The sequence below is a fragment of the Gorilla gorilla genome, chromosome X, assembly GCF_029281585.2.
Source record: "Gorilla gorilla gorilla isolate KB3781 chromosome X, NHGRI_mGorGor1-v2.1_pri, whole genome shotgun sequence".
In the NCBI taxonomy this organism is placed as follows: Eukaryota; Metazoa; Chordata; class Mammalia; order Primates; family Hominidae; genus Gorilla; species Gorilla gorilla.
The window spans coordinates 19,244,286-19,316,374 of NC_073247.2; the positions used below are offsets into that span (position 1 = coordinate 19,244,286).

The following is a 72,089-nucleotide window of genomic DNA, read 5'->3' on the forward strand; positions in this document are numbered from 1 at the left end:
GAACAAAGCTGGAGGCATCATGCTACCTGACTTCAAACTATACTACAAGGCTACAGTAACCAAAACAGTGTAGAACTGGTACCAAAACAGATATATAGATATAAAGAAAATGTGGCACATAGACACCATGGAATACTATGCAGCCATAAAAAGGAATGAGTTTATGTCCTTTGCAGGAACGTGGATGAAGCTGGAAACGATCATCCTCAGCAAACTAACACAGGAACAGACAACCAAACACCGCATGTTGTCACTCATAAGTGGGAGTTGAACAATGAGAACACATGGACACAGGGAGGGGAACATCACACACCAGGGCCTGTCAGGGGTTGGGGGGAAAGGGAGCGAGAGCATTAGGACAAATATCTAATACATGCGGGGCTTAAAACCTAGATGATGGGTTGATAGGCGCAGCAAAACACCATGGCACATGTATACCTATGTAACAAACTTTCACGTTCAGCACACGTATCCCAGATCTTAAAGTAAAATAAATAAGTAAATAAAATAAAATAACCAAAAGAGTAAAAAAAAAAAAAAAAAGAATTAATGAAATGCTTAGCTAGGCATGGCCAATGGAATTAGAATTAGCCCAGTCTTGCTATAACTTTCTGCTTCCTTATTGTCCTGAGTTTCAGTGGGCAACAGATTCATCTTTGGAGATTACTACAGAAATCTCTGCTACACTGTCTTTTTGCATTCATAACTTAAGGCTTTCATAATTATTGCAGAAGTTTCTCAGTCTCTCCATGTGAAATTTCTCTTAGCTATTGGATTTTAGATATTTCACAGTTCCTTTTGTGCTTTTAAACACACAGGTCCAATTCTGCTACTTAAAGTGGTTTCATGTTCCATTCGCCTGCTCAAAATATGCCTGTTTAATTCCTCTTCTATGGTGATTGATCTGTTTACACTATACTATACTAGACTGGGGAAGTTTTCAAGTTGATTTGAGCTTTTTAGGATGTAGACAGCAGCTAAATTCATGACAAAAATGAGATGCTACCTTAAAAAGTCTATCCAAATGTACCAAAGGTATTTGCTGTATAGGTCATGTTCTTTGCATCATAACTTCCTTTGAAAATGAAAGCTATGTACTTTTTGAATTAATAATAATGGTTTACCTAGATAAACACATACTCCTGTTCGTGCACACAGGCGAGTGCAGGTGCACACACATACACACACACGCCCTCCCCACACACACATTATCTTACAGTGTGCCCTGGCATCCTTCACACAGACATACATCATTGTTGAAGAGACCCAGCTCTGTGTGGTCAGTCTGTGTGCCCAGCATCACCTTTGTCCCTCCACAGCTATGTACCCACTTTGTGTGGTCTTTATATTTTTCTGAAGAAGAGTCAGGTTACTCATTCACTTTATTTGTGTACACACTTCAAAAAATATATATTATAACATTTCTATAATATCCAATAAAAGGATAAAATTAGAGGATGTAACTTCTGACCCAATAAAGGACAAAATAAAATGGTAATAATCAAGCTAAAATAAAACAAACACAAACAAGATAGAATAAAAGTCATATGAACAGCAAGTATACTAACAGAAAGTACAATATAAGCTGATAGAAATGAGTCCATAAACACAATGGATACAAACAGATTACACTCTGTAATGAAAAGATGAAGACACAAAAGGTTTGAAAAGAAAAAGATGGAAAACAAAATACCAAATATGTATCAATCCAAGGAAAAAGGCTTAACTGTATCAACATCAGATAAATTAAATATTAACGCAAAAGTCATTCTTATTGGTAAAACAGTTATCCCTATGGGAAAATCTGTTAAGTTCTCAGATAGCTATAACAATTTAAATCTATATGCATCTAATTAAATGGCATTTATATATAATATACATAAAAGAAAAATTAACAGAATGAAAATAGAAATGAACAAATCCACTATTATACTGGGATAATTCAGCATATTCTCACCAGCTGTGAGAATGGTCTATGACTGGCATAGAGATCAAACTAATATAAATATAAAAGATTTAATAGTTTAATAAGCTCCTTGTAATGGACATATATAGAAAACTACAAGAAATAATTGGAGAACACGTTCTTTTCAAGCGTTCCAGAAAATTTTCTAAAACTTGGTTACCCACTTGACATAAAGTACGTCTTCTCAAATTTCAAAGAATCTGAAATTTTCTAACTACAATACAAAAATTAAAAAGTTAATGCCTAAAGAAAACCTTCAATGGCCCTGTATATTTAAAAATGTAAAAAGACACACAAAGATCACTATGAGTTAAAAGAAAAATCATAATAAAAATAAAATTGTGTCTAGGAGAGTTTGATAATAATAACAAACTCCCTTTACTCCATTCATAATTTAAGGCTTTTATAATTATTGCAGAAGTTTGACAAAGTACATATTTAAAAGAAAAATTTTACCTTTAATTTTTATGCATGGATCTTATTTGGGCCATAAGCCAAGCACATGAATGTGTGTGTGTGTGTGTGTGTGTGTGTGTGTGTGTGTGTGTGTGTGTGTGCATCTGCATATATACAAGATATTCTACTCTGGGGCAGGCAGAAATGTCTAGGAGTTGGGATGAAATGGAATTGGCCATGAGTTGATGACTGCGGAAGCTTGGAGAAGGTCTGTAACTGTTTCTTGGACCATTCTCTCCCTCTCATCTTTCACCCCAACGAGTCCTGTATCTAGTCCCATATAACAACACCACACACTGAGACAAATATTTTTGTCAGCTTCTTACATACACGTTGAGATGACTTTATACATTTATAAGAAACAAGTAAAGGCATATATGTATTTTCCCTTGTTCACATAATATATAGTATATCGTACACGTCCATTTACAACCCACTTTTTTCACCTAACATCATATCTCAGAAAGTCTTCCTTATCATTTGATTGTAGTGGCATTCCCACCATTTGGACACACAGTATTTTATTGAATCCTTCCTCTCCTGAGGAACATCTAGGGTGTTTGTAACTCTGTGCGAAGGCTAGGGCTGCCGTGAACAAAACTGTGCATCTGCCACGTCATCCATGGGCAAGTGTCTCTGCAGGAAACATTCTCAAAAATGGAACAGCTGGGAGAGCTGGGTCCCATATCTGATCATTAATACATTTTATTACTGGTGGATATTACCAAATATTTCTCCTCGGGGATTGTACCAATTTGTACTTGTACCAGAAGTGTGCAGGAGTTATTTGCAATACTTTAATAACCCAGTGCATTTGCGTCCTACCTCATCAGATGCCATCCTCTGGGAGATGATTTAAGAGGGATGCCTTCCATGACAATACCTCCCGGTCTGCACTAGGAGACAGACACGTGCCCCTAGGGGTCCCGCAAATGCATGCCTCATAACACTTCTCACACTGCATTGTGATTGCCAGGGTTCTTCATTTTCTCAAGCTCCCGAATACCAGTTCTGTCTTATTTGTCTTCTTTCACCTGTACTTCCTACCATGCCAAACTCACAGGAAGCTATTGGAGTGTTTGTAACATGAATCTTTAAAAATGGGCTGAGGTCTCTGTGGATTATATATACTTCCTAAATCAATTTCAAAATACAAAAAAATACAAGCAAGAAATAGAAAGCACATATTTTATTTTTATTTGTTTATTTATTTATTTATTTTTTGTGAGCAACAAGGCTGTTTATTTCACCTGGGTGCAGGCGGGCTGAGTCCGAAAAGACAGTCAGTGAAGGGAGATAGGGGTGGGGCCGTTTTATAGGATTTGGGTAGGTAAAGGAAAATTACAGTCAAAGGGGGTTGTTATCTGGCAGGCAGGTGCGGGGGTCACAAGGTGCTCAGTGGGGGAGCTTTTGAGCCAGGATGAGCCAGGAGAAGGAATTTCATAAAGTAATGTCATCAGTTAAGGCAGGAACAGGCCATTTTCACTTCTTTTGTGGTGGAATGTCATCAGTTAAGGCAGGAACCGGCCATCTGGATGTGTACCTGCAGGTCACAGGGGATATGATGGCTTAACTTGGGCTCAGCGAAAAAGCACATATTTTAAAAAAGCATTACAGTGTGGAGATTCCTTGAAGAACTAAAAGTAGAACTAGCATTTTTTTTTGGTTACTTTTGCATTTTGTTTTGTTTTGTTTTTAAACATGATACGCCGTTGTCCAGGGAAGGCAGAGAACAGTGAAGTTATTCCAGCCACAGAGAAAGGGAATGCCAGGGTGCAAGCCTCTCTTGCCGAAAGCCTTGGAGAATCTAGAAGAAATTTTTGGTCGTGGAGAGGCAGGAACGTGGATCTTGGGGCTGGACAGCCTTGGCCCAGGTTCAGGTCCTTGCTCTGCCATGTACTTTCCCGGACCTCTCAGTGGGGTCACTGGGCCAGCAGCATCGCATGCCCTGGGAGTTTGTTAGAGCAGAGCCCACTGAGTCAGATGTGCATTTTCAACTAGACCGCCAGGCGATTCTTAGCATGTTAAGGTTTGAAGAACATTGACCTGGGATTCTGGGCAAGCCAAATCACTCCAGTGTGCCTCAGGGTCCTTATCTGTCGCGTGGTGATAATGCCTACTTGAAAAGGTCGTTGTGATAATTCAATGAGGTAAGGTAGTCCAGCGCTGAGCATAGTGCCTGGTCCATAGGAGGTGTTCCATATTTATCTCCAGCCCGTGGACCTTCTTTCGGGAAGTTTAAATTTCTTTTCCACTCTCAAAATGGCCTCTTGGTTTTGAACTTGAAGCTGTTGTAGTGCTGCAGTCGGACAGTAGAGGGCAATCTCGGTATTGCCATCGCGGAGAGCGCGACACCAGGCTGTGTGGGTCCGGACTGAGACTGCGCGGGTCCCGACTGAGACTGCGCCGGTGCTGCCGGCCAGCACCTGGGTACCCGGCCAGCACCTGGGTCCCCACCCAGCTCGCTTACTTAGCAGCACCCCTTCCGGGGTCGAGAGTCCTGGGCCTGAGCCTGCAGCCTCGGCCATCTGGTCCCTCACTTGATCTCCCACTGCTAGTTATAAACAAATCTTATGCAAACCTCCCGGGCTCATCCCCAGTCCCCCGGAGCGGCTAGACGTTGATGAAGGATCCCTGGTCGCCTTTGGCCGTCTCGGGCTCCAGGCAGCGCCCCTTCCTCTGTGTGACGTGAGGTTCTGGTGGAATTTGGCATAGCAGCGCAACCCTCCAGGAAGTCTTGGTGATGGTCGCACGGTTCCCCTTCTGCTGATGATGTTTCGTTACTGTCACTGGAGAGTTTACCCTGGTTTTTCTTTCTTCTTTGCAGAGGGCCCGCCATCAGGTTTTAAGTCTTCATAATCGGTCCAGTCGAACAAGGCCACGTCCAGTGTGGGTATCACCTCCCCGTCAGGCCTGCGCTGTGCCTGGGGCCGCAGGGGGGCGATGAGCAGGATCAGGGACTCTTCTGTGGCAGGTGCTGCCTCAAAGGTGGTGAGGAAGAGCATGGTGGGGGCCAGACTGGCGGAAGAATCCTCCATGGTCGCATCCAGCGCCTTGGCTTCGGAGAGCTCCGCCTTCATCAGGGAGCTGGGACCTCCGACCAAGGCTCGGCCTCGGTGCAGCCTCAGCCTGTCCCTGCGTCTCTTGTACTCCCTGCTGCGTTTCTTGGCCCTCTACCACCCTGGACACCGATTCTCCTTCTTGGGGTAGGGCAACTCGAGCCCCAGGAGCAGGTCCTTGACCCGCAGCAGGCCTGCAGGACTCTGCTCAGGCAGCGGCCCCTCAGGCCCTGGCAGCCTGTAAGCCTCCCTGGTGGCGGTGAGCACAGCCCTATCCTGGGCCTCCCTGGGCAGGCCTGAGCCCCACTCCTTCTTGCCCGGGCCGCGCTGGCGGTGGTGGCTGGCCTGAGACGACCACAGCGCTGGGCCTGGGAGGTCGATGTGATTCTCGGGTAGATTCTAAGCAGGGGTGCCAAGTGCAAGGGCGTTTGCCAGGCTCAGCTCCAGGGGCAGCAGGAGGACTAGGACTAGGGTCGGCAGGGAGGAGGCGGAGGGGCGCCAGGCCGAGCACCCGCGGGAGCCTAGCGCAGCAGAGGGTGAGCCGCAGAGCGGGGACTGCGGGGTGGAGAGGTGCGCGGGCGGCAGGAGAATGTCAGAACTACCATTTGATCCAGCAATCCCACTACTGGGTATCTACCCAGAGGAAAAGAAAGGAAAAGAAGTCATTATACGAAAAAGATACTTGCACAAGCATGTTTGCAGCAGCACAATTCGCAATTGCAAAAACAGGGAACCAACCCAAATGCCCATCAATCAACGAGTGGATAAACTGATATATATATATACATATATATATACACATATATATATGTTTCATATATATATACACATATATGTTTCTTATATATATAGGTTTCTTTTATATATGTTTCTTATATATATATCAGTTTCTTATATATATATATGATAAAAAAAACTATGCAGTCATAAAAAGGAATGAATTAATGGCATTCCTAGTGACCTGGATGAGACTGGAGACTATTATTCTAAGTGAAGTAACTCAGGAATTGAAAACCAAATATCGTTATGTTCTCACTCCTAAGTGGGAGCTAAGCTATGAGGATGCAAAGGCATAAGAATGATGCAATGGACTTTGGGGACTCAGGGGGGAAGGGTGAGAAGGGGGTGAGTGATAAAAGACTCAAATTGGTTCAGTGTATACTGCTCAGGTGATGGGTGCACCAGAATCTCACAAATCACCACTAAAGAACTTACTCATGTGACCAAACACCACCTGCTCCTCAATAACCCATGGAAATAAAATTAAAATAAATAAAAAGAAATTTAAAAAAATAAAAAAGCATTACGAAGTCAAATTCAGAAAAAGAGATACAAACGTGGTTTAAAATGACCCAAAAATAACAACTTTCAAATTCTGAACACAGATAGGGATGGGGCTATTTGTTTGTTTTAGTGCCTATAGAAATTGTATTATAACCAGGCTTTTATAGTCATTTGTTGAAAAAAAAGTACAACATAAAGTGAATACACTAATCAAGGAAGCTGTATATATGCTATAAATATATACATTTTTCATATATGTCCATAGGGGAATGTCCATCATTCTGGAGAAGTTGCATGGAGCTGTTTAGTACATTTTAACTAATTTTCCTAAAAAAAAAAAAAAGAGAATTTCTCCTAAATTCAGACACTGCTTCATTGGTTAATTCATTTTTTAATCCATCCATTCACTCAATATCTCAGCAAATATTTATGGTGGCTTTTATTTTTTTTTCCTTTTAGTAAAGGACTATGCTAGGCCAGGCACAGTGGCTCATTGCTTGTAATCGTAGCACTTTGGGAGGCCGAGGTGGGAGAATCACTTGAGCCAGGAGTTGGAAACCAGCCTAGGCTCTGTCTCTACTAAGAATAATAGCTAAATTTAAAAAATATATTTTAAAAAAGGACTATGCTAGTTCTTTAAGGTATCCAAAGCTTATCTGACAAAAATCCCAGGCTCTGTAAATTTATAGAAGAGTGGGAAATAATTTTATCAGTAAATTATATCATTGTACTTAAAATGTTTCAATTTGGCTTTGATTTTAAGAAATGCAAGGAAATATAAAATGGTTTACATTAATTATATATTGCATATATTCATATGCAAATATTTAAATATGTATTAAAATGCATATGTGGTATATTATTCAACCTTGTTTGTGAATTTAGGAAAAAAGAGATTTGTACATTTTAAAACTTCTTTGTTTGAAAAAAAATTCTGGAAACTGTAAGTGCGAGCTATCTACATTAGTGTTTCTGTGTTTGCCAAAACAGTACTACAGCCCAAAGGGGAATGGTTGAGGACAGATAACTTGACCAAATGGCCCTGGCTAAAAAAAGCGAGGAGATTGCATCAAACTCACTCCAAAAGCGAATCAAAGAATACCTTGAAACTGCTGTCACTCACTTAGATTTTGCTTCCTGGTCCTTAGTGGTAGCTGATAAGGTTTAGAAATAAGCACATGTATCTGTCTATACTGAAGGGAAGAAGATAAATCTACTATGGCACCAGTTCCAAACACTGCATGAGCAGTCGAGAGAAACAATTTACCAGATCATGCTTAATGGCAAATCAGAAATGACAGGTATGAAATGACATGTATGAAAACATCGGGCTGCAACTTGAAAATACTGGAAAATGAGTCATCTATGTTTACAGAACCAATCAGATCTTGGACTGATAACACTTTGTAAGTTGCAATTGCTGGATATCATGTATCTATGTGATCAGGACCATCTGTAATGATGAATGGCTCATGTTCACACAGCTTCAAATGCCTGATTTCTGAAATGATCAACTATTTATTAGGTGTAAGGTAAGGGCAATGATGCATATGATCTTCTCTTGTGCTTAGAGATGTTAAAATTCACTTACAGAACTACGAAGATTATGACATGCAATAAAACTTCTAAACTATGCAGTAACATCCAAGGCAGGATTTTGTGGATTATGTGTTAGTAATGATATTTAAAGAGAATATTAACATTTTGTTAAGCAAATATATTAATATATTAATTATGTGATAATTTTCATTTTAATTACAATTAATTTTATCGTAAGCATCTTCTTTTCTATTTACACATAAAACTCCTACAAATTCAAATAATAAAAAATGATGTTTTTAATCTGTACTCAAGAATAGAGAGTCATATGTTTTGTATAAAGAGAGTCTATTTCAACATGGCAAAACCCCTTCTCTACTAAAAATACAAAAATTACCTGGGCATGGTGATGCGTGCCTGTGGTCCTAGCTCCTTGGGAGTCTGAGATGGGAGGATGACTTGAGGCCAGGAGACAGAGGTTGCAGTGAACTATGATTACACTACTGCCCTCCAGCCTGGATGATAGAGCAAGACCCTGTCTCAAATAACATAATAAAATAAAATAAAATATAAAATAAATAAAATAAAATAAAATAAATAAAATAAAAAATAAATAAAATAAAATAAAAATAAAATAAATAAAATATAAAATAAAATAAAAAATAAAATAAAATAAAATAAATAAAATAAAATAAATAAAATAAAAAATAAATAAAATAAAATAAAATAAAATAAAAAATAAAATAAATAAAATAAATAAAATAAAATAAAATAAAATACAAAGTGTATAGGTCAGCTGGATACAGTGGCTCATGCCTGCAATCCCAGCACTTTGGGAGGCTGAGGCAGGAGGATCACTTGAGGCTAGGAGCTCAAGACCAGCCTGGGCAACACACTGAGACCACGTCTCTACAAAACACACACACAAAAATTAGCCAGCATGGTGGCACACGCCTGTATTCCCAGGTACTCGGGAGGCCTGAAGTGAGAGGATCCCTTGAGCCATCGCATACAACTTGCAGCCAGGTGGAAGATAGTACAGACCTCAAAGCCTCCATTAACTCAACGAACCCCTTCCCCAGCACACGGACACATACACAAAGACTTACACTCATGGCACTTGCTTATGGGAGCCAGCGTTTCTCCTTGGGGGTAGCAAGGATGAGCTTTTTATTGTCACTGTGCCTTCTCAGTTTATGCAAGTCAATACCTTTGAACAAGGGCTGAGAAGAGGATGGAATCCATCCTACCTCCCTCTTTATAATGGTGCCATTTAAAAAATTATTTTGTAGAGATGAGATCTTGCTATGCTGGCCAGGGTGGTCTCAAACTCCTGGCCTCAAGTGATTCTCCCATCCCTGCCTCCCAAAGCGCTGGGATTATAGGCATGAGCTACTGTGCCCACCTAAAACAATGCCATTTTTAAGATGAGGTGCATTAAAGAAAGGGTGTATTTGGTAGGCAAAATAAGTACCCTCCAAAGATGTCCAGGAACTCATCCCTGGAACCTGTGAACATGTGAGACGACAAGGCAAGGGAGGAAATGAGTTGGAAGGTGCTAATGACAGGTACCAATCAGCTGACCTGAAACATGGATATTATCTTGGGTTAACTCTGGGGGAGTCCAGTGGAATCCCAAGGGTCTTTCTAAGTGTAAAAGAGGCAGGAGAAAGGAACCAGAAAGACAGCCACATGAGAAGGATCCAACCCCAAAAATGCTGGCTTTTAAGATGGAGAAAGAGGCCATGAGACAAGGAATGGAGGGAGCTTTCAGAGTCTGAAAAACACAAGAAAACAGCTCCTCCCCTACAACCCCCAGAAGCCACACTGCCCCACTGCCATCTTGATTTTTAACACAAAGACACTCATTCCAGACTTTACATTGAAACTACAGAACTGCAGGGCAATAAGTGTATGTTTTTATTTTTAATTCCAAACATTTCACTAACTTATTTTAATTGACGAACTTAAATGGTATATACTGTCTACACCAGGTTGCTTTGAGATATGTATACATCGTGAAATAGCTACACCGAGCTAGTTGAAATTTGCATTACTTCATCTAAGTATAATTTTCTTTGTGGTGAGAACTCTTAAAATCTACCCTCTTAGCAATCCTTAAAAATATAATACTATCATTATCTGTTGTCACCATGTTTTACAATAGAGCTCTTGAACTTCTCCTAACTGAAATCTTGTACCCTTTGGCCAACATCTTCCCAGCCTTCCACCTCCCCCAGCTCCTGGTAACCATCATTCTATTCTCTGTTTCTGTGAGTTCAACTGTTTTAAATTCCATATAGAAGTGAGATAATGCAGCCAGGCTCAGTGGCTCATGCCTGTAATCCCAACAATTTGGGAGGCTGAGGTGGAAGTATCACTTGAAGCCAGGAATTTCAGATCGGCCTGGGCAACACAGGGAGACTTCATCTCTAAAAAGAATATATATTTTAGCTGGGCATGGTGTGCACACCTGTGTTATCAGACACTCTGAAGGCTGAGGTGGGAGGATCGCTTGAGCCCAAAAGGTCAAGGTTGCAGTGAGCAATGATCACACCACTGCACTCTGGCTGGGCCAGAGCGAGACAATATCTCTAAAGAAAAAAAATGTGACTTCAAGTACACAGTTACTCACTTTATAGTAAGGGGTGACATAAATATCAACTGTTCCACCACTAAGTACATTTTGGCCTCTTTCTCAACCTTCCACTATAGAAGAAATAGTCAGGTAGCCCAGTATGTACAACAGAACTTGCACATGGACCTCCGCAGTGCTTCTTTTGCCTCTGTAACTACTGAAAGAGATCTCAAATAAGGATCTTCTTAGAAACTTGAAGTAGTACTTAGGAGTACTTATTAGTACCAACACACGCTTTGGGTAAAAGGAAAATCCTTTAAGAAAATGCAAACTTTAGGAATGAAATGCTCCCCACAAGGACTCACTTATTCCTGTATAAGTGATTATAGGCAGAAAAACACTATCTGAATGAACTTGCTTTTTTTCTTAAACTTGGAAAACCTAGAAAAAATAAGAGTGGTATATAGGGGCCAATTAAAATAAAAAGCACAAGGAAAAATGAGAGGAAGTCGCTCCTCTCCTTCCAATGGGAGTATTGTGTTTTGAACAATTCATGAATGGAATTTCAGAAACTCAGCAAAAGAATACATTTAACTGACTTACTCCAAATATATTCTGAATTTCATATTTACTAAATAAAGTGTTTCCAAATGAACATTTTTTTACATGCTGTTACATGTAAAATTCCTCTTACATGTAAAAACATGTACATCTTTTTAACATGTTTTTACATGCAAAAATATATTTTTAAACATGTTGTTGCATGTTGTTATATGTTGTTACATGTGAAAACATTAACATTAAAAAAAGGAAAGGTAGGTGAATTCATCATTCAAGTTTTTAGATGCAGGTATACTTAAACTTCCACATAATCCGTGAATATTAAACTGGAAAAACAAAGCACTCTACATAATTTACCTTGCCACAGATGTGAAATAATTGTAAGCATACATAAATGTTAACAAAATATTTTCAATCAATGCTAACGGGAGGTATCATTGAATGATGGACCAAAACAAACTAAATGTCATTTTGATGTCTGTGGAAATGACATACCCACAAACCAGTGGCTCAGCACTGATATTAATGTATCTTGCTCAGTTGCCTTAATTATAGTAGTTTACTTTTTTCAAGAACACAGATGTTAAGGTATTTTTAATAATTTTGATATGGCCATAGAGTATATCTATTTTTTGAAGTCCTACTTTCATTGGAATTGCCTCTTTATCCTAATGAGTAAATACAAAAGAATGCATAGATAGGATAGCTTTTGTCATCGTCTTCTTGTTTTCTGAGACAGAGTCTTGCTCTTGTCGCCCAGGCTGGAGTGCAGTGGCACAATCTTGGCTCACTGCAACCTCTGACTCCTGGGTTCAAGTGATCCTCCTGCCTCAGCCCCCTGAGTAGCTGGGACTACAGGTGCATGCCACCATGCCTGGCTAATTTTTGTATTTTTAGTAGAGATGGGGTTTCACCATGTTGGCCAGGCTGGTCTCAAACTCCTGACCTCAAGTGATCCACTCCCCTCAGCCTCCCAAAGTGCTGGGATTACAGGCGTGAGCCACCACACCCAGCAGATTTTGTCTTCTTTTATTAGAGAAAAATGTACTTTTCTATGCCTGTGCTTTCTACATTTTTGGAACTGATACAAATCCACAGAGGCCAAATCGAAATCTAAATTATCTTTAATGTTAAAATTTAATTGACCGTGTACATAACTATGCAATCCCTGCTTTCTCACAGAAGTGTCTAGGATTCATTCAACAGATCATAGAAACGAGGTCTGGCATTTAACAAATGACAGAGGAGCTATATGAATTTATACAACAATTATCAAAACACTGTCATGTAGTTTACTGTAGCTCAAGTTGTGCTTGTATCATATAACATAGGTTCAAGTTCTTTCTTCAGTCATCAGAATAACAGAGGTTGAAGAGACAACTGGGTAAGTGCCAACTTTTCCAAAACCTGTTTCAAAAAAAAATTTCAGTAACTGTGATACACATTTCTACAAATAAAATATTCCAGTGCTTACATCAATCCTGAGTTTTTAATCTTAAATATGCACTACTTACAGTTCTGACACGATTTTATTTAAAAACACGGCTAGTTATCAAGTTCACTTTCTTCACTGGAAGAAATGATGCAATAATTGTCTTTAGTGTCCTTGGCAGCCTAAAAGAAAAAGTCTAGTTCACTGACAAACCACCACTTTACATCTCACGTTTTAAACAGGGTTAATCAGATGTTAAAAGGAAACAGCTTTTAATATTCAAAGGATGCTGGTTATTTATTTCAATTTGAAAAAAAAACTGTAACCAATACATGGAGCTCCAAATACCCACTTAAATTTTTTAATGCCAGATTTCAGTGAAATATTATTTTAGCAGGTCCAATGTCATGTACTTTGCTTGAATAAAATGGGTTGATGAGCATCTTAAGGTCAAGATGGAGCAAAGACAGAAAAAGTCAGGCAGGCTTACCATGAAATATATTTTTTCAGCAGGTAGTGACCCATGTATTATCAGCAATAGTCTACGGAAAGTGGTTTCCATTGAAGGGATAAAATGGTTGGTGATATGACCTCATCAAGTTAGAGAAAAATGTAACTATGTTTGAAATATATACTATTCCCTCAACAAATAGTTCAACAGTTCCTACTCCTGAAAATGGTGTATGTTAATGCTGAGGAAGATGTAAAAAATGTAAGCACAATCTCTTCCATAATCCTGTGACATGAGCAAATGCACAAATAAAAAAATTAATACAAAAATTGTATAACTGCTATGGAAGGGCAACTCACTCAGACATGTAGCCAAAAATGGAGACGGATGTTGACTTAGTTGGCAAAAGGTTTAAATTGGTCTTAGTCAAAAAAAATTTTTTTTTAAAGCATTGTGAGGGAAGAGCATGAGAAAAGCATAAGAGTAACAGTGAATTCCTTCAGGGAAAGCTGTCAACCTGGATAGGCAGGAGCAAAGACAGAGGGCTGCAAGCCTAAGAGGGGGTCATGTAAAGGGGAGAGTCTCTGAATATCTAAGAACTGAGACGGGGCATCACTGACAGGCTGGGAAGAGGGAAGGGCTAGGAAGCATTTTAGGAAGGGGAGGGTTTTAGGAAGATAATATTGCCGATCAATGAAGGATGGCTCAGAAGAGAAGAGAGAACTCAGAAAAGAGTTTAATAGTAAAAGCAAGGAAGAATGAGGTCTTGAACTAGGGCAGCTGCGGTGGGAATTTTAAAAAAAATTTAAGGGCCATTACAGAGGTAAAACTTGCCTCATGATAACTGCATGGGAAGGATAAGGGACTTAGAAGAGTCCAAGATGATAGCAAAGTTCCTACCCTAAGTGGTAACATGTAGCATTAACATTGACAGGAAAACTTCTAGTCTCATGTTCATACCAATTAATAAATGGTTTTTGGGGAACGTTATAGCAACATTTTCTCTACTTGTGACTTCTATTTAAATAACTGTTTTGTGTATAGATCATTCTCAAGTTGCTTGAAAATTTTATTTTCAAACTCTTTTCTCAGTTTATTTAACACATCTCAGTTAGTGTAGAGGAGTGACATATGAACATGTCTTTTCACAAGGTTATTAAAAAGAATACCCTACCTCCCAGAAGGGAATTCCATTGTTACCTAAATAATGTACATCTACATGAAGAAGAGGTCATTGATGACAATTTGCTAATGTGCTATACGACAGCAGATAATTCACAATTCACAACGTGTTAATAATCTGCTGGCTTTCCCATTCTGTTATACATCTGAACCATCTCTTATGACTACAAATTGTCATGTAAAACCATTACTAGTCGCTGATAATTTTGAAAGTGAATATGCCATAAAACACTCCTGTATTACAGCAGGAAATAAAAGAGACACTCAGTAGTTACACTTGCCTACTTCCTATTTAACTAAAACTCTTGAAACAACACAAGTAAAAAAGACATCCAGAAAGGATTTGTGGTTTTCTTGCCTTCCACCATAGATTTGTCATTGATGTCCTGAAAACTGAAAATAAAATCTTCATTAAAACCCATTTATGCCTAGTGTTCCATTATTGGAATGCTAAGCTTGTGGGAATCATGTATCTCCTACCGCTCAAGAACATCGCCAAGGTCTGTTTCTTCACACACAAAAAACGTGCAGCCTCCGGCATAAATGTGTCAATGCGTTAACAATATACACAAGATGTATATTTCCAGGTAAAATTTCCAATTTACCTTTTCCTGTTCTAAATAACTCCCACAAAACTATTCACGAATCCTAAAAATACATTTACCAGTTATGTTAAATTTGGAACAATACATTCAAAGTGAAAATGGTAAGTAATTTAAAATGCATAACCAAAATGTCTTTCCATACATTCAGAAACAAACTTTCTTCTGTTATGCACGTGTTGTATTTTATAATGTATTATGTTACCAAATAGAACAGACCTTTAGTAATTGCTCAAGTAGCGGCTTCATCTCTCTCAGCCTCCAGCTCCTAACACCTGTAGGTTGTTGCCACCTCTTCTGTTTTTCTTGAAATGCTTTCTAGAAGCACAAAAAAATAGTGATGAAAATTGGGTAATTTTTAATACTTACAAAACATAATTCTGCATTAGCTTTATAGGAATACTCTTTAAATCTATACTTCTTAACACTTTCTTTTAAACAATGTTTATGACCAATTTTAAACAACTGTGTTCACCACCCATATGCTAAAATGATATAATAACCTTTTTCATCAGTGATTGAGTAAGGAATTTTCTTTCTTCTACATACATAATCAACACATATGTCTTAATTCTTGATTTTGAATGTAGAGTATTTGATGACCCTTCCTATAATTTGTTGACCACAGATGGGTAAGATATATACAGAAATTAACTAAGAAACATTCTTTCTTACTAAGATTTTAAACAGGTAATAAATCTTGGTCATTTCAGTATGCACACGGATGAACCTTCCAATAATGATTGCCTTTCTGCACCTTGACCTAATCTCCAACAACAGTGTTGTCCTCTCCTCTACGTGGCACTCACTTATACAGTCATCCCCTAGATTTTATCATTCCCAATGACTGCAACATCTACATAATATTAATAATAGCAATGATAAAGAGCAATCATGGGTCAGATCACATCCTGAAAAATTTAAATAAACCCATTACACAGGAACCTTTCAATCCTCCAAATAACTCTGACATAGGTTCTCTTACCATGTCTCCTTTTACAGATAAGGAAATTTCGGCACAGAGATAAATAATTTGCCCATGGTTCCCGAGCTAGCAATCGTCAAGCTGGAGTTGAATTACAAGCAGTGGGGCTGCAGTGTCCCAGCCCTTGACCACTGCACTTAGCTGTTTCTCCATCTTCCCAACATACAGCCACTACCTTCCTGCCACTGTAGGTCACTCACTTCAGTACTACAGCTCAGGAGTCTGTTGAGACCCAACACCCACTGAATGGAACACTTTTCACTGCCCATTGCCCACCCCCATGTGCTCAGGTAACTCAGTCCCAGCTGAAATTCCACAGCCAGTCATCATATCCCCATCCCTGCATCTATGCCCTGCCCAACTCTCCTTCTATCAACGTGCGCAGCTACACCCCAACCCAGGAAATTCCAACCCTACAGCTGCTTTTGCACAAATATGCCAACCGGGCTCACTTTAACTTCTTAATCGCTATGATGCTGACCTCAGTTGGACCCCTAATGCTGCGTGGCAATTATATTCCCCTAGTACATGAGTCCACTTATGGGCCCCCCTCTCTGGGCTCATGGTCTCTTCCTTCTTTGCTGGATTTCTGCATGAACTATTACTACCTGAGACATTGATACAATAGGTTAATCATAAAGCTAAGCCTGATACCAACAATTTGTTCTTCTTCCTCTTCCTCTTCTTCCTCTTCCTCTTCGTCTTCTTCTTCTTCTGTTTCTTCTCCTTCTCCTCCTCCTTCTTCTTCTCCTTCTTCTTCCTCTTCTTTCTCCTCCTCCTCCTCCTTCTCTTCCTCCTCTTCGTCTTCTACTACTATTACTTCTGCTGCTGCTGCTGCTGCGGCTTCTGCTGCTGCTGCTGCTGCTGCTGCTGCTGCGGCTTCTGCTTCTTCTGCTTCATCATCTTTCTGCTTCTCTGCGATGTATTCTTTAAGGACATTCAGCAACTTCCGAGCATGTCTATAATCACGTTTCTGCCTGTAACACATAATAAGTAATACGGTCATATGTCATAGAGAGATGAAAAATTAATCCTATTCAAACTAAAACTGACTTGACATAATTTATACTATAAAGTAGCAAGGGAGTAATAGCAGCTGAAATCTTCTTTTTGGGAAAAGGTGAAATGAGTTACTGTCATTCTGAAAGGATCCCTTCCTAACTGACTACTAGAGCAGCTATCTTAAATTCTTTACGTGCTGAAGACAAAGGAGGGTTTACTGCACTATAACTTTCCCAGAAACAATCATTTTCTCTAAGAGCAGTTTACTTTTCATTTCCTCAAACTAAATAACATATGGGTTCTCATAAGTAGGTTCAAGAATATCATAGCCATTCATCCCGTAAGATTTCCCAAAAGAAATACTTCACTTAACTCTTTCTCCACTTTGGCACAACAATGATTTTCTAAAAGGAATAGTGAAAACAATTTAACTAAAATAGATAACCTATTTACAACATAAGGTTGTCCCTTTCCACATAACTTAATATTGTTAAGGATCTACAGACTAAACGTTGAAGATATTTATCTTATATGCAGCTGCCATATTTCTAGAAATGGATAAAAATTAATTTTACAGGAAGACTATTTTTATCTGGAAGGCAAAAAGAGGTCATCTTCATTGGCTTTCTAGATGATATACCTCAATTCTGTTAAACTTAGGTTATAAAACAAAGAAACTTACCTGCTTAGGGAACAATCAAGTAAAATATGTTGCTCCCTAGAGACGCCAATATGTACAGGACAGTTTTTGAAATTATTTGCACCAACAAATACAAAGAAATGATATAAATATCATTATGCAAAAAAGCCAACAATCATACCTTTTTAGTTGTTTTTTTTTTCAAAGCACGTTCAATTGTGTTATTGGTTTTCCTGTAAGCTGCTTTATCTATTTTTATCGTTTCTCTTTTTGCAGCAAGGTCCTTTTTAATGTCAGCTAGATAGTAAATGAAAATGCATTAAAAGTTAATGTTGAAAAGTAGTTTCTTCGCATATACTGAAATCAATGTGAGACATGATGGTTCAGCAATATCGGAAGGACATTTACATTGTAAAATACAAAGATCATTTTAAAAAGCAAGATTTACTCACTTGTTTTCTGTAAAACCTTTTACGTATTAATATTAGTACTCTAATTCCAATTGGTATAACTGCAAATCACTTAATTTATGGATGGTGAAAAAAAGCAAGTAATTTTTGATTTTTTAAATGTGCAGAAAGCGTTACAAACACAGACTCTAATTTCTACATTTATAAAATGTCCTGTAATTCAAAGGACATGTTTCCATGAAATACTGTCACAATTCATTATGTAAAACATACAAAAAAGTATTTTATTTAATAAGACCATCAAAAGGGTAGAAATAACTTAGTATACAATAAGAAGAGCATTTTTTAAGCAATCTAGTGATTGATACTATTAACTGTATTTTAATAAAAGAAGCATCGTCCATGGGTATAAAAATTTAGGCTTAAGAAAGAAATACATTCAAAAACACTTTTGAAATATTTTCTTGGAGCTTTTTATATGACATTTTTATCCACAGTGCTGTGTTTCAGAAAACTGTCCTACTGAAAGGAATGCTTTCCTAAACATGGTTTCACATCAGAGATCTACCATCAATTGCTAAAAATAGTTTTCAGCAATCATAAAAGATCTGCACCATAATACAAATATTTTTTACATTCTCCATCTATAATGCTCAGTTAGGTAGCTCGCAAAACCAGCACTTACTCACCAAGCAGAGCAAAGCTTTCCAAATATACTGCTTGTATGAATTATCGCTAGAGAAGAGCTGAAAACTGAATTGAGCGTTTTAAAAATAAGAGTATTGTCTCCGCCGTCTCTACAGAAATTTTCTCAATTTTTTTTTGAAAATATGGTCCTATAACAGTCAGTGCAACTAACAGTTCACATGGCAATACAAAATTTATGAGTTTTTGGATCCAATTACATGTTTCTCACTGGGTAGAAAACTTGTCTTTCCTTTTCTAGTACACAGTTTATTACTGGAATAATAATAGAATATCATCATTTTAGATAATTCAATTTTCTCTTGTACTTTAAAGAAAACAAAATCAGAAAGCTGTGACAATAGAATAGCTAAATTAGGAACATAAAAACTCATATTAAAAACTCTTGAGTACATACGGACAGGAAGAGGGGAACAAAAGACACCTGGGCCTACTTGAGGGCGGAGGGTAGGAGGAGGGTGAGGATGAAAACCACCCATCAGGTGCTATGCTTATAACCTGGGTGACAAATAATCTGTATACCAAACCCCTGTGACACGCAATTATCTATATAACAAACCTGCACATGTACCCTCAAACCTAAAATGAAAGATAAAAAAACCTGATATATATACTTAATCTGTGTACACTAAAAGGAACGAATAGAGCTGTTTCTCCTCCAGTGTCCTCTAATATTCCCCAAATAATTAAATTTCCATGTGTATGAAAGAAAAGCCATCCCTCTCACTTCACCATTGTTAGAAGCATTCTCACATTCCACATCAACAATCAAAAAGGTAAGTATGAAAATGTATTAAACGCATTACATTAAATACATATGTTAAATGCTATATATGAGAAGAAGGCATGTTAAGACAGTCTTGTCGTCCACTAATTCATATAACCCACTATAACAGTTGTATGGTTGAAAATAATTTTCAAAGACTACGAATAGCTCCTAAAACATACCTGCAATATATTCTAGCTTCATGGTATGAATCCTGTAAAAAAAGTTACATCAAAATTTTATCATAATGCTACACAAAATGCCATGTTTGTTGGGAAGATATGTCTTATGTGAAATGTTCCGCATAGAACAGAACAGTGATGACATGAACCAAAGCTGACTTTTCCTAAAAGACCCCATCCGACAGGCAAAAGTGACTTAAACACTTTACCCCGTGTGTTGATCTGTTTCAGCAAAAGGTTCTCTTTCCCCATGCTCTTCAGTTACATCTTCCTTCCTTGTTTCTGTAAAAGGGTTTCTTTCCTCACATTCATCACTGACTGGATCCTTTCCTGCATTAAAATGTAAAAGACAAACCATTTTTAGAGGAAGACGCTGTTGTGGACATCTTTTGTACAGAAACGTATTATTTGTGGACTTTTTTGGCTCTCTACCAATTAAAGCTTTAAAGCAGAGCTATGCATGGAATCACCGGGCTCCGGAACGTTTTACCGAGGCATTTTTGGAAGCCCTTCCGGTTCAAGTCCTAGTAAACAACGCTCACAGGTCAGACCCCTTGGATGTTAGCACCACACCCATGGAGAAGAGCTGCTCTGCGAGCATCTGTAATCCTGCTATGAGGGGGAGCCTCCCACGGGAAGCCTAAGGCCCTCGATCCTGCTTTGAAAACCTGGGGCCTCTTGGCACATGCACAATGGACTCCAAAGCCACGAAGGGGCCAGGGGTCTCGGGCTGCCCATGTGCCTCCCGCGCAGAGAGCAGACAGACCGTCTCCTTGGGCGTGCACCTTCTTTCGTGGCCCCTTGGGCTGTGTTTACCTGTGTGCTTCTTCGCCGGGGCGGCCCTAACTTGAGCCTCCAACTGAGCTTTGGCAGCCTTCCTGCTGCGCTTCCTGCCCACGGGCTCCATGGTTGGCTGTCCTGGGAAGTTAGAGGCGACCCCTGAACCTGGTTGAGTGCAAAGTCAGACTAAGTAAGCTAAGGAAACAGGATATGTGAAAGAGCCAACGGGATCTCGGATTCAAGAAAGGGTGGGGCTGGCCCACCCCGTGTATCCTGTGGGAGCAGGAGGGGATGGAGAAGATGCCAGTGTCCCCTCCTATCCTTCCTGGCCTGTCCAGCCCGTCCTTGGGGCTGGCTGCAGAACTCACAGCTGCCTCGCACACCTGAATGGCCCCTGCAGGATCCTTGCGGTGTCCCTGGGACAGAGCTCAGCCCTGCCCCTGTGTGCCCCAGAGACCTGCGTGGCCCGGAGGACCACGGGTGCCACAGGACCTCCCCAGCCATCTCTGGGGGAATGTCAGGGGCTGCACTGCCACTTGCCTGCCTGGATGCCCAGGTGACCCCTCGTGACCCCAAGTGTCCTGTCCTGACGGGCGGCCAGGCTGGAGGGACCCACTCGAACTGTCCCCCACAACACCCCTGTTTGTCGCCTCCCCACACACTCCGCCCCTCCTCCTCCCCTTCCCCCATCCCCTCACCCCACGAACACCACACCCCTCCCCTCCCCTGCCCCCATCCCTGGCCCCACACCCGGCCCCTGCCTGTCTGCCACTCCCCCGACCCTCCCCCCTTTGCCACCACCCCTCCCTTTCTCCCCTCTCCACCCCCTCCATTCCCCCAAGCCCCCCTCCCCTGCCCCACCCCTCCCCACTGCACACATACACAAGCCCCCGGGACACTCCCGGGCCCTGGGGATCACTCAGGTGTCTCCAGCTCCCTCCCTGCCCTGGCCCATCCCAACCCACCCTCAGGGCCTCGCCCTGACCCAGGCCCCAGGCAACGATGCCAGGGCCATTTCCTGCTTTGAAAACCTGGGGCCTCTTAGCACGTGCATGGTGGACTCCAAAGCCAAGAAGGGGCCAGGGGTCTCGGGCTGCCTGTGTGCAGGTCAGCCGGCCACTCAGCGCTTCACACCCTGGTTGCGAGAGAGCAGCATGCTCGACTTCCTGCCTCCCTACCGCAGGCGCTTCACCTGCGCTTCACACCCTGGTTGCGTGCGAGAGGGCCGCATGCTCGCCTTCCTGCCTCCCCACCGCGAGCGCTTCACCTGAGGGACCCCTGATGCCGCTTCCTCACAGAACCTGCAGGCACTGGCACCACGACGCTCTCTTAGAAAAATGGGTCCTCAGTTCTCGCGAGAGCAGCTGCCCTGGCTATCCACGCTCCTCTCTGACTGGTCAGCTCAGTGCGCATGCGCATGGAGGTGAAGGACCTTGGGGGCCACGACCCCTGCTGACACGCCTTCCCCCTTTCCGTAAGGGACCACCCATGGTTGCTGTGGACTGGGGTGGGTGGTGGTTCTTTGGGGCCTCTGTCCCCAGAACTTTTCAGCGCCTCCTCCTGGGGAGGGATGCAAGGACTCGGGATGGAGGCCAAGTGGACGGGGCCTAGGACCTCGCCCCCGAGCTCGTTCCAGCCACCCCTGCCACTCTGGCTAGAATGGCCTTCGCCTTGCAGGTGGAGCCCAGGCTCCCTCCCGTGCCCTGTGTGTTTCCACCATGTCCAGCTGCACCCTTTTTATCAATGGATTGTGCTTTTATGTTTTTTGCTTGCTTCTTTGTTTGTTTTGGAGACGGAGTCTCTCTCTGTCGCCCAGGCTGGAGTGCAGTGGCACGATCTTGGCTCACTGCAACCTCCACCTCTCGGATTCAAGCGATTCTCCCACCTCAGCCTCCCAAGGAGCTGGGATTACAGATGCGTGCCACCATTCTCGGCTAATTTTTGTATTTTTAGTAGAGACGGGGTTTCGTCATGTTGGCCAGGCTGGTCTCGAAGTCCTGACATCAAAGTGATCCACCTGCCTCAGCCTCCCAAAGTGCTGGGATTACAGGCATGAGCCACTGAGCCCATACCCAAAGTCGTGTTTTTAAAGGCATCAACTGTATGATGTATAGTTGTTTCCAAGAAATGATGACTAAAAGGTACTGATTGAGAAACTTTTGTCATTTCTTTCTTCAAAAAAAGTCAACTAGTTTCCTGCTAGTTCTTGCCACTTAAGTTAGCCATAGAAATCCCAGGAGTGACCATCAGGTTGTCAAAGGCCTTTCTTCTTGTTGCTGTAAGGTTGACCTGCTGATAGTAACAGATACACCCCACTCTCGGTTATTTCAGGATCAAGTAGATCCATTGGCCATGGAGTGATGGTCTTTTCAAGTCAGGCTATTTTGAGAGGTAATAAAATATTCGTGTACTTTAATTTATTTCTCTTTTGTACTTGCTTGTTTTAAAATACAGTTCTGCACATAAATATTTTTGACAAGATGAACAATATAGATCTATTTTGTCACATTACAAAACAAATTATTAAGATAAGTCAACAATGACTGTAAGTAGAACATTCTATTTCGTTATTAATTTTCATTAGATTTCCAAAACATTTTTCTGTATAACATATTCAGATATTTTGAATTCAGCAATGCAGTCAGATGTTTCATGTAAGTGGCTGGGTGCAGTGGCTCATGCCTGTAATCTCAGCACCTTGGGAGGCTGAGACGGGCAGATCACTGGAGGCCAGGAGTTCGAGACCACCCTGGCCAACATGGTGAAACCCCGTCTCTACCAAAATTACAGAAAAAATTGGGTGGCACCACACCTGTAATCCCAGATACTTGGGTGGCTGAGGCGCAAGAATCGTTTGAACCCAGGAGGCGGAGGTTGCAGTGAGCCAAGATCGCACCATGGCCCTCCAGCCTGGGTGACACAAGGAGACTCTGTCTCAAAATAAAATAAAATAAAATAAAATAAAATAAAATAAAATAAAATAAAATAAAACATATAAGTGTTCTTATGTGTTGATTATCTGAATTGTTTCTTTTTTCTTTGCTTTTATTCTACATGGGTATTACTTCACTTGTTTTAAAGAGTTGTGTGTTCATAATAAAGGCTCCCTTTTCTACATAGTTGGTCTTCCCTTCTTCCCTCAACATTTTAAAAAAAATTCTACAAAATCTACACAATCAACATTCTTCCTTTGGATTTAAGCTGAATTATTAATTTCTCCCCAAAATTACAGTTTTTCAGCAGCTGGGAAATGGAACCAAATGATGTTTAATTCTCCCAGCAGTGATGTGAGGAAACCTGCACAGAACATTGCTGCCCAGGGAGCTCCCCCAAGCCTGACATCCAGTGTGGTTTTGGGAGCGTGAAGGCATGGCAGACTGTCTGCGTGACGGAAATTAGTCGCCAGCGCCTCCAGAGGTCAAGACTGATACCGGTGGCCCAAAGCCCCCACTATAAATCATCAGCATTAACTGTCTAGCATGACTCAAAGCTCCAGGTAAACAAACACATTATGATCAGGCAGGATATTCCAAGGGTTTAGAGGTTATCCCCTGGAAGGCTGTCAAAGAACAGACCTTTCTTTGGAAAGTGCAGGGTTTGGACAACACAGACCTGCTGAGCTAACCTACTACTGCACTCTCAATGAGTGGCTCATTCAGCTCTTATTCTGAGTTCTCTCTCTCTCTTCCTAAAAAGTTCAGATCCTTGTGGATGGAAAATCTGGGAAACACAGCACTCACTGTAAACACACCATGCCTAGAATTCGGCTCCTCTTCAACAACCCGGGCTTTTGAACTGGGTCGAAGTCACTATGCCAGGATGACATTTTTTTACCTTAGAATGAATTCCCCCCAGGTGGCTCCTCATCCTCCAGGTATACAAGGCTCCTGGATGACCCATGGCCTCCACGGGGCACACCACAGTCTGAATCACAGCTGATTTTCTGGATTGCCCTTGGACTCAGCAGGACGATTCCACATCTTCCAAATTCTAGATATCCTGATATCGCAATATTTTTTATCCCCGTTTCTTAATGAAAGGGTAAATGGAGGTAGAGGTGTTTCTCAACAACCTGCAGCAACACATTTTTCTTTCAATTATTCAGTACTTAATTGGAAATCAAAGCCCCTTTCTAATGTATCGATAACATTGGGAATTGATGACTATTGTGTAGTTGTACTTAATCTACACCATGCTAATTCCTAACATGGGCTATGGAGGCAGCAGAGCGGCAGGTGACAACATATGCACTTCTCTCCCCGTCTGCCCAAAGCTCCTGGTAACTGTCAGATGAGCAGAGGACAGGGGAAACAATAGGAATATTTTAAAACTGTGGTTTTCAGGATGGGAATGTATTAATATCATACAACCTAATTATTTCCTTACTTTGTCTATATTGTTGTATATTGCCCGAGCTTCAGAGCTGTCAGAGTAAACCTCAAAGATGAGGAGCCAGCTGGCAGGTAAAAAGCAAAACAAAAACAGCCCGTTGCTCAATGACTAGGATTTTTAGTTCAATTACATTTCCTTGCCATCTAAATAGCCAGATGCAATGACCCATAGATAGAGCCAGTGTAGAAAATAGTTCAACCTAACATAATAATGTCTAAAGGAGTTAGTAATTGTTCTACTCAATTTGTTTCAGCCATTCTATTAGAATTCCTATTAATTGGATTTAATGGTAAATATATGGAATGTCATATAATGAAACAAACAACCTATTTAGAGCACACCAAGTTTCATGGACAACAAGTAACAAATCACTTTTTAAAAATCAATACCAACCAGGCCAGGTGTGGTGACTCACACCTGTAATCCTAACACTTTGGAGGCTGAGGTGGGAGGATTGCTTGAGGCCAGGAGTTCAAGACCAACCTGGCCAACGTAGTGAGACCGCCATATCTAAAAAAAAAAGAAAAGAAAAGAAGAAGAAAAAAATGAATAACAATGTGTACAGTGAGATCAAAGAACACTAGCTACCATCTAACCTTGGTTTAATACTCTTAAATCCTTGAGAAGGCTGGCATACATGGAGTCTCTCCAGGAAGACATTTGAGGCAGAAAACTGGAATGGGAGCAGGCAATGTGTCATTTCATCATCTGAAATGGGGACTTTATTAACTTGTCTGAGTATAAAGTCAAGAAAGAAAGTATTTTTCAGGACTGTTTAATTAAATGTCATTCTGTTTATCAACACAGGGAAATCTGGCAGCAATTTCTAACCATATGGGATTTTTGAAAGTATATGAGAAACATGTGATTATGTGTTTAGCTGAGTATTATTTAAAATGTATGCAAAATCCTGAGAGGGCTTTTAACTAAGTTCCTAAAATCATCCTCTGGTGCATTCTATTTGATATGCTGTTGTGTGCATAAAATTGTTCCAATAGAAATAAAGCAGAGCCTCAATAAAACCAACCCGGCCCGCTTTAATGACCTCCTTCCTGTAATTGTAAATTCCATAATCGTTTCTTTTGACTGTAGGCAACATAACAAGACAAAACCTATAATTTTCTAAAGGAATAGAATCAATACAAAAACAAAGGTGTTTCATACTGCTTACAGAAGATAAATGTATCCTGCAAGCTGAATGATGGCAGATCAGCTTGTGCTCTTCTAAATCATCTAAATATCATCAGTGCCTTTGATTACAGCCTCAGGCCCAGTGCTTAAAAAATCAAAGTTTGCTTTCAAGGAATGTCATTTAAAAACTGCTGATCATCTAAGCCTTGGGAGGTCAAGGACACTCTGATTTCCTTTATACTTACAAGTTTAATTTGATGTTTGCCAAAATAGACTTAGGTATAAATTTTACATCAAGATGCTAAGCAGAGCCCCACACAAAATATTTATAGCTGGGATTTGTTAAATATAAGATTATTTTTATGACTGGGACATTAGAGATGCAACCATCAATGAATTAAAAAAATAAATTTTAACAACTTTCTCTAGCATCAAGTTGAAACACAAGTCTCAATAGAGCAAGTTTCAGGAACAGGTGGGATTTCAGGAAGTTTCAGGAACAGCAGCTCAGATCCTCTTCTTAAAGGGGGATTCCCTCTTGACATGAAGCCGGCAACTCACTCTGCGTGCAGAACATGCAACATATTTCCATGCCGGGGAGAGAAGGATGTGACGTCATTCATTCACTCATTCAGTCATTCCCTTATTCGTCTATCTAATAGCTGTCAAGACTCCTAGTATGTGTTGGGCATTGTACTACATGCTAAGTATATAGAATCTCTTTTCTAAACTCAAAAAGTTGTAAGTAGGTGGTAGTAGTGGTCAGGTTAAAACATTTGTGAAAAGAAGAAATTACAGTGACAAGTGCTACAACAGATAGTAAGTGATGTAGGATCCATAAGGAAGAAGGACAAATTGTTTGTAGTGTTGACAGGGAAGACTTTACAACAGGAGAAATTATCTGAGATTAGTTTGGAAGGATAAGGACAAAAAGGTATTCCAGTAGAAAATGGGGACAAAAAGTAGAAAAATGGGGCACTTTAGTCTGGGAGTCATCAAAGGTGGGGTATACTTGGAAAGAGTAAATTTTTTGTAGAACTATAAGAGATTTCAGGGTCTGTGTGAGTTATAGTTTTAGGAGATAAAGTTGAAGATATTTGGGTACAATATCTTGGGGTATAAGCCAAGAGATAATATAATTTTATTTTTGCACGTCAGTGGTTCTCAATCAGGGGCAACTTTGTGCCCCCTCCCTGGGATATTTGGCAAGGTCTAGTTTTTGCTGTTACAACTGGGGAGGGGGGCAGGCTACTGGCATCTGGCAGGTGGAGACCAGGGATCCACTAAGCATCCTACACTGTACAAAGTCCCTACAGCAAAGACTCTGTCCCAAATGTCGACAGTGCTAGGGTGAGCAACCTTGCTCTAGATAATGGAGATTAACTGAAAGATTTTACACATGGAGAGAAGTAAAGGGGTACTTTCTAGGAAGGTGATGCGACATCTTCTAGGAGGTTTGCCACATCATGATGGTCATCACAACGCTGGGAGGCAATAAGACAAACAATATTCATCTGCAGGGAGAAAGATCAACTAACTTCTTGAGCATCTACTCTGTGCTGGATATTCAATGTGTTGTATCAATCCCCCCATGATATTGGCAACTGCTACTTTCTGCAGCAGTGGGGACCGTCAGATGAAACAGGATGAGACTAGAGGCTGGGAGACTAGAGGCTGGGAGACCATATAGATCAAAATTCACTCTCACATGGAAATAGTGGAGGTCTGGACTATAGCAGTGTCTGCGGAGGTGGAGATCTGAGAGCAAAGAGGAAGGTCAAATCAAAAGGAATTTTTTACCAATTACATGTGAGAAGGGTTTAGCCACCAAATGGAAGGTTTACAGAATGACTTCGAGGTGGCTGGTTTGGAAGAGTGGGTAGCTGGAGAGACTGTAAAAGGAAGTCTTGGAGGGCAGGTATAGGGCTACCCACACTTGTGACCTTTGAGGTGCCCATGGGAGGTTCAGATGTAGATGCCTGGTAAGCAAAAGGAAAAATAAGTCTCCAGTTGTAAAGAGACCACAAACAGAAATGTGTTTAAGAGTTTGCAACATCACAATGGTCATCAAAACACTGAGTGTCATTAAGAGAACAATATTTGCCTGCGGGGAGAAAGATCAACTAATTTATTGAGCATCTACTCTGTGCCGGACAGTCAATATGTTATCATCTCAGTCTCCCCATGATATTGGCAAGGAGACTGAATGCAGACAGGCCCAGGAAGGTGCTCAAAGTCAGGCAGCCAGCCAGAGGCAGAGCCAAGCTTGGAACCGTGTCTCACCAAAACCAATCCCCATCCATTCATTCTTTCAATAATATTTATAAAGTGAATTGCTGCGTGGAGAGGAGAAGCCACAGAACAGGTTGAGAAAGAAGACCCTGAGATAGGAAAAGAAAAAGTGAAGAATGATGTCATCAAGTCCAAAGGAAGGAAGAACTTCAAGTAATAGTTTCAGTTATCCATTGTAAAAAGACTCAGAGTCAGACCAGAGGATGTTTCTGCCATAAATTGCTATCCAAATGATATCAAGTCATGCACACACACACAGAGTTTATATCAGAGTTAGAATGTGTACACTGCATTAGACACTGAGCATCATCAGGGTCTTGCTGGAGTGCCAGGAGCAAAAAACAGACCATAATTTGTAGAAAAGTACTTAGAGTTTGAGGAAGTAGAGCCAGGAAGAACAGAAGGAAGGTAGGGTGGTTGCTAAAGGGAAGATATTTTACAGATGAAGATTCAGACTTGAGCATAGATGTAGGCTGAAGGACTTGAGTGGAAACACCAAAGTTTGAGTATGTAGGAGAGAGGGTCTAAATGAGAGAATGAAGGAGTTTGGCCTTGGTGTGGAGAAGGGTCCACTGTTTCTTTAAAATAGTGGTCTTCAATCTTCTTGGGCCCATAGACTCTCTTGAGAATCTCGTGAACGTTTTAGATGTCTCTCCAGAAAAACAACTGTAAACATTCTCAAAACTGGGTATGATCTTAGGGAGTTCTTGCTAAAATCTCCTAAGCTTAAAATTTAACAGGCTGTCCTTGAGAGTGAAGAGGTGCTATTAATGTTATTATAGAGGACAACAGGCTCCATTGAAGCTTCAAGCAATCCCAGACTGGTGAATTGGAAGTGGCTAGAGAATGTGATGAGCTGGATTTCCTCTGTGCTGGCATTGATTATCAAGTTATTTTTATTGATTATTATTACTAATCAATTTATAATTGATTTGATACTAATTTGGTATTAATAATTATCAATAATAAATAGTATTATAATCAATAATCTATAATTATTGATTGTGATTAATAATCAATAATTATTATTGATTATTATTGACTGAATCACAGTAAGAGTTCCCCTGAAGTTCCCCTGAAAAGAGCAGTTTGCATTTGTTAGGAAAGAGGTGCTCTGGAAATTGATTTCTTTCAAACAATTGGCTCCTGTGAAATCCTTGCAATATCCTTGTGTAAAGCCAGGGTTATGTGGATGACCTCTGAAAGCCATTGATGTGGAAATTCCTAATGTAGAAAAGGTATCAGAAATGTTTCTGGAAATGTTTACACCTGGAATAGCAATTTGGTATATCCCGGGGGAAGTATCCAGAGCGAGGAAATCAACAGGAGCCCAAAGTTTTGCATTCTATTTATTGAGTAAAAATGTATAGATTGCTAGCCACATGACAAGACCTGTTCCAAGTGCTTTATGAACGAATTTATTAAATCCTCATCATAAGTCTACTAGGTAGGTACTGCCATTATCCCCATTTTACAGAGAGGGCTATAGAGGCACAGTGAGATAGCAGGGTTGATCTTAGTTTGGGTCAGAGGGTAGATTTGGAACCAGGCTGTCTGTTTCCAGAGTCTGACCTCCCACTTCTACTCTATATTGAGAAAGTTTACATATTATAATATGTTCACACATTCACTCAGTCAACTCTTCTTATAAGCTTTTAAATATCGTACTTGTTTAATCACATGTATTCTTTAGTATTGTAAAGGTAACTATCTATCCTCTGACAAGGACTGTAGATGGGAAGAAATGCATCCAGGAATCTAATTAATCACACCAGGACCCTATGGATACATTTAGGGGTATGGGAACAGTACCTCATCACTACTTATAGGTTTTGAGAGCCTTCAATGAGCCACCTCTGAAGCCTTTTTAAAGATGGCTGGACGTGCTTAGGCAGAGGGTCCCTGATTTGTGTGCTAAAGCGCCTTCAGATGAAGGAGTTTCAGGTGAACAGAAATTCTCAGATGTTAAATGCTGCTACAACTCTGGAAACACTGCCTACTCCTGCCAGGTGACCAGAAACTCAATCACCTTCTCCGCTAACTGACCTCAAAGCAACTTTACCCGTAATAGCTAAGAATACCAGCCAATACTTGCTGCTGAGTATTTCTTGTGGGCCAGGCTACACACACACACACACACACACACGCAGATGCAGATGCAGGTACTCAGTTCGCACAGTGGTACAGTAGTGCAGGGTCATAAAAATAAGCATGCAAGTTGAAGCCATCTGAAGCAAGCTTAATAATCAATGGGAAAATTATAATTTATCTGTGGGCCTTTAAAATTTTTGCCAAAATATTGTAAATTCTCATATTCTAAGTTATAAATACATAATGACATAAATGCGTAAGTATGATCAAGTATTTTGATGGGTGCAAGGTTTCCTTGGGGAGTGATGAAAATGTTCTGCTTGACGTCTTTTTATTATATAACTTTTGCTACAGAGAGAGCATCTTTTCTATGCCTTAGCAGATTGTCACATTCTTTTCTGCTTGATTCGCCTTTGAAATTTTACCCTTTGTGCTGAAATATCAGGATATATTTGAGAGTTTCTTTAGCTTGAGAGTTTTTGCCAGCATTGCTTCCTCTGGGACATCTCGATCCTTTTCCCCACGGCCACCTCATTTCTGTTGACAGGTTTGGCCTCACCACTTTTCTGTGGCTGCATACCTAGAGTCTCTCAAATGATGGCAATACTCCCACAGTCAGCTATTTCTTCAACGACTCCTTTATGTTTGATTCTAGCTTTACCACTCTTCATTTCTTTGCTTTGTTAGCCAAATCCCTCTGTTGAAAACCTGCTTTGTTAAATGTTGTGTGTGTGTTTTTCATGGGAGATAAGGAGGCAACACAACCACACGCTTTGCTGTCTTTGCACAAACGGATATGTGATCATGATGCACATCGTTTTTAATGCAGTGATGTGTGGATGGAAGAGCTAGCAGCAAAGTTTGTATTGTATGCAATTCCTCACAGTTAACATAACATGGTAACTGAAGCTTGAACTGTGCTGTAAGGAGACTGATGTTATTTGACTAAACTGGGGTAACTGAAATTCAGGAGTATTAGAATCTTACTAATTAAGGACTGCTTCTGTGTGTTTATGTGTGTATGCAAAATCATTGATTTATCTTGCACGTTGCAAGCTCTATTATTAAAACTAATTTACATAAGGGAAACGGAGGCACAGGTTGATAAAGGACCCACAGCTAACAAGGAATGGGGCTGGGATTTGTGTCCAGGTGGTCAGCTCTGGAATCCAAGTACTTAACCTCTCCAACACACTGCATTTTTTTTTTTTGAGACAGATTCTCCCTTTGTCACCCAGGCTGGAGTGCAGTGGTGCAATCTCAGCTCACTGCAACCTCCGCCTCCCGGTTTCAAGAGATTCTCGTGCCTCAGCCTCTGGAGTAGCTGGGATTACAGGCGCCCACTACCACGCCCGGCTAATTTTTGTATTTTTAGTAGAGACAAGATTTCAGCGTGTTGTTCAGGATGGTCTCGAACTCCTGACCTCAAGTGATCCACCTGCGTTGGCCTTCCAAAGTGCTGGGATTACAGGCTTGAACCACTGTGCCTGGCCCACACTGCATTCCTCAGTTGGCCCAGTATAATTTACATTTTTTAATGTAAAAAATCTATTTTCTTAAATACTTGGATAATAAAATCTGTTTTCCCCCCCCTTTATATTTCTTGGAGAATGGCCTGGTAAGAAACTGTGTTGGACACTCAGGGTTAGGAACACTAAAGATTAGAAAGCGGAGAACAAAAGCTAGATGAGGCTAGTTATACAGCAAAAGTGTGCATGAACTAGTGTAGCTGCAACATAGCTCTTCGTTTTATTTTGTGGCAATTTCAGCATACACCTATATCTATTGTTTTTCCTTCCATTGGTATCTGCTGTTCAGACACCTTCAACAAATATTTATTCAGCTCTTACTCGATGCCAGGTTCTATGTTAATCTCCTGCCTTTAGACCATGGGTCCTTTCCTTGTTTTGCCTCAGTGTGTGTAATATTTAATCAATCTAGGTTACAGCATAATTCTTTTCCAATAAGGAGCCAACTACTTTAAAGAAAGAGGAAAGAAACACGAAATGAGACTTAGTAATCAAGGACAGGTTTATTTTAGAGAAATAAACTTGAGAGGGTCTTCTGGCCAATTTTGGTCAGGAGCCTTCTCTCTTACAGACTGAGGATATTTAAGGGCTTTGGAAGGAGGGGCTTATCGTAGGTCTAGAATGTTTCTATGTGAGGGAAACTTAATTGCGGGGTTGGAATGTCTCTGGTTGGAGGGGAGGCTGTCTCGGGGTTGGCATGTTTCTGGTTGGAGAGGGGTTTATCTTAGGGTTGGAATGTTTCTGGTTATGCTGACATTAGCTATTAGGCTGATGTTTTAGGGCTGGATTTAGGTGGTTTTTTAATCAAGGGGAACTTAGAATGGTGGTGTTCATTCAAGATGGAGATGCTCCCGCTCTGTCAACTACTGTCTGCACAAATCTGTTGCTTCGAAGGTTGGTATTAGTAAACACAATGGCATGCATTTATAAAAGTGGGTTTTCAGTTCTTCATTTCAAGTTTACCTGTCATCTTTGGCATATGTCCCTAGAGCTCTGCTACCCTAGAAAATATACACATTACAAATGTAAATCATAAATAGTTTTGGCAGATGAAACACAAGACATCCCATTAAATTTGAATTTTTTTCCATTAGACATACTTGTACTAAAAATTTATCTGTTGTTTATCTGAAATTCAGCTGTAACGACAGGCATCCTGTATTTTTATTTGCTAAAAGTTTGGCAGTGCTAACCATATATGAACATTGTACATGTCCATAAAAGAGCAAGCATTTGATGAGAATGCATTAATATTTGTTTACATTCGTGAATAATATAACAAAATACAAATGGGATACAAGTCAATAATGCAACTCATTTTCACTCAAGAAACACGTAGGTGGAAAATTCCCTTAATCAAAGCAAACCTTTGATCAGCTGCAAAATAAAAGACTTACTCTCACATGCCAGACATGTGTTAATGTGCATAGCTAAAATAAAGCATGGGAGGCATATTAGACTCAGAAACATCCTCTAAAACCATAACTGTAGTATCTGAAATCTCCCACAAATAATGAATGCAAGTCGGCACAGACTAACCCAACAGCAGCAAGTTGGGTAACATACATTATGTGATAATCTAAGGCACTGCTCAGCAAACGTTTTCTGTAAAGAGAAAGATAGCAAATATTTTCACCTGTGCAGACATACAGCCTATCACATCTACCCAACTCAGCCACTGTAGCTCGAGAGCAGGCATAGACACAGACACCCACAGTGGAATGTGTGTGCCAGTGTCCCAATAAAACTTTATTTACAGAAACAGGAAGTGGGCCAGAATTGTCCCACAGGCTCTACTTTGCAAGCCCTACCTAAAAGGAGTTTGTTGGTACCTTCTTACTCTGTTGATAAGCTTTTTTTTCTCTCAAAGGAAGAAACAATTGTAAGAATTATTAAATGCTGTCAATCTTCTGTCATAGAATAATTAGGAAACTGAAAAGGCTTAGGTGGGGGAGTGAGATTATAAAAATTCAAACTATTCTAAGAGCAGTTAAGGGCAGATAGTTATGAATGAAATCAACTAGATTTTTAAATAACATCTAAATTGTGAGGGTCAAAAAGATGAAGAGGTCTGCTTATGTGGTGAACTAAGCACATATATGATTTCCTCTCCTTTTCGAAGTTCACGATAATGACGTTAAATCAATGTATTAATGCATAGGAACAAACAGAATGGGGAAGACAGGAGTAGAGGAAATTTCAGCAAATTTTGGAAACTGGAAAGTGTATATAAAAGCACTACCTGGTTTGGAAACTAAGTATAATTAAAATGTGGGCTCTGAACACAGGCTCTGTCCTGTTTTGGGGGAGGGGTACAGTCGGAAATGAGGAATTTGGGCCCTGACTGAGAGTTTTTGAATTGAGATACACTACAGAATATGAGCAGTGAGCCTGATGGTGAGTTTGCTTCACCAATCTCAACCTCAGCTTTTCCGTCATCCTCAATCATCTCACCAGAGTCCAGTAATAAAGCAAAAAGAGCTATATGAAGAAATGTTGAACTAGAAAAGTCATTTTCCTTATGGGTTGCAATGTAAATAATTCTTTTCAGGTCTCAACATACAGTCCAATGGTGTCATTTATTGGGAAGAAGAATACCTTTAGCCATATAATAATAAAAACAAAGCACCTTCAAGGCCTGAACTAGTATGGGTTAATAATCCTGATTTGATCAAATGCAACTGATGATGTATGGATCTACCAGATCTTCATGTTACTTTGGATTAAAACATGCAGAATAAAAATATTCTACATGATTTCTTTTAGATTTCATGTGTTGTTCAATACCAATGGAAACCTAATTTACCAAAACACATAATACTATATATACTTAAATTATAGTCGATCCCACGTTATTTCATCTTATAAAATGTTTAATATTCTCCCATTAATAGCACATAAAATTATATGGGCTACTGGGCTGATTAACTTTTAGTTTTGTATTCTTTATTTTTTTTATGCAACAAACAGGAAAAGTAAGATCATAATGCCTAACAGAATTAGTAGATTTAAGTCTGAATTATTATAGATGGTCCTTAATTAATTATTCCCAAAAGCCTAACACCAACACCCATATTTACCAAAAGAATATTATGCCATTTATCATATTCCCTGCTTAATAAGAACTTGTAGTTTTTTACATCACACTACAATACTGCAAATTTTAAAATGCGGAACAACATACAGATTTATTCTTGTTTATATAGCCTATAATAAAAAGTGGATAGATTCATTTAATTAGCTCTTGATTGCTTTTGGTAATCAGTCTTATAAAAATGTCTATTGTAATCTATTTCTCAGTAGGTCTTATCATGTTTTATGAAAGGCATAGTAGCTCATTTATTTGAATTGAACTATTTAGCCTGACTGTTTTGACAAAAGGAGGTCTGATATGGTTAAGTACTTTGTTTTGTTTTTGTTTTGTCACTCTATCATCCAGGTTGGAGTGCAGTGGTGCTATCATAGCTCACTGCAGCCTTGACCTCCCAGGCTCAGTCAATTCTCCCACCTCAGCCTCCTGAGAAGCTGGGACTACAGCACCACCAAGCCTGGCTCACTTCTTAATTTAAAATTTTTTGTGTGTGTGGAGACAGAATCTCACTGTGTTGCTCAGGATGATCTCGAACTCCTGGCAGCAAGGATTCCTCTCCCCTTGGCCTCCCAAAGTACAAAGATTAAACGCGTGAGCCATGCCTGGCCTGAGTACTTCGAAAAGAGGACTGATTTGCTAATTGAAAAGAGGACTAATTTGAAATTTCCCATATATTGGAAAGCCTTGCACATAGATCTAAGATTTTGACAAAAACATGCATAAAGTAGATTTTTATTTTAAAAAATGTCACCTTGGGAAAGGCTTATTATAATTCAACAATATTACAATTGTTCTCAACCCTGTGTTTATTGGAATAAAAAAATCCCTCTATAGGAAAGATTAACATGTAAAATTAATAGTCATAGTAATGAGTAATAAATCCCTTTGAAATTCAGTGTTTCCAAATCTTTGTGTTCTCTAAATTGAAGGAATGGTCAATAGTGGTTCTCATGAGGAGGGGGATTGTTCAGGGAAGATTTGGCAGTGTGGAGGTACTTTTGGTCACCACAACTAGGAATATACTACTGACATCTAGTGGTAGAAGCCAGGAATGCAGCAAAACATCCTACAATGAATACACAGGACTGTCCTCCCTCCCCACCAGGAATTATCCAGCCCCCAATGTCAATAGTGCCAAAGGTGAGAGACCATTATATATGAATATGTAAATAAATAATAACAGAAAAATGGAGGAAACCTCCACTGATCCCATTAAGAGATTCATGTCAATGAATTTTATTGAAAAATGATCAGTGTTTATGTTTTAATCATATATAATTATATTTTAAATGCTGTATCTTATGTTGTTTTGATTAACTCTGTGATAATAATAAATGTATTAATAACACAAGCTACAGGAAAGTTTTTAAGCTCTTAGAGTCTTGTGGTTGCAAGAATTTTTGAAAAGTAAATATTTACAATTTGATGCAGTTTTGTTTTAGGTAAGTAAAATAAGTTATCAATAAAAGATTTTCAAACATCAAATAATATAACTTTAAGATAAAATTGTCTGAGGAGAGCAGAATAGAAATTAAACCTCAAGGAAAAAAACAAATGGTTGAAAATTCTCCCCTGTTAAAGAAGAGCATTTTTAGGGATTTTAATTAACTGTAACAGGTGTCAAACTGTTATGATAATTAGCTTACATCGGAAAGGTTTAAAAGCATGACGTTGCAGCTCTGTCTTTAAATATTTATATTTAGAATATGCTAGAAATTTCATTCTAAATTAGGATGTCAAATTGTAGATGTAACTAAAATGTGCCGGGAGATGCACAGGTTGGCAAGATTCTTTTAGAGAGTATTCAGGTAAAAATGTTTGAATACCACTGTTGTACAGAGCTGATCCAATTCCCTAAAATCGAACTCTCAGGAAGTTAAGGTTCCCCCTTTAGCCATAGGGGCCTGCAGACACGTGGGTGATAAATCCCTTCCCTTTTGAAGGTCATAAGCCCCTTTCTGTCTCTTGTAGCCTAAAAGCATTTTGAACATCAACTTTACAAATCCAAATAGTCATCATGATATTAAAAGCTTTTAAATAATAATTACAAAATTATTGGGTTAACTGAATAACATTTTCATGCAATGATATCAAAGCAAAAAGATTTTTGCATTGTCAGACTCAAAGAAGGATCCTTTTGTACGAAGAGAAATGATCCTATAACTGCTTTGTTGGATTCTTAATTTAAATATTCATTAAGTGAATTTAACATATACAGTTCATAATCCTCTTCCTTTGAGAAAGAAAAGAGGTCATTTATCTGAGACTAAGAGCTTTCCCTACTTAACAAAACCCAAGGGCTAGAAATCTGAAGATTTATTTCAAATTTTCTTAAGGGCAGTTGAATAATGTATAAGATATACAACACCAGATGGCAGTATTTCCATGTTCTAGGGCACACACACACACACACACACACACACACACACACACACATACAGAGACATATATATATCTATATACAAGTAGACAAAAAACGGTGTTTCTATAGTGACCAATATCGGGCAGGCAGACTTTAAAATCAGTATTGACAATAGGCACAGATATTTACATCAGAAATTTCTCTTTACACTTGAGATATGTGACTCATTTTTCCCATATAGTTCACTTAAAAACAGTTTATAATTATTATTTTTTTCTTATTTGCTAAGGCAGCAACACATAGGTAGGTAATCAGTATAAATATTGACAAACAATGAAAAGAAAAATGAGGGAAAAAATTACCGAAATTGCCAAGCTAGCATATAATATCAGCAAATTATGGCTTAATTTAAAGGTTTTCTTTCTTTAAACAACAAACTGTGTAGCTTTACCTGAGCCTAATATACTTACATGAAAGACTAATATATAGATAAGGAGATGTAGTCATATACAAATTACATGAAAAATGTACATACACGTTAAAGAGAGGAAAACAATTTTTCTTTTCACGTATATTCCATAATTGGTTGCAAAAATACAATTAGTTAACTTTTCAGAATTAACCTGAAAAAGTTTGTATCTGTGAAGCCAGTGAGATCTGTTACTTTGAAGTTGCATAAACTTTATAGGCTCTTAAAAAAAAAAAACACCTCAATATCTTATTCAATTGCTTCCTTTCTAAGAAAAGGAATTATTCACCCACCTGGTTCTCAGTACTAAAAGAGGAAACCAGCATGAAATTGCCTAATCTAGCACATATTAAGCATAATAGGTGTTTATTAAAACAATAATCATTGATTAGTTATTATTGCTTGTTAATTAGGATTATCTTTAAAATGAGGATGTGGTGTATGAATCACTCAAGAAGAAGACCAACCCTAAGGAAATTAGGAATTTTCTAGCTCCCAAGCCCCCCTCTTCCTATGCTTTGCTGCTCTGTCAGATGGAATATCAAGCCAATTACACCGTGGGTTTTTTTTTTTTTGCCAATTTTGTACCCACTATTACTCTCATCAAGATTAGATTTTATACATTACTATTAACTTAAAAGAAAAATACATTACTATTAACTTAAAAGAAAGTTTTCTTTTAACACATATATATTGATGCCTGTTGTATCCCATTTAGTTTACAAGGCAAACATATACATTTTATTCCATTGTGCTCATCTGACAATCCAAAAACAGAGGATTCGACTAGGAAGTTTTGTGACTTACGTCCCAGAGCAAATAAAGTGTAGATTCTGGGGGTTTCAGCAAAGGTCTGTCTCTTCCCTTGGTCCATGCACTCAGTAATGCTCCAGGCTACCCTGGACAAATCTTTCCTTGTTAGAAGAAACACAAACACCAGCAGAGCAGAGAAGTTTTGTAGAAGGCACACACCACGGCAGCAGTCAGGGGCCCTGAAAAAAAGCGACCATAATCCAATACACTCCCGCTCCTCTTCTGGGTTTCTCCATCCTACTCAGGCTTCAAATATGCATCTTTTCACTGTCCCTGGAGCATATTTTCAAATCATTTGGACAGATGGGTTGCTTAGGCTTTGAGTTCCCTATTTATTTGGGGTGTTCAGAAGGGAGTATTGGCGTGGAATTTACAGGCACTGATTTCTTCTAGCCCTTGTCATTACCATCATCGTCATCATCATCATCATCACCATCATCATCATCATCATCAAGATCTCAGATTAAGTGTTTCCTCCCTGTAAGTTTCTTCTCAATTTCTGACACTAACTCCAAAGACCGTGCATGTGCCAGACTGCCCTGATGATGGTTGTACAGAGTTGATCCAATTCCCTTAAAATGGACTCTCAGGCAATTCAGGTTCCTGCTTTAGCCATAGGGGCCTGCAGACACATGGGTGATAAATCCCTTCCCTTTTGAAGGCCATAAGCCCTTTTCTGTCTCTTGTAGCTGAAAAGCATTTTGAACACCAACTTTACAAATGCAAATAGTCATTCATGATATAAAAAGCTTTTAAATAATAATTTCAAAATTATTGGGCTAACTGAATAACATTTTCATGCAATGAGATCAAAGCAAAAAAATTTTGCAGTGTCAGACTTAAAGAAGGATCCTTTTGTATGAAGAGAAATGATCTTGTAACTGCTTTGTTGGATTCTTAATTCAAATATTCATTAATTGAATGTAACATATACGGTATTTAGAATCCTCTTCCTTTGAGAAACAAAAGAACACATTTATCTGAGACTAAGAGCTTTCCCTACTTAGCAAAACCCGAGGGCTAGAAATCTGAAGATTTATTTCAAATTTTCTCAAGGGCAGTTGAATAATGTTTAAGATATAACACCAGATGGCAGTATTTCCATGTTCTAGATCACACACACCACACACACACACACGTGTGTGTGTGTGTATATACATAAGCATATATATAATATATTTGTATATATATGCATATATATATAATATATTTGTGTATATATATATATATATATATATATATACACACAAGTAGACAAAAAACAGTGTTTCTATAGTGACCAATGTCGGGCAGGGAGACTTTAAAATCAGTATTGACAATAGACACAGATATTTACATCAGAAATTTATCTTTACACTTGAGATATGTGACTCATTTTTCCCATATAGTTCACTTAAAAAACAGTTCACAATTATTATTATTTTTCTTATTTACTGAAGCAGCAACACGTAGGTAGGTAACCCATATAAATATTGACAAACAATGAAAAGAAAAAATGAGCAAAATTTGGCGAAATTGCCAAACTAGCATATAATATCAGCAAATTATGGCTCAATTTAAAGGCTTTCTTTATTTAAATAAAAAACTATGTAGCTTTACCTGAGCCTAATATACTTACATGAATGACTAATATATACATAAGGACATGTAGTCATATACATATTACATGAAAAATGTACATACACTTTTAAGAAAGGAAAACAAATTTTCTTTTCATATATACTCCATAATTCGTTGCAAAAATACACTTAGTTAACTTTTCAGAATTAATCGGAAAAAGTTTGTATCTGTGAAGCCAGTGAGGTCTGTCACTTTGAAGTTGTAGAAACTTTATAGGCTCTTTAAAAAACCCTCAGTGCCTCATTCAATTGCTTCTTTTCTAAGAAAAGGTATAATTTCACCCACTTGGTTCTCAGTAGTAAAAGAGGAAGCCAGCATGAAATTGCCTAATCTGGCACATATGAAGCATAGTAGGTGCTTATTAAAAAATCATTGATTAGTTATTATTGCTTGTTAATTAAGATTATCTTAAAATGAGGATGTGGTGTATGAATCACTCAAGAAGAAGCCCAACCCTAAGGAAATTAGGAACTTTCTAGCTCCCAAGTCCCCTCTTCCTATGCTTTGCTGCTCCGTCAGATGGAGTATCAAGCCAATTACACCTTATTTTTTTGCCAATTTTGTACTGACTATTAGTCTCATCAAGATTAGATTTTACACATTACTATTAACTTAAAAGAAAAAAGTATTCTTTTAACACACATATATTGATGCCTGTTGTATCCCATTTCGTTTACAAAGCAAACATACACATTTTATTCCATTGTGCTTATCTGACAATCCAAAAACAGAGGATTTGACTACGAAGTTTTGTGATTTAGGTCCCAGAACAAGCAAAGTGTAGATTCTGGGGGTTTCAGCAAAGGTCTGTCTCTTCCCTTGGTCCATGCACTCAGTAATGCTCCAGGCTACCCTGGACAAATCTTTCCTTGTTAGAAGAAACACAAACACCAGCTGAGCAGAGAAGTTTTGTAGAAGGCACACCCCACTGCAGCAGTCAGGGGCCCTGAAAAGATGAGACCATAATCCAATACATCCACTCTCCTTTTCTGGGCTTCTCCATCCTACTCAGGCTTCAAACCTTCATCCTTTCACTGTCCCTGGAGCACATTCTCAATTCATTTGGACAGATGGGTTGGTTAGGCTTTGAGTTCCCTATTTATTTGGGGTGTTCAGAATGGAGTATTGGCGTGGAATTTACAGGCACTGATTTCTTCTAATCTTTGTCATCACCATTATCACCATCACCATCATCATCATCATCATCATCATCGTCATCATCACCATTGTCATCATCCCATCATTACCATCATTATCACCATCATCATCATCACCATCACCATTATCATCGTCATGAGGATCTCAGATTAAGTGTTCCCTCCATATAAGTCTCTTCCCAATTCTTGACACTAACTCCAAAGATCATGTATGTCTCAGACTGCCCTGGTGATGGCGCTGCAGATATTTAAACCCCAAAACTGGCCTTCAGCAGGCAGAGCCGACTCCTCCAGCCTTTGGAACACATGGTATGTTCCTTTAAATGCAGACTTGTTTGCTGAGCTCCCACAAGGCAGATCTCAGCGGCACTCACCCAAATGCCATCCTAGACAAAGGGTCATATTTTATCCCTTTTATCAGACTCTCAAGGAGTCTAGAGTCAGTCAAATAAAGCCAAGCTGGCTGCTTCCAATCAATGACCCAGAATCCCAGCACTTCCTCACCCACGGCACTGTTAGGAGCTTCAGATAAAAAGCCCACATCACTCCCCTCTGCTGCTACTCGGTTGTTAGGTGATGTTTTGTGGTTTCCTGCACCTGAGATAGTTTTGGTGTCCTAGTTAGTGTGTGGATTTTTGGATGAGCACATATAGAGCACGTGCTCGTGAGTACACACAGCCTATAATGACTGAGTTCTGAGATTGTTCTGTAGAGACCAGAGGGCCCAGCCAGTCCTTTCTGCTTCTGCTATTGAGAACTTCAGGAACTGCTTGCAGGACTGAGTGGAGAACTGATGGCCTCTCTGAGACCCTAATTCTGGACAAGGCATCATGTACTGACCGCAAGGAAGCTCTGGCCCTGGGCTGCAGGCAATGGATGTCTCCTCCAGACTTCCCTCTCCTTCCTATTTGACTTCTGTAGCTTTCAGGTACCTTTGCTATTTTCCCTTGGCCGCTTCCCATTCTCTTTATTTAAGTACATCTTAAAGGATTTATCGAAATCAATACAGTGTCAATGTATATACAATAAGAGAGTAAAAATATTTGGGGCGGACTGTAACTCCTGACACCATTTTATTTGACTTCGTTAGCATGATACTGGCAACCTGGCATTTGACAGCCTCCTTTAGAATGAATCACCTAAACACTTGTCAAACATTGACCTGAAAGTTGCCCAAACATTTGTCTAAACATTGCCAGATATTAGATTACGTGACAGGGGTCTCTGTTTCCCTTCCGAATTGTGCCATTAAACTGCCATTTGAACTGGAAAGTTCCAGTTCAGTGTCTCAGAAAATGTCTGTTTGCTGCCTACTTCAGGTTTAGCAGCACAGAATTAATTTGCTGTTGATAGTATTCCTTGGGGAAAGATGCTGTATAAGCGTATCGGCCATGTAATTCCAACGTGAGCTTATACCAAGTCTCAGATTCAAATAATGTTCTCTGTAAATAAGCTCTTTCTTGAGTTTGCCATTGTCTAGCCTTTAAATAAATTACTGGCATCATGTCTCCAGTTTGAATACATACAGTGCAACTAGAAGGACGTTTCTTCACTTTCATGCATCTTTGCAAGAAGTTCTCACCGTAACAAACTGTGTGGTCTGCGTCATTCCCAAAAATTCCTGGAGATTCCTTCTTATTTTGTCTCACATTTGATTCCCACTCTTCCCTTCATCACAAGAGGATGATAAAATGGAGAAAACATGATCTTAGAATTCAGAAACAAGTGCAAGCCATTATTAAAAGTGGAAACATATTTTTTAAAGAAACTGTATTGTTATGGAAATTTTCAAACCTAGCCCCACATAGAAAGGACAGGGTAAAAAACCTCCTGGTACTCTGCCCAGTGCATTCAGCATCAACATTTTTCATATGTCCTACCCATCTAGTTTTCCTTTAGTGGAGCATTTTATTTATTTATTTATTTATTTATTTATTTATTTATTTATTTATTTATTTATTTTTGAGACAGAGTCTTGCTCTGTCGCCCAGACTGGCATGCAGTGGCACAATCTCTGTTTCCTGCAACCTCTGCTTCCCAGGTTCAAGCGATTCTCCCACTTCAGCCTCCCAAGTAGCTGGGATTACAGGCACACAGCGCCATGCCCTGCTAATTTTTGGATTTTTAGCAGAGACAGGGTTTCACCATGTGGACCATGCTGGTCTCGAACTCCTGACCTCAGGTGATCTGCCTGCCTCGGCCTCTCAAAGTACTGGGACTACAGGTGTGAGCCACTGCGCCCAGGCCTAGTGGAGTATTTTAAAACAAATCTCAGAAATCAAGTGATCCACTGTCCCAATTTGTCCAGGACTATTCTGATCTTAGCACTGAAACTCCCACATCTCAGGAATCCCTTGGTTCTGGGATGGCAGCCACCCAAATCATTATTCATCTTTAATTTTTTTCACTGTCTATAATTAATAAGGGATTAAAAAACTCAATACCAATATCACATCAAACAAAATTAACAATTGTTTCTTAACATCACCTAATGCCAATCGTGTTCATTTTTTCTTGACTTTCAGCAAAAAATACAGTTTTTACAGTTAATTTGTTTTAATAAAAATTCATTTGGTGAAAACATCACCTAAATTTATTTTCATCGATAGCAGTTCCCCCTGCCTTTTTCTTTCTGTGTCATTTATTTCTGTAAGAATCTGAGTCATTTTTTTCTATAAAAATGTTCCACATTTTAAATTTTGCAGGTTATATTTTTGTGGTGATGTTTTACATACTTTTTTATAGAATAAATTGTCTATATATTTCCAATTACCTCTAGAAACTTGATTAGATACCAGGACAATTTGTTTTGGCATTCATACTTATTGGTAGTGCTAGGCACTTCTCATTGTATCCCAACAGGAAGAAGATTAATAATTACCAAGAAGACCTGTGGTTCTGCAGGGGTCACCCTGATGGAACTATTTCAAAGTTCTTTATCAACCTATCACCTAAAGATTTTAGCAGATTTTGGTGATCATTGCCTTGGTCTAAATAAATATATCATGACACCATAATATGTAATCATCAATATATCAATGACACCATAAAATAACATGGCAAGTACCCAAGTACAATTTTCTCTTTCAAATATTCATTCTTCACTTATTAGTATGATTCTTCTAAAACAAATACGGTTCCACCATTGACCATCAGGTTATCTTGCAGAAAAATCCAAACAAAAAAGTCAGGATAAATGTGTATTTTTTTAAAAAAATATTCATTTTCAGAGTAAATGGCTGGTACCCAAATAACTTCCAAAGATGACAAAGTTTTTTGGGGAGGCATACGGGTAGATAGCGGGAGAAGTAGCATTTTGAACTCTCTGGTGCCTGTTCTTTGATGCATTTCCATCATTCCCTTGGCTGCTGTACACAAGCAAATGTATTTGATGCTCTACCACAATTTCCTTAACAGATGTGCACATGGAAATTTGCAAGACAAATTTGCATTTGGCACAATATCTTTCTATTCTCCTCACCAGGTAACCTTTACCCATTTCAGGAGCAATCATGAAGACCATGACAAGCAAGAGGCAAAATTATTAAACAGGTAAGAGATACCTGCATACTTTTGTCTCAGCATTGTTATTATTCTTCCCAACCCTGGCCCCTTGACTTCCTGGAGGGTGACATTTATGTCCATTGCAATCATCTAGCCTTGCAATCACCAAACCACACATTATACTTCAAAAGCCCTCCTTCCTGATGCATCCCACCACTCTTTTCCTTTAAATTCTCCTTCTCCCATTTGCCTGAGATCTCGGCCCACAGGAGAAGAGCAGTATCATAAACTAATGCACAGTGAGCTAAGTGCTCCTAACCACGTAGCTCCAATATGTTCCATGTCTTCTTAATCCACTCAGCTAGTCCCAGAGTTTACATTTTAAAATAAATTAATCCTTGGATCCAAGGAAACATTGGTTTAATTGCACTTTTCTAGAATGTCTTGAGTTTATCTCCTTTGAGATTTTGTTCATGCTTTTCAAAACTCCTAGAATACCTCTCCCACTTTCAGCAATTCAATCCTTTCCCTCCCTTCAAATCTGTTCAAATTCTATCTCCTTTGTTATAACAGTCATATATCTTTGGAATTCATGGGATTACTATTATCAAATCTCTTGTAAAAATGCTTTTACACTTGTCATGAATGCTTATTTCCTATAATGTTGTTTAACCATTTTATGGACTTAAAGTAAGATTTTCCTACTAAATTGCGCACTTTGAGTGAAGGGATGGTGTGTTGTATTTTAAACATAGTACCTAGAAAGGTGTAAGAACAGCATCAATATCTGTATCAATAGTAAATTACTGGTAAGTGCTTTAGATGAGAATGGGGTCATCGGGGACAATTCCAAAACATTCTATTTACTACTAGGCTGATAAGTATTTACAATGCCTGTAGCTCAGCATGATATTTCCTTCAAATCATTCTACTATTGTTTAAAGTTTCTATTTTTCATCTCTACTACTAGAAAATCATGTATTTCTGTATAGATAATGTGGCTGGTGTATTTTAGAATACATGTAAGTCCCAGTATAACCTATGCTAGCCGACTTGACAGAGAACTTTTTCTAGACCACCAGCATGAGCCAAGTTTCAGTGAAATATTGATTCATTACCTTTCATACACTTTTAATATGAGACATAAACTGATATCTCCTTCTAGGAGCAATGTGGAAATATATGCCAAAAACCTCAAGACTGATGCTAACCTTAGTCCCAGCTATTCCACCTTTATGAAGTAATTCTAAGAAAACAATCAAAGGTATATACTACAAAGATAGATGCACATTAATTCGCATCACTGATATCTAAAACAGTAGAAAATTGGAAATGACCTGAATGTCTAAAAATAGGAAAATAAACCATGGTAGATATGTATAATGGAATAACTACTGAACCATTAAAATATTTTCTAAAGGAAAAGCTATAAAACAAAATTCACTATTAAGTAAAGGCAAAATGGTTTAGATGCAGTGACTAAAATGTATATGTAAAAAATTGGCCAGAATATCCTGAAACCTTAATAGTGGCTCTCTCTGAATGTGAGCATTATGGGCAATTTTTATTCTTTATGGTTTTCTACCTTATATTTTTATATGCTTTCCAAATTGGCTAAAATGAATAAATATTATTTTTAAACCCAAAAGGTGTTATCCTATAAAATATCTAAGCTACATGGCAGTTTTATGATAGCTATTTAAAAATATACCCATAATTATGACCCAGCAATTGCATTGCCAAGTACATACACAACAGAAATGCATACATACATCCACCAAAGCATGCACAAGGATATTCAGAACCTTTTGGGGTGGCGAAAATATTTTGGACCTAGATAAAGGTGACAGGTGAACAGTTTTGAATGTACTAAATGCCACTAAATTGTACACTTTACAATAAATACTTTCATGTTAAGTGAATTTCACTTCCAAAATTAAGTTTTTAAGGCATATTCAGAGTAGCACTATTTGTAATAGAGGAAAAAGGGGCAATAATCCAAATATCTTACAATAGCAGAATGGGCCAATAAATGGTGGTATAATGAAAACAACCGACTGCTGCAACAACAGTGAAAATCAAGGAACTACTTCTGCATCCAGGTGCATGAAAGAACCTCCACATTTACCACCAAGTGAAAGAAGGTATGAAAAGAACACACTATGATTTCATGCACATAAAATTCGGAAGAGATTCAAGTCACTTATAGTGTCAGAAGTCAGTTTCGTGGTTACCTGCAGGGAGGGAGGTAGTGACAAGGAGTAAGCATGGGGTGGGGGTCCCGTGTGGATGAGCATATTCTGTGGGCTTATCTCAATAGTGGTTGCGTACATACATTACCCATAGTGAGAATTCATCAAATTGCACCATTACATTTGCATTATTTAAACATCTTATTGATTTCATTTTTACCTGGCTGCCTGCAAATTCTCTAGCCCCTAGTGACCACCTTGCTGCTAAATTTCTTCTTCAGTTAATGAGATAATTCTCTCTCTTCAATTATAAACTTGGATTCTATTTTCATCATTTCCAAGTTTTGACATTCCACCCATTCACTCCACATGCATTGAATTCTAGTATGTTCTAGGTGCAAGGTGGGGTGATGGGGAGACAGAGGTGGTCTCAGCACTGGCAACCCAGAAAGATGACACATATTAGATAAAGTTTTTAACATCCATCTAGGTGTGGAACTTTTTCTAGAACATGCATGTTAAAATTTGCATATATTTTAAAGGGCTCAAAATCCCCCTGGAGACTCTTCCCCAGTTCAGATCAAGAGCCTGGCTTTATAGACAATGCTTCATAAGAATTCATCGACATTTGTCTCCTGTTTTTATTAGGTAATAAATGAATGTTTGCTTTTCTAAATAATTAAATTTACAAGTTCTTATAAGTTGGTATTTTAAGATCACTTTATTTGGCTATGGTGTTATATGATTATTCTCCCCTAAATTGGTAGCACATCTTCACACTTTCCGAAATTCAAGAATTCTTCTGAAAAGAAGTCCTATCAAGTGTCGTAATCTCTTTAAGTGCATTAGTTAAGAAGCTATCTTTAAAGACCCACACATTACATTGTACTTAATCAACACAGTGATTTTTGTCTGCTCAAGATAAAACTGATACCATTGTAATTAATTGTTTCCAAAATATTTTGACATGTATATTTTTCATTAGACTAAGATAACTAATAATAAGGCTGCTTGTTCATAGCTAAATTACACAGGCTAACAAAATTTAAAAATCAATTTCTAAATTCTTAATGCTATGCAGCCAAATATTTCGCTACATGGAAAATAGTTCCTGGCACTTGGATTTTGGTAACCAGTAAGGCTGATAAGAATGAAACTGGGCTGGGAGCGGTGGCTCACGCCTGTAATCTCAGTACTTTGGGACGCTGAGGAGGGCGGATCATCTGAAGTCAGGAGTTCAAGACCAGCCTGGCCAACATGGTGAAACCCCGTCTGTACTAAAAATACAAAAATTAGCCGGGCATGGTGGTGGGCCCCTGTAATCCCAGCTACTGGGGAGGCTGAGGCAGGAGAATTGCTTGAACCCGGGAGGGGGAGGCTGCAGTGAGCCAAGATTGCGCCATTGCACTCTAGCCTGGGCAACAAGAGTGAAACTCCATCTCAAAATAAATAAATAAATAAATTAATTAATTAATTAATTAATTAAATAAACGGATGATTAGTGCTGCAAAAGAACAAAGCCATATTTTAATTTGTAGTGCTAATTAAACCAAAGAAGTTTATACCAATTTCCCCAACCATGCAAAGAAAAAAGAAATATGAAGGAACTGTCTCATGGGAATAGGCAAAAAGGTGGCATGCTCTCACTTAATGTCATTCGAAATTGCAAAATAAAAACAAATAAAGAAACTGCAATTTAGGAGGTGCATTCACAAATTATATATATATCACGTGTGTGTGTGTATGTATATATACGTGTGTGTGTGTGTCTGTGTATGTATCTCTCTTTTTCCAAGAAATCTGATGTGCTCCCTTAGAAGACATCAACCATCCTCCATTCCAGGATGAGAAATACCTTCATAATCTTGTATAAATCAATCATTTTCCAGATTTTGTCTAGTTAAATGTTTTGTTTTTCATTTTCTTAAGAGTTTTCACATATCTTATGAGCATGGCCTTTGTGTTCCTGTCTTGTGCTAAGCGTGTACCACAAATTGCATCTGATTGTGCATCTTCTACCTTTCTTAGCAAGAAGTGCATTTAATCCTGTGCTTTTTAGGAAAATGGACACCTCATTCCTTTTCAGAGTTAAATAAATTGTATGCTCTAAGCTGCAGCAAGAGTATATCTATCTTCTAGGTGAAAAGATGCCCTGGCTGTGAAGAATTATCTAAGGCTTCTGGAATTTCAAAAGGTGAACTCTTTATTGCCCCATTTTATGCAAGATCCCTTCCCTACTTCCTTCAAAAAAAGTTCTATTCATTCATGGAACATTATTGCATTGGGCTAAGACTTTGGCATAATTATAAACAGTACTTTCTGAGCAAACTTTGAGCAGAAATATGAACAATTGGCTGTTGGTGACAAAATCTCTTGGGCTATTCTTACTTAACCTGAGTTTCAGAGGTCGGGGATAGTATAGATACAGAGGCAAGACAGGGGCAACAATATTCTGGAGTACGAGAGAAACTTCTGTCACCTTCAACCTCTCCCTCTATTTCACACCATCAATCATAGGTTACAAGGTCCACTCAATTCTATTTCTACAGTGTTTATCCATGCAATTTGTCCCCAAAATTATTGCCCGACTCTACATAGATACAAGTTGTGTCTTGCCTGAATTATGTCCATAATCTCTCTTTGGCTTGCTAAATCTGGGCTCTTCTCACTTAGTATATAATGGCTTCCCACTACATAAAACTAAAAGCACAGCCTCAAGAACATTTAAACTCAGATCATATCCTTTCATTTCATTTAATGTAGAGCCACCCCATTTTCAAATCTTGGGTTTAAGGTATGACAGACACTTCATTGTTACCTGATGAAGCCATTCACACTCAGGTTTCCATGCATTTGCTCTGTGGAAAGCTGCCTCCTTTCCTCCCTTCTCTCATTGATGAACTTACATCCACCTTTCAAACTCAGTTCTAATTTGGCATCATGGACCACCTCAAGCCCCAAGGTAGAATTCATGGCTTTCTCTTCTCTATTTCTGTTTGTAATTTGTAAACTATAATTTATAAAGCACAGGTATGATGCTAAGCTGTTTATGAGGCTGGTTATGCCTCGCAGTGTGAATTCCTTGAGACTAGCATCCATTCATTTGTTTTAGTGTCCAATATATAACAAGAACAGCAGCCCCATAATGAACCAGTTATGGTGCCCTGATGCAAGATATTTGGGATGTAAAGGTGAACAAGCACAGTCCTTGCTTTTAAGGAACTTCCAGTCCAGTGACTCAGTGGTCAATAAATGCATATTGAGTTTAATTAGCATTTACTTATGTCATGTTTGCACAGTGACTTATGGGGTAGCTTAAATGATGACAGACAGCGTATCTCAACTCAATCTTCATTTGTGAGTACAGATGGATTCTGATCTTGTGAAGCGGCTACTCACTTTGTTCTACAGATTACAGCCTAATTGGTTCTCTAATGGTGATTGAAAACTTCTACATCATATGCAGTTGGGATGAGGGAACCCCGTCTCTAGGGTTCTCTAGGAAGCTGAAGTGTCCCGCCCAGTGCCCCCTTCTTAATTCCCATCAGGCCTTAAAATCATTATCAGTCCATTGGAAAAGCATAAAGAAAAGTCTCATCCATGTGGGTGCCTATGACATCACTGAGCTCTGAAGTCTGAGGTTGTCAAAGAAGGTGCCCTTTGGGAAGCTCTTTCCTTCATGAAAGTGTCATATTTTCATTGTTTCACAAACCCTATTTGAGAATGACTGTAACCATCCCTTTTAGCCGACCTTGCTGAATTGGCAAATAGGATTTTCATTACAGGGGATACTATTTTTCCCAAACCAGGTCAATTCCAGCTGTTAGTGCTAATAAGAGACATCTTCACTTGATAGTTGGTGCTCAAAACAATGCATCATTATTGGAGAACAGCACTGTACAGGCAACATCCAGTGCCCACAGAAACTAATTCTCTCCTCCCCAAGAACACCTCTCTTTATGGTACAGCTGCATTCCTGAAAATTTTAAGGCATGTTTAAAAATCAACACATACCCTGAAAGCATAAAGAGTACAGACCCCATAAGATACTCATTTTCAAGACGCATAAAACAGCCACATATTTACTTCTGTAATTTAAAGTCTTCCACTTGGGGATTATATATCCCTACACTCACATTCTACTTATTTCTACAAATAGTAACCCTGCACGCTGTATCAGAAAGGACAAGAAGTACTGAATATGTCTTTTGTCCTTAAAAGGAAAGGCTGTTGTTTGGCAAAGGATGAATAAACCCTTCCCTTTAGAGGCCTGAATTAAGTTCACATTCAACTGCTTTGATTAGATACTAAACCTAGCAAATTAAGTTCCCCATTCCAGGTGACCTCCAGAAGCATTATCAGGAAAAAGGGTGGGAGAGGAAAAAGAATGACACTTAAATTCAGTTAATCATTAGGATTTGATTCAATAACTAGTCACATTCAATTGCAATAATATAAAGTTTTAAATTAGCCAAGGGTACAAGAGTGTGAAAAGAGCCTTTGAATATTAGAAAGACATTTTTCTATTCAAATGAACAGATTATAAGATGTCAACAGCTTGCCTACTTTAGCCAAAAGAATGCTTGTGAAAAGGGTACGTTGATAAAAAAATAAAAATGATGGTGATAGCAATGAGAGGAAGAAATCACAGGGAGAAAATTTCTGAGAACTTGGGGGAGTCAATTCTTCCTCCCTGTCTTTTTATAGATTAATATCCTTGCTCCCTCGTGCAAGTCAGCGTAGCCCAATTTTACCATTGCAAAATATGCAATAAAAATATGGAGTCAGGGCCGGGTGTGGTGGCTCATGCCTGTAATCCCAGCACTTTGGGAAGCCGAGGTGGGCAGATCACCTGAGGTCAGGAGTTCGAGACCAGCCTGGACAACATGGTGAAACTCCGTCTCTACTAAAAATAAAAAATTAGCTGGGTGTGGTGGCACGCGCCTGTAGTCCCACCTACTCGGGAGGCTGAGGCAGGAGAATCACTTGGACCCAGGAGGCGGAGGTTGCAGTGAGCTGAGATTGTGCCACTGCACTCCAGCCTGGGTGACAGAGTGAGACTCTGTCTCAAAAAAAATAAAAAGAAAAAATATATATAGTTAGATACTAGAGGAAAACAGGAAATACAAAATGACATTATTAATATGCAACACAAACTGTCCGAAGGATGAAATCTTGAAAGCAGAGCAAGATTTGCTTTGATGAAGCCATTCTCCCTTGTCAAGAGATTATTACCTTTAGCCTTTGCATCTGACAGCAGGACTCCATCTCAGGTACAAACAGTTAAACTGCTGCACCTTTATATGCTGGAAATGGATTATGGGCTTCCAAGAAGTGAATATTAAAAAAGAATCTTATCTCCGCTTCTCTGAGAGATGTCATACAGTTTGTTAAGACAGGAGAAGCTGAAGGTAACAGGGTGATGCCTGCCTCTCTTGCTGTGCCAAATGGGGATAATTAGGTCTCCCAGCTGCAGGCTTGCTCTGGAATGGAGAACATTGCTTATATATAGCTTAGTACTGATGGCTTGGTGGGTGTCTCATTGTCCATAATTATCTTTAAAGTTAGATGTTGGCAAAGAAGTGATTTTGCTATTAATGTATTTTTATATACCAAAGACTCTGATAGAAGATAGTTCATTCTACCATGTATACCTCACACACACACACACACACACACACACACACTCACATACACATACTCACATACACACACTCACACAAACTCACATGCACACATATATTAATTGACAGAGCAATGTACTGGGAAACTAAATACAACCCCTTAAGATGAGAAAATATGTTATTTTCTCTCCTGGAAATGTTAGTGTTTCATGACAAAGTAATTCAGTTATTTGTCAAAATGTCTATGGTGACAGAGTGGGGAACAAAAAGACCTTAATTTGGGCATCTTCAACCAAGGGCACTGAAGTGAACCTTGACTTCTAAGAAATTGATATCTCCTATAAACCACATCAAAAATGACTGTTGCTATTTGCAGAGACAGAAAGGAGATGAGAGGCTATCAGGGGCTGGGGCAAGTGGGGGGATGGGAGTTATTGCTTAATGGGTACAGAGTTTTCCTTTTGGGATGATGAAAGAGCTTTAGAAACAGTGGTGATGTTTGCACAACAGTGTGAATGTCATTAATGTCACTGAATTGTACACTTAAAAGGTTAAATAAATGACATGTTTTCAGTTGCAATGATTTTATGATAATATTTTTTAAAATGTTGCTACAACCAGTCATAATGGAAGTAGACTTCCATCCACATAAGAATAATGATGGTTGAGCTGTGGATGCATCCACTGTTAGATGTTTCCTTTCATTGGACCCATCTGGATGTAAATATTTTACTACCAAAATGGAACAAAGAAAACCTCACAGAAATAGCTTTGTGACTATGTGTGCTCTAGACCATAGGGTAAAGTAACTCACCTTTACCACAAGCACTCCACTCTCAGGCTGCATCGTCAGGGCAGCATCTTTCCTGCAAACTGTTGCATAGAACGGTATGTCCTTACTGGTGAACTCTGACTTTATCTTGTATAGGTATTCTTTTCCTTCTGCTAGGTGATCCAGGACAACTGTTTGCTTGGGGTGTGACCATTGAGAAAATAGAGCTGATCACACAATGTTCAGGGATGTTCTGAACACCACAGTTTCTGTATTTAAACCACTTGGCACATGATATCAAAATATGTTCTACTTTCCAGATGATATTCTGAGGCTTCAGAAGGCATAGTGGCTCCACTGGGCTAGGAAGACCCCAAAGAAATAATTCTAACATCACTACCCTGAGTTTTCCCTGTGAGGGAGGCTTCAGAAAGAAGCATCCATGGCTGGGATTTCTCTCTGATGAGCTCAGCTGGCAAAAGAAGCTGGTCTAAGCTGATTTTTGCACATGGGGAGATGGAACCTATGTGCCAGCCCTTCCATTTTTTTCCCCATTGTGTTTTATATATTGAAGAAGAATTTATAAGCACTCAAGTACAACCTTCACTGTTTAGTGCATCATGTCTTTTTACATTTGTAAATAGCCACATAACACCACCAAGATACACAAATAGAGACATTTTGCTGCCCCAGTTCCTGCTCCTCTCCCCTTCCCTGATCTGATCTCTACTGTGACATCCCTCAACATGGCTGCGTTTGGCTATTCTTGAATTCTGCATCAATGGAATCATGCAGTACGTAACTCTTTTGCGTCCGTCTTCTTGTCCTCCACATAATGATTTTGAGATTCAGCCATGTTGAGTCTCTCTTCAGTTTGTTTTTTGTATGACTGACTAGTATTTCATTGCATGAAGAGACCAAAATGTGTTTATAAATTACCTTACTAATGAACATTTGGGTCTTTTCCAGTTTCAGTTATTATGAATAAAGTGATCGTGAACTTTTTGCATACGTTTCTTTGTAGATGTGAACATTCTTTTCTTTTGAATGTGTACCTATAAGTAGGATTTCTGGATTACATGGAAATTTTATTAGACACTAACACTTCTCCAAAATGATTGTATCACTGCACATTCCAAGCAGCAATTAATGAGGGTAGACTTAATCTATATTGCCTATTACCTATAATACCATATCTTAAAGTAATTTTACTTTTAATATTACAATAATAAAGTATGGAAAATAAAACATCACAGAATTGTCTCAGGAATTCCTTCTTTCCTTAAAAATATCTCAAGTTCTTAGGAACCACACACAGTTTTAGGTGCCAAGGTTAAGTGAAGAAAGAAAGAAAACAGAACAAGTTTCCAGATATTGCAGGGGTTACATTGCAGAGGGAGAATCAGGTCAATAAAGAAGAAAATTAATAACAATATAATTTCTACTAAGTGTTATAAAAATAAAGCACATTACAAGGACAAAAAAAATTGCTGAGATTGCAGAATAAAGGCTACTTAGTGTGTGTGATGAATGCTCTTGTAGGAGGTAATATTGAAGCTGCCTTACTGGCTGGGAGAAATAGTATCAAATACTTCCAGCCCCGTGAACCTGAAGATGCAGGCATTTTTCTTATTCTCTTGAATGGGAGGCAGAGACCTGTGAAGGACTTGGTTGGATTTATACACCATTCCTGAACTACTGGCTGTGGCCGGTGTGATGGGCTCCAGGAATGGCTAGCTCGTGCAGTGAAATGGGACTTTAGGACATTTCAGCCTGTGAAGGACATAAACTTCAGCTGTTGTATGTGAATATTTGAATAATTGCTTAGGACAGAGTTTAGAACAACCAGCCAAGTGGATAGTTCTGATTCCCTATTCATTTACTGATTATCCCAAAAACTAATGTTGTGTAGCTGTCTTTAAAAAATGAGCATAGAATCAATGCAATTAATCCCACTGACAATGATTATAGCTCACTCTGTGAAAACCATTTCTGGTAACGTTACAGGTAATAATTCAATTAATTTGATCCATTATGTATAATGATTTTACCTTGTGAGTCTGGGGAATAGAAAGCGATCTTTTGATTTAAGATACATCTCTATTATTCATGAAACGTATGGTCCTGGAAAGGGACGATCAATTCATGTAATTGATTTGATATCCTTGTTGTGAGTAGAAGTGTTGAACGTTATTTGACAGGAGGATATGAGAATTAAGTGATTCTATGCAGGATAGATTTAGCTTCTAGTTTCTCTGTTGCTTGTTCCTGTTTTTGTCATCATAATGGACTCAGGATCATTCATTTCCAATAAGAAAATGTCATGCAGGAATGATGACTTATAGCAGTTTTCTTAGATGACTTTCTTTATTGGTTTCTGTTTTCCTTAGAATCAGCATCCTCTTGCCATCTCTAATCTCATTTGCCCCATGATAAAAGGTTGGACCGGAAAGTACAGAGGATGCTTTATTGGGATTCAACACACCAAGTGCTTCATGGGAGAAGAAAGACACATAAAGGTTTGGGTTAGGCTTCTTGAGATGGATACAACTTTTAACTCATCGAGGGGCGTGAGGAACAGGGTATATCTGGGAATGTCTGCCCACTTCTGGCTGGGTGTGCAGGGTGTGCGTGTAAAGTGTCAAAGACTTCCATCCTCCCCCATGTTCGCCTGCCTCTCTGGGCAAAGCTCTGGCTTATCTTTTACTACAGGTGTGACAACGCTCTTCTTTCATGACACGTCTCCCTGAGAGCAAGGGTGGCATTCAGTTGGTCTTTGCATCCTCAACTTGTGGTAGCCAGGCACACAATGAGCACGCCGCGCATATTTTTATACTGAATGAATGAAAGCAAAAACCTCCCAGGAGAGGATAATAAAAGGCTCATCCGAGGCATTAGACTTGAGTCTGGGGGCGGAGCCCTGCCCGCAAACCCTCCTCTTTCCATCTTGCTTTATTCTCCCACTGTCTACAGCAGAACCTCTTCATTCTCTTTGGGGCCACCAGCCCAGGACCCACCCCACTTACCCTCAGCAGATGAAAAGAAGCCCTGCTTATGGGAACAATAGAAGTCATCAATTGGAATGACTTTATCTTCTTACCTCTAAATTTACCAGCATCTGCACACTTTACTTTTATTCTCTTTATATAAGTATGCTTTTTCCCATGAAAGCCAAACTGTGACCTTATCAGCATTCCTTCTGTCTCTCCTGCATTGCTCAAGTCTCCTCTCTACTGACTGTAAAAAAAATTTTTTGAGACAGTCTCACTCTGTCACCCAGGCTGCATGGCAGTGGAGCAATCATGACTCACCACAGCCTCAAACTCCTGGGCTCAAGCAATCCTCCCACTTCAGCCTCTTCTGTACCTGGGAGTATAAGAGTGAGACATGAGACCTGGCTAATTAATTAAAAAAAAAATTGTAGAGGCAAGGTCTTGGTGTGTTTCCCAGGCTGGTCTCGAATTCTTGGCCTCATGCAATCCTCCCGCCTCAGCTTCCCAAAACACTGGGATTACAGGTATGCACCACCACACCCAGCCTCTACTCGCTTCTGGTCGTGAGCGCTTCAATATGGCAGTGTCTCTCCTATGTTAAACAAAAATTCCTGGCTCTCCTATTCCAATTAAAAACCATGTTTCCTCTCCCCTTATTTAAAAGCTGTTTATAGTCACTATTTTCCATCTCCATTTCCCCTGTGCTCCATAACCCACTGTAGGCCTATTTCTGCACCCACTGCTTAATCAAAGCTTTCTTCTTGCTATAGCCAGTGGGCATGGTGTCATCCATATCATACCTGGCAGCTTAAGGGTGCTGGATACAGCTGAACCCCTTCAACCTGGCTTCCAGGAAGGCCCCTCTCCAATTTTCCTTTCTGCTCATGTTCTCTGTCCGTCACCTAAATTCAAGCTGGTCTGTGTGTTCTCCTGCACTTAAGCAGATGTAGGGGTTGGAAATCTCTGCATATGAAATAAGTTCCCAGAAGATTCTTATACTCTGACCTCTCAGAAGCATATTTGCAAGGACTCATATTCCTCAGAGATCTGCCCATGTCTTCAATGTATGGTTTATGAAAGACATTGGCAATCCACAACCCATTGGCCAGATCTAGATCACCACCTGTTTCTGTAAGGCAACTTGTATTGGAACACCACCACCCTCTCCCCACACACTGAAGTATTTCTGTGGCTGCTTTCAGGCCACCACGGCAGAGCTGAGTAGTAGCTGCAACACAGACCATACAGCCCACAAACCCTAAAAGATTTTCTATCAGACCTTTTGGAGGAAAAGTTTCCTGGCCCTGGTTTAGAATCTCCCAGCTGCTTCTGGACATCAATAGCCTTCTTCGTGTGTGTCTCTTGTGCTTCAGACCCGGAGAACCAACAGCTCATTGGAACCTCATGTGAACATGACACAGACCCTTCAAACCAAACATGCTCAGTTGAATTTTCCATCTTCTTCCCAATTTTCCCCTCCTCTGGGTGTTATAACCCAGGAGAAACTATCCCCACGCACTCCAGGGTTGATTCCCAAACACCCTTTCTCTCAGTCCCCCGTCCTAAAAGCACAGAAGCCTGATCATTCTGAACCACCTGCTCTGCAGAGCTCTGATCCAGGCCATTCCTCTGGCATTCCTGGAAATGCTCCTCACTTGTCGCCCCCATTTTTAACCACTCTCCTCAGAGCAGCACGAGCCTTCTCTTTAAATGGTGATCTTAACCATGTTTTCTCTTCTGCCTGAAACTGAAACCTTTCGGTAGCTTCCCTTTGCCTTAAGGATAAAGCCCTAGTTCTTAGACGTGACCTACAGTGTCCTTCAGGATCCACCCTCCAGCTTTCTCTTTGTGATGTTCTGCTCCACATCCACTCCACAATCATTAAGCCCCAGAATTAAAAGTGTGGCTTTCATTCACTAAAAACTCTGTGTGTATGCTTGCCTCTGGGTTTTTGCAGGTGCTGTTCCTTCTGCCTGGAGCACCTTTCCAGCCTGCCCCCTTCCACAATGTAACTCTCCTTGCTTCTCACCCTCAGGCCAGATATCACAGCTAGATGGGGTTCCATGCCGTCATGGGGGTCTCTTAACATCATGCATACTCCAAGGCATCCATCAAGCATTGTTGGGTGTTGCCTATGTCTATTCTTAAAAGGAAGGTTCCTTAAAAATCTGAATTAAAGGTTCTTTGCTGATCATAGAACTGGCTGGACATATGGAAAGGATATGCTAAATATGCCTTAAAAATAAAGATTATTTCATGAATACGTAATGCAGACCTTTTGATATTTTAAAATTTATTTTCCTTAGAAAGAGAGCTTGGAGGAAACATGAAATCAATTAGGCAGCTGTGACAGTAGCCCAGAGCAGAGCTCAAAGCCTGATTTTATGGAAAATAGAAAGGAGGGGTGAATCAGTGTAAAGGCTGTATCAGCCCACTCAATGGAAAATTATTTTAAGATATATTTAAGACAACATATGGTATTAAACAGTTATACTTTACTTAAATAATTGCTTACATATGCTTCAAAAAACACCTGATTGTAGACCAAATTGTAGAAGGAAATTTTAAAAACACACTAATTTTCTATTTAAAAAATTTTATTAAAAATTGCATAATGCAGAAATTTGACAACTTCAGTTTTTATGATAATGTGAAATTGAAATCATAGAAGAACATGTATAACTAGTAACTAAACTATGTAATCTTTTATGTTACCTATAATACTTATTGGGTATACCATGTAAAAACAAAAAATATATATATACAATAAAGGCATTCTCTAAATTCTAAATGTTTGTTCAGTGCCATAGAGTAATAATATAGTTCTTCAGTTGTCTTGCACTGTAATGTAAAAGAACAGAGGCCAATTTAATACATAAGTAATGGCTATGCACCAACAGAAGGCTAATGATGTCATTATGTAATGTACAAATGAAGACTTTGCAGCAACTTTAATAGGACAAGCCAGACTAGGCTTCAGTCATCTCAGCAGATGGAGTGATATGGGCATGCCGACCTGGCAGCACCCTGCACCTGTCTCCCTGCAGTAAGCAGAAGTCCTGCCGGATCTGATCCTTACTCATGCAAGCCTTCATTGGCAGAAAGTGTAGTCATTTCAAAAGCACATGGAAAAACACTTCCTTAAATCAAGATGTTTAATTTGTTAATTTATCTCACGGTGACCTCTTACATTGATTATGCCTTCAAATACTACATTGACGATTGAGTGCATTCACCGTTCAGAAAGAAAATGTAATAATGGCAGAGACCACCATTCAAATGATGGTTCATGATGCTCAAAGTCAAAGCCAAGTCAATGGCAGTAAAACTTTAATCACGAAAAATCATCTTCTTACTCCCCAACCCAATTGTGGCAACTTCATCACTTGAAATTAATGTTGTCAGCTTTATTTAATTTTATGGGTTATGCACCCTCTAAATACACAAAATTGTTTTAAATTTAAGCCTAACACACTATTATAAACTCGTTAATAAAATTTAAAAAAATTTACGCACTTTAGAATTTTGTTTATGCTTAATTTGGATGTTTACTTTTATGGCTTATATAGGTTAGAAACATATGGCACGCACATAAAATATACCTACCTACTTATATATTTATACACATTTAAATATAGTGCTGTTAAAAGATAATTTTCAGAAAGGGTAAAATCATGACTGCGTACATATATAAAAGTTAACATGTGTTCATGACTTTATTTGAGTCATTAATGAATGAGGGAACCAGACAGATGTTAGAACCCTTTCACCAGAAAAGTCAAAACAGCACAAACGTACCTGGAACAAAAGAATTGAATCACAAAATGGCAGCAAAGCTGGCTTTTCCAAAGGTGGAGAGGGAAGTCAATAGAACCCGTCTGGCCAAGGCAGAGTTTGCACACCTACTTGTACTTGCGATTTATAAGAGATGCAAAGATTCAGGGCTGCATCCCACTGCTTGGAAAGGGATGCTTAGTGGCAATGCTTAGGTGTTCACCTAAACAAAATTTTCTCTACAATAAAAATAATTGAATGCTGGACTGAAGTTCAATGAGGAAATTCTTTTTTAAACTTTAAATGAGATCCATACATTACTCAAGTATGAATAATTTAATCCCAAGCACCTAAAGAAGACTGCTTAAATATGAATATTTCTCAGATGAGTTCTTTCTGATAAGACATTATATGTATTTGTTGTACCATTACTTTTTTCTGAGATGGGGGTCTGGCTCTGTCACCCAGGCTGTAGTTCAGTGACATGATCATAGCTCACTGCAGCCTCCAACTCCTGGTCTCAAGTGATTCTCCCACTGTAGCCTCCCAAGTAGCTGGGACCAGGCATGCGCCACCATGCCCAGCTATTTTAAAAATATATATTGAATTTATACATTCATATATGTAGATATGTATACATATGCACATGTACATGATTATAAGGGACAGTCCTGCCTGTAGGGAAAATGAGAGAAAACAATCAGCCTGAGAAGTCAGGGGTTGAAAGGAAAATGCATTTCTAACCATAAGCAGAGAGGAAACCCACACAGAACTGAGAGGTTTAAATTTCATGGCAGCCTGGCCAGCACGTGATCAGAGAGATTTGCATCACATATGCAAATGCAATAAAAATAGGTGTCAGTATTGATTATCTTTCATCTGAAGAATTCAGGAGTCACATTTCCCAATAGCAGGTGCTGAGAACTTTTATGCCTGCACTCTGTTGGGTGAACAATTTAGTCACTTGACCAAGTCATGGTACCTATAGAAATACAATAATCTCCGCTTAAATTTTCTTGTAATGAGGTGGGATGGATAGTCTATTGTTACATTTTTTTAAGCTGCATAATGTAAATAATATTATTTTTGGTCCTGTAAAATTTTTTGAAGGATTTTCAATGAAAATGAAAATGACTCTCTGAAGACTGGGGAAATTGTTGAAAGGCAGGATTTTCTTACTTTTGGCCTCTTGCTCAATTCAGCTGAAAATCACAGCTTGTCTTCTGAAATAGCCAGTGCCATTTGAAATACTCAGTTGAAATGGTGTTCGATTGTAATGAGCTTAAATGATTGAAAAAGTGAATTTAAGCAGGTTTAAGTAGATGGAGGCTTTCAATAAGTGTTGTAGTCATTTATTCAAAGTATTTCACTTAAGGAGGTAATAGCTGACTCATTCATATAACTAATATGCCTCGTGTAAAATAATGTATGATATTTGCGAATTTGAGTTATAAAAAATGCTTTCATGTTTCTAGTGCATAGCCCGTAAAGCCAGGTATGTGGAAATTTACAGTCCAGTTTTCCTCATAGGAATCAGCTCCTGCCACTATCAAACAGATATTTCTTCTTCCATTTTCTTTGGTTCTTATGGAGTCATAGTAAATAGCCTTTAAACTAAATATGCTACCCCATGGAGCCCCATCCACCACACCAATATTGAAGAAAAAATGATATAGCTCATTAAAACAGTGGTATTTTCTGTAAAATGGGAATAACAGTAGTATTTCCAAAAGATTATTAGATTTTAGAACTTCATTACACTCCACTGACCCAACAAGGAGCTACATTTTTATGCCAATTATTTAATGAAAGGGTCATAAAAGAATGTTCAATTGTCTGGAAATATGTCCCAATCTCCCTCCAGAAAATTAGTATTTTGTTGTTGTTCAATGAAGTGAAAGTTAGGGAATAACTTGCTGAGGGGCTTCACTAGAAAGCCAGTAAGGCATTTTCACTACAGACTAGAGCCAATTCCATCAACTGTTAACAGGCGCCCATAAAATGCCAGATGTAGAGCAGTCCAAATTTGTTTATTTGTAGCATTACCATGCATTCTTTCAATATGCAGAAATCCTCTTTATGGCCATATGCACAGGTGTGTCTACCGTGTGTTTAAAAGAGTGACAGTATTTCTCCCTATCGCGAGGTCAAAAACCTCTTTCCAAAGCCAACCCGCGCAAACACTGGCTGTTTCACTGTTGTGTATAGTGGCTTTCACCGCCTGCTGTTCTGGCTCCACACTGGGGCTTTGGAGGCCTTTAGTTCATACAAGACGCATTGTGGTTTGTGGTCAGCAGAATAATAGCTCCAAATATGTCCAGGTCCTAATTCCTGGAACCTAGGAATACACTAGGTTACATGACCAAAGGGACTTTGCAGACGTGATTAAATTAAGGATCTTGAGATGGGGGTATTATCCTGGATTATTGGATGGGCCCAAATTAATCACGTGAGCCCTTAAAAAGCAGAGAACCTTTCCTAGCTGGGGTCACAAAGATGCAGCAGAAGAGAGTCAGAGAGATGAAAGATGAAAAGGACACACCTTACTGTTGCTGGCTTTGAAGATGGAAGGGACCATGAGCCAGGGAATGAGTGTGGCCTCTAGAAGCTGAGAATGACCAGGTCTGATAGTCAATAAGGAGACGGAGGCCTCAGACCTCATCAAAGAACTGAATTCTTCCACCCACTTGCACAAGCCTGAAAATGAATTCTTCTCTAGAGTCTTTAGAAAAGAGCTTAGCTCAGCCAATACCTTGATTTTACTGAGATCCACATCAAACTCCTCTCTTACAGAACTGTGAGACAATATTTGTGAGATAATACATGTGTTATGTACAAGTGCTACATTTGTAGTAATTATTTATAACAGCAATAGGCCACTGATTCTCAGCATAGCTCTCAACATCCCCTGCACCCCGTTAATTCTGAGACATCATTCTTCATAAATCATAGCAAAAACCTAGTAATGAAGATTTTTAGGAAGAAGAAATACCACTCCCTTAAATTGAAGGTAACATGCATTCTGGTTTTTAAAATAATAAAATGTAGACAGAAAATAAGATAAATTAAAGTCTTTATCTTTGATTTAAGGACATATGGTACTTATTGGTGGCTAAACATAGGGAGTTTCCAATGGTGGCCAAATATAGGGAGTATCCAAGTTTATATCAAAACATCTGTGTTCCTAGTTCTTTTAAAAATATGTCTCACATCTATTCATATTCTGTTCCCCGAAATTTCCCCCTTTCTGAAATGCCGACATAATTAGAAGACAGTTAATATTGGCTTCCTTCCCTCTGTGTGCACTAGCGTTAAATGTTCAGAGCCCAACAAGGTTTACTACTGTGCATTTCATTCCATAATACATTCCTTACACACAGGAAGAACACTGGTGACTTAAAACAGAGTTAACACATTCTAAAGAATTTCCAGATTATTAAAAGGAATGGTCCTCTTTTGATTAGCAGTAATTCTCAAAATTATAGCTTGTAACCATGTCAGACTAGCACGAGAGCTGTTATTGGACAAATGCATTGGTTGTGGTTCTAGCATAGAAATGAAATAGACAATTCATCTAGTCATTTTAGCAAGAGTTGCCAGAACAACTTCTTCTTCAGTCAAACCTTCTACAATTGGAGTTTGAAGTGTCAACTCTTACCATAAGCTGGTAATGAATGATTTTAATCTGGTGTGTGTGAGTGTGTGTGTGTGTGTGTGCGTGTGCACGCATGCACGCTTGCATCTGTGTGTTTACTGTGTATGCCTTGTATGCCTGGCAAGAATCTGCAAAAGTTGCATGGTGGAAAATGCGAAGAAAATGGAGGAAGGGCTTTATCTTCTCTTGCCAGCAAAATTGTAACTGAGTTAGGTTTAAGATTTTGCAATATGGTTTCAAGAAGACATTCTCAAGGGCCCCTGCTGAATAATGTAAGTTCAGATGCTGCTTCAATATGACCTTTTTTGCTTCAATAAATGAGAAAAAGAGGAATAGATATTCTTTTCTGTTGGTTTCAGAAGTCAGCTTGATCTGAAGCCACCTCATTTACATTAAATAGTGGAATCTGGGTTGTTTAATAGAGTGTGGAACAGTACATATGGTAGAACTCCAGAAAGTTTTTGCTCCCACTGCTGATGGGTCTAGTTAGACTTCCTAGAGAAACATCAGGTGGTTTATTTTTGACATACTGCCTTTTAAGAATCTCTCTTTTTTTCACTCTGTGCTGTCCTAGCTCTAAGAGACCAGCCTCATTACAATATGTGCTCTCTAGCCTGTCTTCTATCTTTAAGATTAAGATACCTGAAGAAATAAATCTCTAAAAGTCTTAGCTCAGTGCTGCCACGGCTTCAGATTTTGTTTAACATAGAGCCATCTGTGTGGCCCACCCATAATGCCAGCTCTGAGTTAATGGGAGAGTTACAAAGTGTAGATTAGACTCTTCAGGGGGACTGTGGTAGTTCACACATTGGACATCCAGAATTTCAACTATTTGTGGAAAGCTTGTTTTTTCTGTCATGCCTGATGAGCAAGATGCCCAGTGTTTACACAAGCATTTCAAGCACCTATAAAAATGTTTACATCCTGGAACAAAGTATTGCCTCCAAAATACAAAAAGGGAACTATAAAATTTAAATGAATAATAATCTTAAAATCAAGACGTACATAATCTTTGTGAAAGTGGATTTTATTTTTTAAAAATTAATGTGCTAATCCCAGCTACTCAGGAGGCTGAGGCAGGAGAATCGCTTGAACCCGGGAGGTGGAGGTTGCGGTGAGCCAAGATGGCCCCACTGCACTCCAGCCTGGGTGACAGAGCAAAACTCTATCTCAAAAAAAAAAAAAAAAAGATAATAATAGTAAGAATGAGCTATGTGGGTATGTCCAAAGTTCAGATTTCCAGAAGCTAGCCTTGAGATGAGAACTGGTATGCAAGTTACTTAACAAAGAAGTATGCTGGCTGGGCGTGGTGGCTCACTCCTGTAATGCCAGCACTTTGAGAGGCCGAGGGGGGCGGATGACTTGAGGTCAGAAGTCCAAGACCAGCCTGGCCAACATGGTGAAACCCCATCTCTACTAAAAATACAAAAATTAGCCGGGCGTGTTGGCACACGCATGTAATCCCAGCTACGGGAGGCTGAGACAGAGGAATCGCTTGAACCCAGGAGGCAGAGGTTGCAGTGAGCCGAGATTGCGCCCTTGCACTCCAGCCCGGGCGACAGAGCGAGACCCCGTCTCAAAAACAAAAAACAAAAACAAAAAGACACCAAAGAAGTATGCGGATAACTCCGTAAGGCAGTGGGTGAAGCAGGTGAGGGAAACCAAGCAAGGGTGTAGTTTCAGATACAGTCCTGCAGAGGCTGACTCTGGAGTGTGAGTTGGGCTTCAGAGTTGGCCCCACCCAAAGCAAAAGAGCTGGATTCCATCCATCCCTCTCAACTTCGTGCAGCTGTGAATCACTGGTCAAGGGTCCTCCCTGGGGGTGGAGAGGAACTAAGTTCCAAGGCACGGCAGTGTTTCTGAGCCACAAACATCGGGTTTTTAGCAGTCACATTGGCAAGAGGAGAATCTTCGGGGCTCCTGTGAGAGGACCTAGCATTGTCCTCTAAAGACTGCTCCCGGGAGGCTGAGGCAGGAGAATTGCTTGAACCCAGGAGACGAAGGTTGCAGTGAGCTGAGATCGCGACGTTGCACTCCAGCCTGGGTAACAAGAGCGAAACTCCGTCTTTAAAAACAAAAAGTCTGTTCCTGATGGTCATTCCTTGCAACGGGTTAGGGCACGCTCCTAATCCATGACTCCAGCCACTGGATAGAGACACAGCAGCACAGCTAATGCCCCAACTCCAGTCACTCCTGATTGGTTCCATAGCCATTCCTTTGGAGTTCTGCTGTCTGTGTCTTCCCTGCCTCAAAGCTTGGCTCTGTCCATTGGTAAAAGGATGACTTTACCTCCTATGAATGCAAATTGTTTTCATCCATAAGATGTAAATAAGAATAGTTGCCTTACAAGATTATAAGAGGATTAAATTAGATGCTTCAGTAAAGTCATCTGCATGTAGTAAATCTTCAAGGTGTATTAAATACCTTCTGTCTTATCAAAGATTTTAAGGGAACTAAAAAGTGCATACCTGCCTTAAGGAGTTCTTTTTTATTATCGCTTGAAATACGATACTGTTTCTTGGTTTTAGTTGGATCTCTCTTGCCATAAGTTAATGTTACTTCTCCTCTTCCTCCTCCTCCTCCTCCTCTTCCTCTTCCTTCTCCTTCTTTCTCCCTTTCCTCTTTCTCTACTCATTCCAATTTTTCTCCTTCTACTCCTTTTCTTTCTTTTTTTCTAATTATTCTTCATCATCTTTGTCTTCTTGTAATTCTAATTTTTTTCTAATTCCAATTTTTCTTCTTCAATTTCTCTGCCTCCTCCTATTCCTGCTCCTTCTCCCCTTTTTTTCTGTAGATACATGCAAACATTTTCCATAGCCTTTAAGAGAAACTTAGCTGCGTTGCAGCCTCTCTGGAAATTCCTTAAGTGTAGCCAGACGGATCTCCCACATGACTGCATTCGTCACACGTAGCAGGCAACTGGGAAGTGTTGAGTCTGGAGGTGGAGGAAAGTGGTTGGATTGAGATCCCTCTTTGCCAAGTGCCAGCCTGTTTGACTCTCATGAACATTTCTGAATGTCAACCTCTCCATCTGTAACATTTTAACAATGATGCCAACCAACATTGTAGAGCTGTTTCAACGTAAGGGAGATATATGGAAAACTGGCTGGCTTACCATGTGACATTGATTAATAAATAATGAATCATGGAAGGAATTACACTTGTGCCACCAGTGTATAGGGAACACCTGTTATATGCCAGGCAATTTGCCAAGTACTGGCTGTATCAAGAAAGCCATCTTCGCCTGTAATCCCAGCACTTTGGGAGGCGAAGATGGCCGGATCACCTGAGGTCGGGAGTTCGAGACCAGCCTGACCAACGTGGAAAAACCCCGTCTCTACTAAAAATACAAAAATTAGCCAGGTGTGGTGGTGCATGCCTGTAATCCCAGCTAGTTGGGAGGCTGAGGAAGGAGAATCGCTTGAACCCAGGAAGCAGAGGTTGTGGTGAGCCGAGATCGCGCCATTGCACTCCAGCCTGGGCAACAAGAGTGAAACTCAGTTTCAAAAAAAAAAAAAAAAAAAGCCATCTTCTCTGATGAGCCTTTTACATCTTTTATGAAGAAAATGTTTTCAGTGTAGCCTCAGAATTATCTGGTAGATTTGTTTTCTACCAGAGAGTGATGAGATAACCTGAAAGCTTTTGGATCCTAAACCACAGCCACCAAAATACATATTCTCTTTCCTTTTGGGGGACCTGAAATAGATTTGTGTCATTATGTCATTCTCATTCTTGTCATGTTATGCACAAAATCAGCCTCTTGACGCACTCACTCTTTTCTTATGGTTTTAGAACACATCTAGACATCTTTGATCCATAGACACCATCTTTGTCATAATTTTTTCCTGCTTATGTTTTCAGAACAACTATTCTAGACAACTTATTTTCTTTTGCCATATTTTTGAACATTCAGAACGAGTATACTCACATTTCTTCTCTTGCTTCTGGTGACCCAGATCTTGCCCTCAGCTGGAAAGCTGTCATGCCCTGTGTTTCTATTTTGAAATATGTACCTTGTTTACTGGATCATATTTGTCAGAGAAAGTGTATCAGCACAAACATTTCAAAATCTGCACTCATTATTCTGTAGAACTGAAATAACTTTTGTCTGCTTCATTCATTTGTTGATGACTCAAACTCATTTATTGGCAAACATTATTTGAATGAGTTTCCTATTAGTCTCTCTTAAAGAATATTAACAATAATGATATGCAAAAGTCAATATTCTTTACTACACAGACAAACTGAATTTCTCAACCCACTTGACAGTTTAAAATTACCATTAGGAAGAATTTGACTTTCAAGGAGAATTAAATGGCATTTATTGTGGTGACTGATTATCAGCACAAGAACCATGCATTTTTCTGCTACAGTAGAGGAAATAATTTAATTAGTCTGTTATTGTAAATGTTCTGATTTTAATACATTAACTTGTGGCCTGCAGCTGATAGAAAAGAAATTAACACTGACTCTTTTTGACTGTGGAATGAATTGGATTTTCCAGGGCAAGAAAATTAATTATAAATGCTCTCTATTTAAGATTGCCAGATTTTTTATGATAAATGATGTAATTATGAGATGTCAAGTATACAAATAGTCATGCATCGACATTTCAGCTTATTAATTCCAACATTCACCATTGCGTATGACATATTCATCACATTTAATTGCTCAGTAGAGGGGAGGCAAAATCATTGTTCTCCTCATTTTCCTTGTGATTTTCAGGCAGTACATTTCAGAAGACGTTGAATGCTAATGCATTAAATTTCTGATGACAGCTTCATGTTGCATTTTGAGCTAAGACCAAAATAAATAAAATTCAGGGTAAAGTAGGATAAGGCAACAGAAGGAGGAACAAAGCTTTACAAAATGGCAAGTTGGGTGAAGTTTGTCTTCAGCTCCCTCTCATCTCTCTGTTTCCTTTCCTCTCTTCTGCCCATTCTGGGGTGTGTGAATGAGTCCTTGGTGCCTTGATGGCGAATTCTAGGGTCTCAGGAGCTTCCGCCTTTCCCGGAAATGCTCTCCTTCTCTCATTGATCAGTGTCCCTGTTCATTCTGTTACAGCATGAATACAATTGAACAGCATCGGAAGAATTCAGGGCCACTCCCCTGTGGCCACAGTTCTAAGAGTCACAGTTGATAAGGTACATAATCTTAAAAATCCTGCAGTACCTTTAAAAATAAGTTTGTATTTTGTTCATCCCACCTGTGATGTTCAGTTTTACAAGTCAATGCAGTTAGGCTACAGTTCCCAGTTATCCAGTCAAACACCAATCTAGGTGTTGCTACTTTGGTATAGCGAAAGGTATTTTGTAGTTGTGGTTAAAGTCTGTAATCAGCTGACTTTAAGTAAGGGAGGTGATCCTGGACTATTTGCATGGACCAGTATAATCACAGGGGTCCTCATTAGAGGGAGGCAAGTGGGTCAGAGTCAGAAAAAGAAGACATAATGATGGGGGCGGAGATTGAAGTGATGCCCTTTGTGAAAATAAATTCATCAAATTGAAGCTGTTGGAATGTTAAATTATTTTGAGGCTTGAAGGAATGTGATTGTGAGATCTGAGTCATGCAGCCAGCAGCTGTAACCTTTGCTTCACCGATGATAAATTAACCCTCTTCCTAAGTTTTCCTTGTTTTGTAAAATGTTGTGAAAGAGTAAATGGCACCAGAGAGAAGACCCCTTCACTCTTAATTGCTAACCTTTTATTATAGATTAACCGCCTTCTTTCTTTTCTTGCACACAGCTCAGACCAGATGGTGCAAAAGATCCCCTGGCTATCAAATTGCTTAAGACAGAATTTTTTTAAATTAAAAAATTATTTTTTTTTAGAGACAGAGTCTCATTCTGTAGCTCAGTGCAGGGGTGTGATCACAGCTCACTGCAACCTTGAACTCCTAGGCTCAAGTAATCCTACTTCAGCCTCTCGAGTAGCTGGGACTACAGGCACAAGCCACCATGTCTGGCTTAATGTGGACTATTAAATATGCCTTTCCTTAAAAGGAATAAGCTGTAACAAATCAAAATTACTGCAACTCATAACCCAGTCTTATGTGAAAGTGTTGTAATCATGGTAAACTTCTTTGTATTTATCTAAATGAGTGTGAAACCCTGACCTCTCCACCTCTGAGCACTGACTCCATTCCTTTGGAGTTTGTATTTCCCAAGAGGACAAATTCGAACTTTGCTCTTGAATAAACTCTTTAAATTTGGATTCTGATCCCTTTGATTATTTCAGGTTAAAACCTTTGATGGTGGAGGAAGGAGCTGCCGGGCAAGGAACACGGGTAGTCCCTAGTGGTTGGAAAGACGTGGAAAAGCAGATTCTTACCTGGAGCCTCCAGGAAGAACCAGACCTGCCAAAGTTAGGTTTCAACTCATTGAGACCCATTTCAGACTTCTTACCCCCAGAATTGTAGAGTGAGAAATCTGAGTTGTTTTGAGCCACTAAGTGTGTGGTAATTTGTTACTGCAGCAATAGAAAACTCATATACCATAAGATACCTCTGAAAATTATGCAAGTGTGTAAAATCTACTATTTATTCAATCTACAAAAACTGCTTTGATGCTTATATGCATGCAAATCCTTCTTGCAATAACTCTGCTACACCTCTAGAGGCACAGTCCATAGGTTGATACCATTGACCAAAACAGACAAGTGTGGGCCGGGCAACACCTCCCATCAGTCCCTGCTGCACTTTTCCTTCTAGCCCTTGGTAGAGTCTCAGGATCCTTCTCCAGGCAGCCATGTCCAGGCTTTCAAGATGAAACCTATCAGCTTTCCCCATCAGACCTGTATCTCATTTTCCCCCTTTTTGTTACCTGAGGCAGGCAGAATTCTAAGATGCACACTAAGATTCCCAGCCCCTGATATATATACCCTATGTAATCCCCTCTCCTTGAGGACAGGCAGTACCAGTAAATATGATGGATGCCACTCCAGTGATTCCATCCCTAATCAGCTCGCACTGAATTAATCAAAAGGAAGATCATCTGGGTGGGACTGATCAAGCCAGCTGAGCCCTTAAAAGTGACAAGAAGTAGCAGCAGAAGCTGTTCTACTTAACAAAGAAAGCAAACAGCCATGTTGTAAACTGCTTATGGGGACCATGTGGCAAGAAGCGTCAGGCAGCTACTAGCTGAATAAGACCTTGGGAGATGACCAGCAGGAAAGGAGAAACCTCAAACACACAGCTAGAGGGAAATGCGTTCTGCCAACAACCCTGTGAGCTGAGAATGAAACTGTGAGCACGATTACGAGAAAGGGACACAGTCCAGCTGACATCTTGGTTTCAACCTGGTGAGAAGTGAACAGAGAGCCCAGGTAACCCATTCCCAGATGCCTGACTCGTGGAAACTGTGAGACAGCAATTGGTGTTGCTGTAAGCCACTAAGTTGGTGGTCATTTTTCATGCAGCAATAGTAAATAATACACCATCTTGCAAAAACCATATACTTCAGTTTGCAACCACCAAATGCACAAAATTAATGTAAACTATGTTATTAATTTTTTATAACCATACGTGTGCTACAGAATAAGAGAAATGCTTTTCTAAAATGAAAAGAAGTTGTAGTGTGAGCAGAATGGGTGGTTGGAAGAGATGCTTCCCTTTAAAGTAACCTTCCCTTCCAATCCCCTCCCATAATTCCTACTTGCTCACTTGGAATGCTAGATCAGCTCAGGTAGCAAGGAGATATTCCAGGCTTTCTAGATTACTGCTATTCATGCTGGCTTCCAAATCCTGTCGTTTCCACGACCTTGGGGGTCTTTGTCACTCACTGGACCTTGTGCGCAACGGCAAATGGAACTTTTGCTTTATCCTCCTAAATCGGAATCCTATTGCATATTTCCACACTGTTTTTTTTTTTCCTCCTCATTCCAAAGCGTATACCAGATGGTAAATCCCAGGAAACATTTAGCAAGTTTGGCAAAAATTCTGTGAGCAAAACTATTTTGAAAGCTATATTCAAAGCAGAAAAAGTGGAGCAAAGGAGATAGAGATAGATTCATTGCTTGGGGCTGATGAAATAGTGTTAAATGAAGCACAAA

At 39.4% G+C, this 72,089-nt stretch overlaps 1 protein-coding gene and 1 pseudogene across 1 annotated transcript; both read right to left on the minus strand.

The window, feature by feature from the left end:
* Positions 1 to 5,035: 5,035 nt before the first annotated feature.
* LOC101137746 (draxin-like) lies at positions 5,036 to 9,549 on the minus strand (annotated as a pseudogene).
* A 3,000-nt stretch (positions 9,550 to 12,549) lies between these two features.
* Positions 12,550 to 54,475, minus strand: FAM9A (family with sequence similarity 9 member A). The gene is given in 15 exon segments (XM_055376838.1): positions 12,550 to 12,850; positions 12,958 to 13,057; positions 15,330 to 15,428; positions 16,754 to 17,072; positions 17,911 to 18,034; positions 19,801 to 19,832; positions 20,010 to 20,130; positions 20,617 to 20,745; positions 21,848 to 21,867; positions 21,962 to 22,140; positions 24,967 to 25,036; positions 50,042 to 50,233; positions 51,360 to 51,394; positions 53,662 to 53,846; positions 54,418 to 54,475. Coding segments are annotated over 14 exon segments (1,632 nt in total). The 3' UTR covers positions 12,550 to 12,850; positions 12,958 to 12,988.
* Positions 54,476 to 72,089: the final 17,614 nt, after the last annotated feature.